The following is a 58,767-nucleotide window of genomic DNA, read 5'->3' on the forward strand; positions in this document are numbered from 1 at the left end:
CATAGTCTCTGTTGAGAAATTGGATGTGATTCTGATTGGTCTGCTTTATATGCTCCATGACCTTTTTCCCTTACTGCTTTTAGTATTCTGTCTATGATTTGGGCACTTAGTGCTTTTACTTTTATGTCTCCAGAGGAATTTCTTTTCTGGTCCACTCTATTTGGAATTCTGCAGGCTTCTTTTAAGCTTTGGTTATCTCATTCTTAAGGGTAGAAAAGTTTTCTTCTACGATTTTGTTGAAGATATTTACTGTGCCTCTTAGTTGATATTCTTGGTCCCCTTCTATTCCTAATATCTTTAGGTTTGGTCTTTATATTGTGTCCTGGATCTCGTGGATATTTGGGGTTTGGAGCTTTCTGGCTTTTACATCTTCTCTGACTGTTTTGTCTATGTTTCCATGTTGTCTTTAGACCCTGAGATTCTCTCTTCCATCTCTTGAAATCTGTGACTACTGATTTCTTTCTTTTTTCTTTTTTTTTTTTTTTTTTTTTTTTAGGTTTTCTACCTCCAGGTTTGTCCCTTTTAGTGTTTTTTTTTTTTTTTTATTGTTTCCATTTCCATTTAAAATTCCTTCTTCAATTCTTTTATCTCTTCGGCTTTGTTTTCCTCTAGTTCTTTGATTTCTTTGAGTGTTTTTCTTGTTTCCTCTTTAAAAGTTTCTATTTCTTTATGAATTTCCTCCAGTTCTTGATTAAGGATCTCTATCAACAGCTTAAGGTATGATTTCAGATCTGAGCTTCATTTTCTGGAGTGTTTGGCATTCAGCTGTATGCTGTGATTGGATAGCTGGGTTCTGGTGTTGCTAGGTTGTCTTTGTTTCCATTGGGTAAGTTCTTTTGCTTTCCTCCTGCCATCTTATAGTCTGTGATTATATGTGGTCTTGATACAGTAATTGGTTCCTGTCTGTCCTGTGTACCTTGCCAGTGTCCCTGGATCTCTGCTGTTCACGGTGGCAGATGCCCTGAGCATTTGGTCCTTACACATGGGCCCTCTGGGTAGAAACTGATTCCCTACAGCAGAGTTCCTGCTCCTCTGAACCAATGGGGGGGTCACTTTCTGCGCACTTGGCCTAGACCTCTCTGTGCCCTGGTTACTCTCAGCACAGTCTCCAAGGGCCTGTGTCCCCGGATCTCCACTATTCCTGGTGGCAGATGGCCTCAATTTGCCGCTATTCCTGTTCTGACACACATTATGTTAGCAGGATCATTAGCTTGGAACCGGTCTTCAAATGCCCAACAACCCAAATATTTTTTTTAAATTTTTCTTCAAAGATTTTTTCTGCTTCTCCTGCATGTGGTATACACAAATGGTTCTTATACAAAGTAGTATAGAAGTAATAGTCAGGACATTCATAGTAACATTTCCAAATGAGAGGAAACTATTTCCTTGATCTGGCTACTGCTAACATACAGAACATACATGATAAATATGGTTCTTCTTAGATATAGAATCCAGTAGAGTCATATTAAGGTTTTTTTAATTATGAAGAAGACAATATTTTTGACAGCTGTGTTCTGTTATATTTGGACTCATATTGGTCTTTCTACTTCTCATTGTTTTCTTTGACAATGTCAATTATCACAGGTCTTTATTCCCAATCTTTACACTTACACCACCCATACATGTCTTCTATATTAACAGTCAGCCAAATGGTAAATACATTGAAAGGTACTGTCCTGTCTTTTATGGTCCTGGAAAGCTTCAGAACCCCTTGTATATGAAAAGTCTTACTTCTATTAAATTTTACTAAAATAGAAGCTTGCTAAAATATTTTAAAAAATAAAAATATTTAAATTTAAAATATTTAAGAAAAGAAATGTATAATTTCATTGAAGAAAACTTAGAATTTATTTTAGGGTAAATGAGTCAAATCCACTTTAATGTTTTATTAAATGTTAAAATTCTTCACAATACCCATTTCCTGCTAAAAAATTGGTGAAAGTTATACTTGCACCCAAATATGTTTGTGCATGTAATAGTATCAATTATATATTACATTATATATATGTATATATGTGTGTGTGTGTGTGTGTGTGTGTGTGTGTTTGAAACTTTTCTTACGAAACTTTTGCTTTATGTGTGTATATGTGTGTATATGTATTTTTGAGACAGGATTTTGCTATATAGCATCAAACTATTGATCTAATACTCTTTTCTGAATGCAGAGATTCGGTCATGGGCCACCACAAGCAACATGAAAATTCACCTTTCCAGTGACAGCTTTCCTTTTCACTCATATACCATGGAATGTTCAGTCTCCATAAATCTCTTTTGACCTATATAATAGTTATTGTTTTTTAAAGAAATACTTTTAATTCATTATCTTTTTTATCTATCTGGACTATTACCCAATATGTACTTTAATGTGTCATAAATCATGACCCATAACAGGTTACCTCTGTTCCAGGTATAGTGCTAGCTGTCAATGATTCTAAGACAGAGACAACCCTTCTTATGGATATGTATGGCAGGGCTTTCTTCAACCTAACTAAAAATTCTCAAGAGTAGAAATTACACCTTAACACAAGTCATTTCAGGGTCTGCTATGGGTCTGGGTGATGACACTGGTTATCAGAAGGCACAGTCATAAAGGAAACACTTCCAGCTCAACTCATGTCTACTGCATACTCTCAGAGCACTCTGGCTATTGGTGAGAGTCATGAATTTGTTTTCCATAAGAATGTATGCTTCATGGGAGTTTGTTTTATATGAGGATAAGTGGATGAGGATGAAGGAAAAAAAACACTTGTGAAAGAGAAGAAAGAAAAAGAGAGTGGAGGGGGAAGTGAAGAGGAAGTGTTGCAGCAAAAAATAAAATGGCTCCGTTGCTATTGTTCCCACAGGGTTTCTCTTTGCTGGAGCTGTTCCATGTGAAGCTGGGCACCTGTTCTATTTCTCTATGACACAGCCCTGTATGAAGTTAGTTTCCATGCCTGGCACTCAGACATCTCATTATTTGCATGGGCAACAGAGCTGGAATTGCATTCTCTGGGTGACTCTCTGCCATTGCTTTCATACAATGTCCCCCACAGCCCAGTAAAATCATGACTCAATAATCAATAACTTATCAATCAGATTCTTATGATAAATTCTCAATCCACAATCTCTCCACACAATAAGCTTACAATTTTTTTAAAAATATAAGCAACCCACCTAAATAAGATAAATTGACCCATAGATGTCAATTCCTAGATAGTATATCTACCCACAACTCCTCAAAGCTACCCAGAGGAGATAAATTATCCTTGTCTTACATGTTGAATACACTGATTCTCTTCCTCCTCACCAAAACTTTGTCCCAACCCTACTCTTAACCATCCAATCATTTATCACCTTGACCTAAATAGTGCCAGCCCTCACCTGCATATAGACATCAACCTACAACTAAGAGATAGAGAAAAGAAGAGTGAAAATCCTTATATACCCACATATGATCAAACTTTTAATGATACATTCATTTATAGATATACTTAGTAAACTGGAAAGTCACTGAGTACATGTAGAAAGTGATTCAGGAATCCAGGTAGAATAGATGACTTGATAATCAACATGTGACACAGCTTGTAACTTGGCTTGAAATAGCTTTACAAATTATTTAAACTCAAATAATAAGTATGCATTTTGAAGCATTGATATCTGTATTAGTGGTCTTTTAAGGGTTAAATTTCTTCAAGATATCAATAAATGTTGATGTTTGTACAGAGACCACCAGAAGGAATAGTCAATACTTCACTTTAAATTCAAGTTTCAGAAATTTTGAAACAAGTAATCTTGCTGAGAATTAATAAATACATGTAAAGTTACAAAACTATATTAGTGCTTTAAAAATAATTAGTAAATAATTATGGCTTTCCATGAAACAATTCTTCAGAAAATAATGTATATGAAAAAAATGCCCACACTTCCACCATAACATCTCTTTTATTGCCAAATGCCAGATAGATTCTGTGCTCAACTATAAAGGCTGAGTATTCAATAGAACAGATCACAAAATGTATGCCTATAATTTTTGCACTTGGGAAATCAAGGCAAGAGTATCAATATGAGTTTGAGACCCACTTGAGCTACAGAATAGGATTCCATCTTGAAAATCCAAAATCAAACCAGGAAAGGTATAACACATCTTTTTATTCTGGCATTTGGGAAGAAGAGACATGCAGATTCTTGAGTTTTAACCAGACTATTTAACAGAGCAAGTTTCAGGACATACAGAGAAACACTGTGCTGAAAAACAAACAATCAAGCAATCAAAGAAACATATAATAGCCAATATCAAAACGATAATAACAATAACAAAGCAAGAAGAGCAAAATAAAATTATTAAAACCCAGTTAACTAAACTAGCATAAAATATTTCATATGCTTATGCAATTGATAAGGATAAAAAAATAAAATAAGTAGTCAATGCTTTAAGAAAAGCTTTTGATGCTTGCAGACTACACACACAGTCTCTTTTCCACCTGGACCAGCAGAGAACCTGGGGCACAGGCCGGGGAAGGTTGTGCCATGAGTACCCAGAGTACAGAGAGTACCTAGTCGTGCTCAGGGAAAAGGTTCCTCTCCGGCCCACAGTAAGGTCCGGACCTCTATCAGAGAAAAATGGTATCTGCTCTAAAAGGCTATGTTTGCAGACTAGAAAAAAGACTCTTTTCCACCTGAACCATCAGAGAAACTAGGGCACAGGCCTAGTGAGATTGTGCTGTGAGTACCCAGAGCACAGAGAGTGCCTGGTGGTGCTGGTGGAAAAGGTTGCTCTCCAGGCCATAGTAAAGGCCAGGCTTCTGTTAGAGGGAATTCAGATCAGCCCTTAAAAGACTGTGCTTGTGGAGTAGATGCACAAGCTCTTTTCTACCTGGACCAGTGGAGAACCTAGGGCACAGACATAGTTAGGCTACACCGTAAGTACCCAGACTGAAGAAAATGCTTGGCAATGCTTGTGTAAAGGTTCCTTTATAGACCACAGTAAGGCCTGGGCCTTTGTCAGAGGAAACCAGGGTCTGTCTAGGAAATACAGTGCTTGATGATCAGCTCCACAGGTGGTTTTTCACCTGGACCAGAGGAGATCCTGACAAATAGGTCCAGGGAAAGTACACCAGTAGTTCTCAGAGAGCAGAGAGTACTGAACTCTCTGTAAAAGGGTCCTTTTTGACCTAGAGATAGAGCCACATCCCTACCTATAGTATTCAGGACCTGAAGGCACAAGACTGAGCTCCCAGAACAGCCTCACAAGAGCTCCCACACCTGAGCCCACAAAGACAGAGCTGAGTCACTGCCACCATAACTCACTGCTTTCCTTCAAAATCCAAACACTCAAAAGAAATTTTCTTTTTGAGCCCACGGGCCCTCTGATTCACAGGAGAGACAGGCAACATTCACTGACAACAAGTCCACGTATAATTACAGATAACAAGAGAAGAATGAATGAACTTAAGCAATGGAAACAAAGACAACCTGGCAACATCAGCACCTGGCAAACATCAGCACCCAGTTCTCCCACCACAGCAAGTAGTGATTTGGTAAACAGTCAAGAAAAAATACACTTAGATATGAAATCATACTTCAAGATGATTATGAAGATATTGGAGAAGTGCTTGAATAACTCCCTTTAACAATCACTAGAGAAAACACATAAAAAAAATAAAAGCTCTTAAAGAGGAAACCAAAAAAGACTAAACGAACTGCAGGAAAACACAACCAAACAGGAGAAGGAATTGAAAATGGAAATAGAAACAATAAAGAAAGCACAAAAAGAGACAATCCTGGGGATAGAAAACCTAAGAAAGAAATCAGGAGTCACAGATGCAAGCATCACCAACACACTACAAGAGATGAAAGAGAAAAATCTCAGGGACTGAAGACAACATAGAAATCATAGACAAAACATTCAGAGAAAATGCAAAAGCCAAAATGTTCAGTAGATCTAGGACAGAATGAGAAGACCACACCTAAGGATAATAGGAATAGAAGTGGGCAAGGAATAGCAACTAAAAGGCACAGTAAATATCTTCAACAAAATTGAAGAAGAAAACTTCCCTACCTTTAAGAATGTGATGATCATGAGCATAAAAAAGGCTGCAGAACCTGAAATAGATTAGAACAGAAAAGAAATTCTTCCCTAAACATAATAGTCAAAATATTAAGTGTTTAAAACAAAGAAAGAATACTAAAAGCAGTAAGGGGGAAAGGACAGGTAACAGATAAAGGCAGACCAATCAGAATTGCACCTGACTTCTCAACAGAAACTATGAAAGCTAGAAGATCCTGGAAAGACATCATACAGACTCTAAAAGAACAAAAATGTCAGCCCAGGTCACTATATCCAGAAACACTCTCAATTACCATAGATTGGGAGACAAGAATATTCTAGGACAAAACTAAATTTACACAATATCTGACCACAAATCCAGCCCTAGAAAGAATATTAGATGGAAAACCCAACACAAGAAGGGAAACTACACCCTAGAAAAATCAAGAAAATAACTAATCAAGAAAACCAAAAGAAGAAAGACACACAGACATAGTTCAGTAGCCTTCTTCTAATCAAAGGACAAACATGCTAAGAAAGAAATTAAGGAAAAGATACTCTTCACAATAGAAAAAAACAACATGTTGTACCTTAGTGTGACCATACCCAAGCAAGTGAAAATGCTGTATGTAAAAATCTTTAAATCTCCGAAGAAGAAAATTGAAGAAGATCTCAGAAGATAGAAAGATCTCCAATGCTCATGAATTGGAAGGATCAACATTGTAAAAATGGCCGTCATACCAAAATTGTGGTATATTTACACAATGGAGTACTTACTACACAACTATTAGAAACAATGACTTTATGAAATTCCTAGGAAAATGGATGTATGTACAGCATATCATCCTGAGTGAGATAACCCAGTCATAAAAGAACAGACGTAATATTCAGTCACTGGTAATTGGATATTAGCCCCAGAAAGCTCTGAATAACCCAGAAACAACTCACAGGCCAAATAAAGCTCGAAAAAGGAAAGGCCAGAAAGCATAAGCCCTTCTTAGAAAAAAAATAAGTTTATAGCACCTTTTAAACTGATGTACACTTAGACCTTAAATAATTAATAATTCAAGAGCTAAGAAGATAGCCTTGTAGCAATTTTTGGTATTTAAAAATCATTATGTTTAATCTATACACATTATGAAAACTTTGACAATTTCGATGTTTCATTTTGTTTTACCTGTACTTTATTCTTATTGTAACTAGTAAGATTTTACTGCATACTATCAAACCTTTAAAAAGATCAAGTACTGAAAAAAATATAATCATATAGTTTTATGCCAAAATGCATTTCAAAATCTGTATATGTATATCTGTCTTTTAAAAGACAATTTTAAAAAAAAAAGAAAAGCTTTTGATATGCAATGATAATTAAGAAAAAACTTCATAAAGTGATGTGAGACTCTTCCTGTGTTCTGTAGAAAAGAGAAAAATTATTACAAGATTATTGGTAACAAGATGCCAAAAGACTTTCTATCAATTTTTCCCATTGCTCGTATTTTATTTTCTTTTAATTTTTTCTTTTATTAGTATGTATGTTTTTTTAATAATTTAGTTTCTTTATTCAGTTTACATCCAGATAGAAGCTCCACTTCAAGAGGAGAGAGGGGGACATTAACCCATCCACAAAACAATTAACCCAAACTTTGTTCTGGATACAAGATTCACAGGTAGAAAGATGAAGCTGAGACTGAGGGATGGCCAACCAATGACTGCTTCAATATGAGACCTATACCATGTGAAAGAGCCAGTCCCTGACACTAATAAGATGCTCTGCCATGCTTGGAGAAAAGAACCTAATATAAGTGTCTCCAAACAGGCTTCAACCAGTGGCTGATGGAAACAGATGCAGGGACCCACAGCCAAACATCAGGCAGAGCATGTTGTGGAAGAGCAGAGAATATGCCTGAGCAAGGACACCACAAGAAGACCTACAGATTCAACTAACTATCCTGGCCTCACGGGTCTCACCAAAGAGCATGCAGGGACTGCACCTAGATCTTTTAAACATTTGTAGCAGATGTGCAGTTTGGTCTTCATGTGTGTCTTCTAACAATTGGAGCAGGGACTTTCTCTGACTCTATTGCCTGCTACTGGATTCCCTTCCCCTACCGGAACTGCCTGGTTGGGCTTCAGTGAAAGAGTATGGGCTTAGTCTTTTAATTTTTAGTCTTTCAGTTTTCAGTGACTGCCTTTGTGCTGACAGGTAAATGCAAGTTGCCAAGAAAAGCAAATTGTTTTTTCTTCCAAATCCATATGTAGGTCCTGCAGAAGAGGTGGCCCAGATTAATGGTATGTTCTACCACACTTGGATCTGGGAAATGTCTTTATCCTAGGATGACCTTAAACTCAGGGATCTCCTGATCTTAGTATGCTGTGATTGAAGGTGAGTACCACCTTGCCTTCAATGTTCATAGCTACTGTCCCTCAAGATCTCCATGCCAAGATCCAGGTCAAAATTTTATATCTTTTGGCCTCAAGATCTGGATCACAGATAAGTTTTCTAATTCTGTTTTGTGGTTCATTCCAGATATAGTCGAGTTGAAAACCAGAAATATCCATTAGAGCCTTCATTTTTATCTACAAAATAATCAACCTGTAAAATACACAAATGTCTAAATGCATAGTTATCCACCCTCTTGACTACTCTCTCCTCTGGCTGTCTGTAAGCCTGAACCTCTTCTCAGATGTTCTAATACCTGGTTTCAGCAGCTCCTTATCACAGACTCTGCACACATCCCCTGAAACTGCCCCCTAGTCCCAGTGGTGGCTACCCTAGTTCCCTTTTTGAGTTGTTGCCATACCAGCACCACACATCCTGATTCTGTGGTGGGCTTAGTGTGTCCTGCCACTGCACCTTTCTCTTGAACTCAGTTGACTGAATGATAAGAAACAACAACAAAAAAATGCCACACAGTAAACTCTTATCCAATTGATATGATATGATTTTCCCATCCTGGTAAGAAAAACTGTCCTATAATAATCCATCCATTATAAGATATTCGTAACAACCTACGCAGAGACACGCAGAGATGGTTTATTTTTGTCCTACAACTTGCCCCTATTCCCTCTGACTTCTCATCCCTTTCCAAAACTGTTCCTGCTTATTCTTATCTCCTCCCATCACAGATCTTGTTTTGTCTTGTGCCTGCCTTCACCTACATAAAGACAACATTCTACAACTGGGAGTTGACTGTGAGCTTGCAAAAGCCCATGCTATTTCGAGTTAGCTTTCTCTGTCTCATGCTAGTGCATCAGATATATGTTCTCAGATACTTCTCAAACCCTATACCTGCTGCCATGTATGTCATGGACTCTAACCCTCTAAAATCACAAATCCTCAGTTTCAATGCTCTCTTTTATATATTACTTGGGTCACAGTATCATGTTCAAAGCAACAGAAAAATAAGAAAGCTATGAAGCTATTTCCCCAGTACTCCCTCTTCAAAAAAGCACTATAGTTTTAATAATCAGATGTGTTTGAGCAATACCACATTCTTTCATCAATGCCATAGTGATAATCTGTGAGAATGTACACCCAAGAATACAAATTAAGTTATTTCAAGAATTTAATGAAACATTTGAATAAATTTTGTTCACATATTATATACCACTTCTCAAATTTTAAACTTTTACTAGAGTTTGGATGAAAAGAATAAATGAGACAGTGTTTTAAGTGTCTTCTTGTCCCTTGTGTGAAAAGTTCTCTACTCTGGGTATGTAGTATACAACCACATGAGCTCCTGAGTATTTGGCTTCCTGTGTGGTTTAGTACAAATGTCTTAAGTCCTCCAGACACTTCCTTTCTACTGTTGGGCTAACCTCTCAGAAAAATATCCGCTCAGTTTTTTTTTCTTATTTTTATGTAATCAATATGTACAAGTTTTTAAAATATTTATTCTGTCCTGGCAATGGTATGGAGATTGTATAGAGTAGCCATAAACTGTCTAGAAGCTGTCAGTTATTTACCTGTATATTATATTTCTCCTATTGGTTTGAGTATACTTTGAGAAAGCAGTTGCCCAATTGATGCTGGGGTCTCATTTCAAGCTTTGCTTATCTCTATAGTCATTGTAGTCTCAAATAAGTGAGGGTGCAGTTTATAAACAAGGAGTTAGTTAGCCAGTTATACCAGCACTGTTTGTTGAAGATGTTTTCTTTTACCCATTGTGTAGTTTTGGCCCATTTGAAAAAAAAATCAAGTGTTCATAGTTTTGTTTGTTTATTTCTGGATATTAGATTCTATTCCATTGATCAAACTGTTTGTTTCTGTATCAATACCATTTAGTTTTCATCACTATTTCTCTGTAATACAGCCTGAGGTCAGGGATGGTGATTCCTTGAATCACTTTAGTTGTCCAGGACTGTTTTGGCTATCCTAGGTTTTTTTGTCTTTCTGTATGAAGTTGAGAATTGCTTTTTCTTTTTCTTTTTCAATTTTATTGGATATTTGTTGCAGTGAATATTAAAAAAATATAAAATGTTTTATCTCTTTATAGGCCCTGAGGTCTCACTCCTAGGCCCCAGCTGTGCACACCTCTGGAACCCAGTCCCAGCTGCCACCATGACCCTACTTGTCCATGCAACTCCTTTCCCTTGACGGTTTACTACTGCCTATTCTCCACTTCTGTCTTGGGGTGTTTCCGTACCCCAAATCCCACAAACACAACTCTATACCCCGATAGCTTTTCATACAGGTTTATGTATTCAATTCTCAATCCACAAACCCTCTGTACAACAAGATCATATCAAATAGACAAAGATACAAACTGCCCTTCTATATGAGATACTAGACCTATAAAATCCTTAGTGTTCATAGCTATTTAATGCCAGTCAATATCACCTGTGTTTAGCTGGTCATTGGGAACCTCCATCTTGCCAAGACCCCCACCCTCTGACCTCTCACCTCCTCAGCCCTCTCAGCCCTCTTCACCAACCTCACCCCACCCAGTCATTGGCATTCCTTTATCTTACTAATTAAAATTGGAAGGAAGGTTCAGTTGGAGTCATGTGACTAGGCAGCCTTTCTTGGTGAAGTAGAATTAACATTAAAATACAAACAGTTTCAGGACAATCTACAGATATTATCTGTATTTATATTTCAAATGTTATCCCCTTTCTCCCTACTCTCCTCCCTCACCCCTTGCTTCCATAAAACTCCTCCCTCTCTCAACCATCCACTCCCAACTCAGCACCTTCACAGAGTCCCTCTTGGTCTGTAAAATCTTGTGGTGGAATGTCTATGGGAATTGCATTGAATCTGTAGAGTGCTTTTGGTAAGGTGCTCATTATCATTATGTTAATTCTACTAATACATGTACATGGGAGATATTTTCAACTTCTAAGTTAGTCTCCAATTTCTTTGTATAATGTACTTATGCTTGCAGACTGAAGGCTAGCATAACTGTCCTCTGAAAAACTCTACCAAGCAGCTAACTAAGATAGATACAGATACCCATAGCCAAATATTGAATGGAGATTGAGAACCTTAATGGAAGAGTTAAGGGATGGATAGAAAGCCCTGAAAGGGATTGCAACTGCACAATAAGACCAATAGTGTTAACTAACCTGGAACTCTTGAAGCACCCAGAGAAGAAAAGCCCAACCAAAGAGCATGCATTGGCTGGTCTGAGTGCCCCCCCCCATGCCCATCCCAACACATATGTAGCAGATAGGGCTCCCTTGTCTGGCCTCCGTGAGAGAGGATGTGCCTAATCCTCCAGAGACATAATGTACCAGGGTGGGGGAATATCTAAAGGAAACACATTCTCAAGGGTGAAAGGAACAAGGAATAGGAGAAGGAACTCTATGAGGATTGGCAGGTATGGCAGCATTTGAGATATTAATCAATTAATTAATTAAAATAATCAATTTCCTTCTATGACAAATAGGGTCCAGGTATCAGCAATGAGTCTTCTGGGGTTTTTACTGAGCTGAGCTGAGCATGGAAACTCTTCTGCCCAGGATCATGTGAGTCATGTATGTGAAGACTGACCCCCACTTCCTTGGGCCAACGGAAAAATGAACAACTAACCACTTTCCATCATCTTGGTTTGACGCAGAAGTCAGGTGATGTCTATTCTGTGTAGCCAACCACATTTGTTCCCACAAGTACCCCTGTAGCTTTTGTTTACAGGGAGTCAAGAAGGCACACCTATTATATTTACTGCTATTAATTTAAAAGTCCGCTTCACGGTCAGTTCAGGACTCCAAACTACTGTTCTGGCTCATGTTGAACTAAGATCTTTGAGAATTGCCTGATTCTTAGCATCTGAAAGTTTTAAGCTGCCTCTTTGAGAAATGCTTGAGCTGAATCTCCCTCCTATAGCCACTATTTGCTTTTTCTCTGCTAATCACCCCCATGTACATTAATTTGGCCCTATCCTGCTGTGATTCTTTCATGTCATGATCATATATTCTATCATGCCTTTATAATTTTTGCCATTAATGTTTTATTTACCTATTCATTGGTTTCCATTTGGAAATATGACTTTAACAACTTTTACCACTATGGCATCCAATTTCATTGGCCGTTTTAAGAATGATTAGACTAGTTGGATGTAAAATCGTTAAACATAACTGTTTGTAATTGAAAAAGAGAAAGCTGATGTAGAGAAAATCTTGGTAATAGAAGCATTTTAAGAAGCAGTGAAATGTACTGATATTTGAGGTACAAGTATGTGTTATTGTGAATGTGTGTGTGCATGTGTGTGTACATTTGGGTGTGTATGTGTCTGTTGGTGTGCATGTGTGTGTGTGCCCGTATGTGTATGTGCATGTGAGTATGTATGTGTCTGTGTGTACCTCTATGTGAATGTGCATGTGAGTGTGTATGTGTCTCTGTATGTGACTGTATGTATGAGTCTCTGTATGTGAATGTGTAAGTGTGTGTGTGTGTGTGTGTGTGTGTATGTCTGTGTTCTTTTTGATGTTTCACTTTTAATGCAGTAGAAAGCTGCTGCAGGGATTTTGTTTTAAATTCTATAAAAATTTAAAAATAAATCCAGACAAAATATATAGGCACATAGCTCTCCTTTTACTTTTGGTCATTTATAGGACATAGCTGTTGATTCGTTCCCATGTTCACCAAATTTTGAGATTATATCTTCCTCAAACTCACTAATATCAAAGTTCCAGTAAACAAAATATTTCTATCATAGGTTTTGTTTTTTACTCAGGGCACCAAACAAGAAAATATAATCCTGACTTCAGTGAGACTTTTGAAATAGAAATACAGAAGATATCATAGATTGTACTCTACTATTATTACCCAGAGGCAGTGATACCTATAATAAGCCCCTCCCAATGTCACTGTGAATGGAAAAGGGTAGCAGAGCTCGTTCATCATGGTCTCAGCTACCTTCCAGACCATCCCTGCTCTTCAGCCAATGAAAAGAAAATATAGATCCAGGAAACATCAGAAACAGTGAGTGTCGGGTTTGGACTGGGTTTTCACAATATCTGGAAAAAAGGGATGAAGTGGAATGCCATAAGAAGCTGAGTATCAAGGTTGGAGGGCTTTGAACTGTTGACAGAGAAAACTGAACTGAGCCTGCACATTCATATCCAGTGTTAACTTCATCTCAGAGGTGACAATAAGATTGGACCAAAATGAGCACATATTTAAAAACTATTCACCATATAATGTTTAAATGGTTTTTAAGTTATCTGATATTTTCAAAAACAGTTATTATTTTTGTAGACATTTTAAGTCGGCATTATTTCATCCACTGTAAATCTATTTTCTTTAAATTCTGGAAGAATCACATGGCTAGCTAGCAAAGTGTTTTAATAATTTAAGAACCATGCATTCTCACAAACATTAACCTGATTCAGTCTTCAGAATTACCAGAAGCTTTGGTTTGGTAGAAAGATGCTTTATCCACTTAAATCACTAAATATTCCATATTTCACCAGTAATTTATTTTGAATTTATTCAAATGGTATTCTATATATGACTTTTATGAGATGCATTAAAATACAAATGTAACTGTGCTTCCTTTTCTAGCCTCAATAGTAGAAGATGCTCCTATTCTTACTGCAACTTAATGTGCCAAGGCTGGTTGATATCCGTTTTTCTAGAAAAAAGAGGTAGAGAGGTAAATAGGGCAGAGAGGTAAAAGGGGGAGCTTGGAGGAGAAGAGGGAAGGAGAGCCGCAACATAAAGTAAATAAATAAATAATGAAAAATATGAATATAACCAGACTTTAAGTATGTCTTATGTGATTAAGATTGTTTCATCATTTTTCTTTTCCCAGATCTGGGGATTAAACTGAGCAATCAAACACTAGGCACGTTCTCTACCATCAGGCAAAATCTCAACACCTATTTTTATGTAACCTATAATCTTCTTAAGGCAAAATCTATGTTTATATTGATTTTATTGCTTTACTAGATAAAGAAATTAAAGTCCACAAGACTGGGGCATCCCTGTTTCTCTTGATCAATTTTGTTTTCTAGAAGCATTACTGTTCTGCTTTGAGAACTCTGCAGTTTCAGGCATTTAGTGCTGGTGCTGATAACCTGGTTTTTGCATGGCCCATCACTATTTTCTTTGAACGCCTGCTTCTGTTTTGGAAGAAAGAATATATTTCATTCTTTGTCGTAGTAGTAAACTCAGGGGAAATGGTCCTGTATGGATTTGGAATCTCCCTTTGATTTCCAGGAAAGGGAGGTTATTTGATGCATTTTTAGACTTGCTTAGATGAGTTAAATGTTGAAATGTAAGTGTATCCACACAAATTTAAAAATGTCAATTATTGAATGATTGATTTGGGGAATATTATTTGTATTCCCTCCAGTTTAGTTTCTCCATTTATAAAACAAAGAAAGATATGTCATAAGGTGTTTGTTGTTACAACTACAGTAGGAGCTATTCTTTTGACTGCTTGGCCTTGACAGGCATGATTTCTTAGTTTTCTCATAGTGTAAGGTGAGAAAAATTAAGTCCACTGACTACAAAATTTACAAGTTCAAGAAATGAAAGACTGTTTGGTTTAATGGAATAATGACGTTTATATAAGAAAACACCTTTGCTAAAAAATGACTCTGTACAAAATCTACTATTTTTGCCTTTGGGGCTAATGCACACATTTATTGATCAGATATAGTTTTTCAAAAAATATATGAATCTAAATATCTATTTTTAAACTTATCAAACAGATTTATAAGTTAAATCCTATATCCACAATACATCTAAGCAATAAATTCACTGCCAATTAATAACGATATAAGCCATCCACCTAAACAAGATAAAACCAATTTGAAACACTTTGATTTGAACTATCTTTCTTTGCAGCCTCCTCCTCTTCTGTTTTACTCAACTTTTCCATGCCTGCCTCTCTACTGTCCAATCATATATCACCTTGACATCAACCTACATATCACCCTTTCTGTCTGTATAAGAAAAAAAAAATTCTCAAATGAAAGCTGTGTACAACTATTACCATTTGAAAATATTCCAAATGACTATATTTTATTAAAGTGAATCAGCTTGGAAATGCTATAAAACTAAGTTAGTTTTCAACTCCATCAGAAATCTGAGAATGGCCAAATATCTAAAATTATAAAAAGCCTAACATGGTTTCCAGAAATAAGACAAGTTGTAGAGACAAATCTCCATTAGCAGCCCTCTGTTAGCAACACGTGAGAGCAAGTCTTCACCCTTCTGACCCAGGATCACTGACAGACCTTAGAAACGTAGAAATCTTGAAGGGCTGATAATTTTGGCCTCGCAAAGATTATAGGTTGACTATTCTGCATAATGTGTCTCTTTTTGGACAGTATTAGACTGTTGATGAAAGGGGCAATGTCTGTCCAGTGCCTGCCTTGCCACAAAGTATATCTCACCTGAAGGTAGAGATGATCAATTTCTTTGTAAAATGCACTACTAGAGATAATTAATATACATTTTCTAAATTTTAGTAACCAGTAGAATTATTTAAAAATTGACTAATAGCTCTAGATAATATTTGTAATAACTGTCACAGAACACTATTTAATTGTGTTGGAGTTCTGGTCTAAGGTGTCACAGAAAAAAAATTAAAAATAATTTATTTACCTGGAAAAATTAACTTTTGAGATCATCTTCTTACTAAGCTTTCTCTATTACTTCATGGTGTTTGTTCTCATTATTGCTTAGATATATTATACCTTGGTAAAACAAATATAAACATTAATATATGAAATTCGACATAATTAGATAGTAATCTGTGGCAGTTATTATATATTAACTTAGGCTATTAGACGTTTTTTAAAATAATTCTACTGTTTGCTAAAAGTTAGAAATGAATATATATATATATATATATTTATATATTATATATATATATATATAATCTCCAGATACCTAGATTAATATCCTTGTAAAGATGTTTGTTTTCCTCTTTCTTGTAGCATCTATAGAAATGAATGAAGGAAGACTGACATATGCAGAGCTGAAATTATCCCAGAACAGTAAAAAGGAAAAAAAACAGCCAAATCAGAAAAAAGGAGGTAACAGTTTTCTACCCGACTCCCTCCCTCCCTTTCTCTCTCTCTCTCTCTCTCTCCCTTCCTTCCTCCCTCCCTCCCTCCCTCTCTCTCTCTCTCTCTCTCTCTCTCTCTCTCTCTCTCTCTCTCTCTCTCTCTCTCTCTCTCTCTCTGTGTCTGTGTGTGTGTGTGTGTGTGTGTGTGTGGAAAACATAATATCAAATATGAAAAAGATGAACTCATACTAATCATGGTCATATATATCAAATATTACATGTCTGTCTCTTTTATTGAGAAAGATAATTATGGGTGAATAGCCAATGAGAGTAGATCAAATCATAAACCTCATTCAAAAATGTCCATTATGTTATATTTACAAGGTTTTCTCATTTTCTATGTATCCTGCCTATTGATCTCATTCAGATTATTCATGGCGTAGAAGTGTTGTGATCCTGGGAACAATATGTCTTTGCCTTCTGATGTCAAATGCAGTCTTGGGATATCTGTGTGAGTATTATATATGAATATTTTTGGGAACCATGAAATAAAATCAGCATTACAACTGCTATACCTGTGCAAGTTTAAAAATTCTGTAGACATCCTATCAATTATTGGTATTGGTAATTCTGATGACAATGAAAAAGGCATAAATTACATTTATGCTTTTATGATATATAAAACTATACTGTGATCATTATGGAAAAATATCATAAGTAAAATGCAGAGTATACAGTCTCATTGTATAAAATTTCAGTGTCATTAGATTGGGTAGATTGTCCTCTCTTTTGTGTCTATAATTTGTGCATTTTTTTAGATTGACTTTCAGTCACTCAAGAGTCATACAAGAGGTTGCAGTGATAGCACAATGGTTAGAGTACTGTTTTCCAGTTCTTTTAGTGGTTAAGAACACAGTCTAGCAGGACCGGGGTTCAGTTCATAGCACCCATGTGGTAGCTCATAACTTTTTGTAACTCTGATTTCAGGGGTATTTAACTTCTGGTATTCAAGGGCACTGAACGGGATTCTGTACATATATACAATTAGGCAAAATGCTCACACAATAATATAAATTAAATAAATAATATCATACAAATGTTGAACAAAAGACTCCATTAAGCAGGATATATGCTGTAGAGAAAGTGAGCAAGCCATTTAATTAATCATGACATGCATGTGCATTTCAAGTTCTCAGCTTCCTGAAGAATTACTGAAACCACACAGTAGCACAACGCCATTTACCATCTCTGATACATCTCTAATACATTAGTTTAATTGCTTATTTAGTTCACTTTCTTCTTTAAAACAGGATCCATTCTGGTGGCCCTGGCTGGCTTGGAAGTCACTAAGATACGCTTGCCTTAAGCCTCTCCTGTTCCCCAGTGCTAGGATTAGAAGCATGGCTGTCCTACCTGGCTGAAGTTGTTTTTTAACTCCACATACTCCTTCTTGCCTTTGACTTCCAATGCTGAGATTGCAGGGCTACAGTAATATGTCTGGCTCTAACAGATTTAAAAATTGTACTCTAAAATTTTTTTCAGTTTTTTTATTCTGTTTTTTTAAAAAGATTTTACTTTAAATGATTTGTTTCATTCATTTAATAACCAACTTTGGTTAGCTCTTCTGGGTCAAAAACTGCATACAACACCAATATCACAGAAATTTAATGTAAAATGGAGCTTTGAATGAGTGTGTGTGTGTGTGTGTGTGTGTGTGTGTGTGTGTGTGTGTGTGTAGAATCCATTCTTAAAATAAAAATAAGTGCAACTATAAGGGCATGAACAGATGTTTTGTGAGTGGCTCATATCATCAAAATTTTAAAAAATCTTCCTGGTGAAGACAATAATCTATGTTAAATAAAAAATTAGCAAAAATTAAGAGACTTATAAAGAAAAGCCATCTAACTTAAGTGAGCAATATGCAAAAGGAACAGATTTAGAAACAAATGGATAATTTCAGGGTAGTATAAGAAATTAGCTAGATATAAGCTTGGATGTGCAAACTGCTTATTAAGGGTTATTAATGGCAATGAATCAGGGGCATATATTTTATCAGTAAATATACCCACAAATAGATTCAGAGCCTCAGCACACATGAGATTAAGATAAATATATAGATTAAAATATTGATTGACTTAAATTGTGTTGAATTAATATAGCAAGTTCATGAAGCCATGATAAAAGGAGATGGGAGGATGATCATTAAAACACTTTCAAAACTGGTGTCATGGTCAGGATGATGATCCTTAGGGAAAATGAACATAAAATCAACAACAAGCAATGGTAGAAAAAACAATGAAAACTTGTAACTAGTTGAAAATGCAGCTATCTAGCATGAGGCTGGGCGTGCTAAGAATTGCCAATAGCAGAAATAATCTGACAGTCTACACAGATGGGACTTTGATTGGGAGGAACACCACTAATGCTTGTTGTTGGTATAGACTTGATAGAATCTTGTTGTGAACCAAGCCTGATCACAATAGGTGAAATGTGTTAAGGTTAAAAATCAATGAGTGTAGACAATTTTATTATTTAAACTATGGTTTAACAAATGCTGAAAGTATGTTGGTTTACATGGTCTATTGAATAGACTTGGAAAATGGAATTTATGCAGTTTTAGAAAAATAAACTACAGGACTATATAATAATATTGATTAATAGTAGCATGATAATGTGAAATGAAAACAGTGACCAGATTTGTTTATATCATGATGCATGTTTGTAAAAGGATGGCCTTGAAGAAAGAGGAATTTTAAGAAATTATAGACTCTAAGGGTAACAGTAAGCTGAATCAGGAAAATAATATATAAATAGGTACAAGAAATTATTAAGATGCTCTCTGACACATCTATGTTTTTAAGAGTAAAATCTAAATAAAACTAATTGAACAAAAAAGTTCACAGAACAATCATGATTACCCTTCATACAAGGAATTCCAATCAATAAATTTTTCTGGATAACTATTAAAATAAATTATTATAACTGAAAAAAAACTGATGCATGAAAAATCCTGGATAGATTTGAAAGACATTTATTTTTTAATTATGTATATATGTACATGTGTATGTACAGATGTATACAAGTGAGTGGAGTCTCTGGAGGCCAAGAAAGATCCCCAGAGAAACCAAAACTTGAGTTTCAGTCAGTTATGAGCTACCTGTTGTGAGTATTGAGAACCAAATCGGGTCATCTACAAGAGTAGTGCACATTCTTAATCACTGAGCTATCTTCTCAAAGTCCCCAAGATTATAATTTCTTACAAAGATTTTATTTTTGTTTCCTTTGTACATTAGAAGTGTCTGCATGATTATATCATTATTCATTGAGTCCATTTTAAATTTAATATAAAGTCAGATTCATTAAATCACATATGAAAACATAAAATTTAATAATAAACTACAGGGAATAAAATTAGTTTATACATTTTTTTCTTTTCTAATGACTTTCGTTTTATTTATATATTTCATATAATTTAACAGAAGCATGTTGCAAGTTGTAAATAGTTATAGTTTAAAATCTGTTTTATATTGTAGCACTTAAAATATTTTATATTTTTTGCAGTACTTTTACAATCTACTATTTATAATCACAACTAAATAAGTTTAACAAAGTGGTTAGTTATCACCATTTATGCTTCTAATCTTATAGTGTGAATTTTAGATTTTAAGGTCTGTTCAAACTTCAAAGGGCCGTGTGAGAAAGATGTAAATGAAGGTGCTGTCTCCTCAATGAAAGTCCTAAATTCTTCAGCTTTATCTCCTACTACAGGTATGCATTAGAAGTTGAATTGAAGTGGCATACATTTGATGGCATTTACATTTGTGTTCCATTTCAAAATGTGATTTTAATTTATTTTTTTTAATTTTTGCACTTTAGATTGTATTCCCCTCCTGGTCCATCCTCTGACTGTTCCACATCCCATACCTCATCCTTGCCCCCCCATCCATGAGGATGTCCCCATCCTATCCACTCCACCCACACCACCTGAGAGATTTCAGGGGTCCAGGTTAATTGAGACTAATGGTCCTCTTACAGGATCACTCTCTTCTAAATTTTCTCCAGCTTTTCCCTATATGAACGACAGGGCTCAGCACATTTTGTTGATCAGTTGGATGCAAATATCTGCATCTGACCTTTTAGCTGCTCCTTGGTTTTTTTCCAAGGGTAGTAGTCATGATAGATCCCTTTTTGTGAGTTCTCCATAGCCTCAGAAATTGTGTCAAGCCTTGCAGCTTGCCCTTGAACTGGCCCCTTTGAGCCTCTTGCTGGAATTTCATTTCCATCCCTGCTGTTTTTTTTTCTTTTTTTTTTTTTTTCAGACAGGAATCATTATAGGTTAGAGTTTTGACTGTGGGAGAATAACCCCATCCCTCACTTGATGCCCTTGGCTTTCTTCTGGATGTGGGCTGTATAAGTTCCCTATCCCACTGTAGGGCATTGCATCTAGACCCTTCCTTCTTTGAATCCTGAGGGTCTCTTACCTCCCATGTCTCTGGTATATTCTGGAGGCTTCTCGCAACCTCCTACCTCCCAAGGTCACCTGTTTTGATTCTTTCTGCTGGCCCTCAGGCTTTTAGTCCTTTTCCCCTACCCAATACCACATTATGTGTCCTTCCCTACATCCCATTTCCCTCCCAGGTTCCTCCTCCCTTCCCCATACAGAATACCAAAGAGACAGTCAAAATGATCAGGAAGCTGAAAGACCCAATGAGGATACCTCAGTCCCACTTGGGAGGGAGAAGAAAGTGATCTTCAAACTTTATGTTAAACTTTGGCAGGATTTGGGTTTTGTTTACTTCTTCTTACTGAATCCATCTTTTTCATTATAGTTAACTAAAACTTTGCTTTCACTGAAAAAGTTGCTATCAGTTTCCACCTTGATTTCATTGATCATTCTCTATTATTCTATAGTGTGGGTGTATTTACCTAATGCAGAGCCCTTCATCTCAGTGTCACCTACATTACTCATTTTGATGGGTGTCTTTTTACAGATAGAAATGCATAAAGCTGGCATCTTTCTCATTGAGAAGTTAAGATGTATCAGTGAAACTTTCAAAAAGTCCACAGATCTGTCAGAGACAGTTTCTTCATTCACAATATTCTTTCCTTAAAATTTGGCAGAACAGGTATTCTTGGTGTAAGCAGTTACTCTGTAGAAATGAATATGAAGCAAACAATGAAACACCAAAAATTCATGTCTTGAAATGAGTCTGAAGATAATGGTTGCTTTTATTTTAAGGAAAAGGCTGCTACACATGTCAAGAAAGATGGTTTTGCTGTGGAGAAACGTGTTACTACTTTTCAGAAGAACAAAAGACCTGGGATGAGAGTGAGGCATCCTGCCGACTCATGGGTTCTCATCTCGCTAAGATTGACAGCAGAGAGGAAAAGGTGTGTGTAGGATGTTGCATGAGTGTTTCAGAAGTGTGGATGACTGGGCTATGATAATTATCTTTGTTCCTCTGCCTTCCATTGCTGCTTAACAAAATCACTTGCATATGTTGGCACAGACTTAGTTGAAGAGAGACAAATGCAGAGATTTAAAAAGAAAAACCAAGGAGAATGTTTTTTTTTTTTTTTTTAAATCACAAAGAAATAGTTCAAGGGGTAATTCTCAGCCATTTTATTTCTTTCCCCCTTTCAGAGTTTATCTAGAATAGATCATTTACCATTTACAAAAAGCAACTCAGAAAAGCTACCTTTGATAATACAAGTGGTCCGAAAAGGTCACATTATTTTACTTCTATTCATTTACCATCAGAACCTGAAAAGAATTTACTTCTAGGGTGGAACCTAGTCTCTGTCACTGAATATAGAAAAAATGGGATTTAAAATAAAGACAAAAATAAAAAGTAGGATCATTCTCTAGAAATAATTTTTTTATTTTACTCTTAACTCAGAATGGCAAGAGTATCTCTGTTCTTTGTATACTTTTGAAACACTTGGCTATTACTTCCAAAGTTAAAGAATGAAAGGGTCACTCCAGTTGATTCTCTAAATCTGTTTGGAACAATTCAAATTAGGCACTAGTTCCAATTTTATATTTACTTTTAGAACCATTTCTACTAGTGTCCTATAGTGGATACATTAAAACACCATGTCTTCTATCTGTTTTAATTTCTTTCTTTTTTTTATTGCCTTTTGAATTACTGGAATAATCTTTCTCTCAATCCATTTAGAAACTAACTCCATATATTTCTTTTTCATATTGGTTTAATTTTTAGTATATATTTAAGTTAGGTTTTAATCTTAATTATAAAATTTAACAACCATGCAATATAGAAACGTTACCATTATAACAACTTTTTCCACATTTTTATTCATAAACTTTACATTTATGTCTATTATAAGTAAATGAAACACTATTTATTCATGTAGAATATTTTACCTTTAAAAACAAAAAAAGACAGTAAAAATTATTCTATGTAGTTTGATAGCTTTCTTTTTTTATTCTTTTCACCCGTTTCGGTGAACTTAAGTAATAATCCAATAGTAACATTTTCTTATATAATTTTCTTCTTATTATTTCATTAAGTGTTACATTATACTCTGATACATTCCATTCCTGTGTGCATTGTCCTGATTGTAAAATTAAGCTTACAATAATATTGTTTTTGAAGATTTTATAAATAAATAATATGTGTTTCATTTTGATTACCTAAATAGTTAGTTTTACTGATATCTGTGCATATGTGTACCTAATATATTATCTAATATTTACCACTAAATGCTATACCACTACACTGAACAGAATGTACATTAGATATTCTTATATATAAGATAATGTAATAAACCTTATCAAATATTAAAAAAGACCCAATTAGGAAAACAATACTTCCACATACATTTATCAAGATATTAATTTTCTTTTACATCAATATTCTCACACTTATATTCTGTGTAATAATGTTCTGTGGGTCTTCTCTTTATCTACCATAACTGCAGAAATAGACTTATTGCATAATATGGTAAACAGAAATTTTAAATAATTTTTCAGTACTCTTCAGAGTGATATCAGTAACATTAGTAAATATGTTCCTCTGATCACACTAACCACAGAACTTCTCTTGTCATTATTTCTATCTGACTGAGGTGATTAATTGGAAAACAAAGCATTACAATTTTAACTTGATTGTCTTGATTGCCATGGGCATGTCTGTGTTTACTGCTTGCAACATGTCAAATATGTTTTCTTGCTTTTTCCCCATTTTTCTTATTGAACAGATTTCTTCATGCTGTCTTACAAGATGTTTTTATTGTCTTTTAAATAGCTACAAGGATCTCCAAGTCTGAGGCTTCTCTTAACAGTTTGTAAAGTGGCTTTTGGTATTTAGAAATTCTAAACTTGGTGTAGCTGGACTTTGAACCTAATTTATAGTATCTCAAATGATATTAGAAATATTATTAAGTATACTAAGATACTAATTTTCTCACAGAACTTCATTCAGTCACGATTGAACTACAGCTATTGGGTTGGATTACGTCAAAAAGGAGATCACTTCCTGTGGGTACACCAGAAGGATGCAGAACTTTCTTCAGATTTGTAAGTTATTATTTCACATACTTAATTAATAGCTGATTTGCATCTAATAGCTTCAGGGAAGAGCCTTGTCACTTAGACCATGCCTTCTGCAATAGGAAGGCCAAATTGAAAGGAACTGTACATGCCACTTTTGCTTTCTCAGATGAACAGGTGAGATGAGAGCCATACCCAATATGTGGCTCTACATAGATTAGGCTAAACTCAGAGCATTTTATTCTGTTCAAACTATCCCTAGACGCATGCCTGGAATATTTTCACCTCAAATATAATCCATGCTGACTAATTCAATCCAGCATCTCTTGGCTTCTGAATGAATTGCTCTGTCTGGCCTCATACTAACTTTGGCTTCTGAGATGTGCTCCAATCTTTTGGTTTCTTCTTATTCTCTAGCTTGATCTGTCTTCACCTGTGTTCAGCTTGTTCTCTCTTCAGCCTGTCTATATAAAACTGCTATACATTCCTCTCTCTCTTTCTCTCTCTCCCCATCCTGCTCCTACGTTTCCTCGCTTTGCTGTACTCTTCTCATGTGAGTTGGCCATATTTTATCTCTGATTCATTCTATTGTATGTTTGGTATGATAGATTCTTGATTTGTCACTTTGTCTGGCCCTCTAGTAGATATAACTTTAAAGCAAGGCTACTTTATTCTATACACTAACTTTATCTTCATTGTTTTGTATAAATATCTGTAATAAAAGCATGTCTGTATTCATCTAGAGGTATTAAAGTTGTACCATTGCAGCTGAATAGCAGAGATCTAGAAGGTCTTTGGATGTGGTACTTTGCCAGAACAGCTGTGTTGCTGGATTAGAATTCCTTTACAATGAACAAAGAAGAATTTTTTTCTATACAATTTGACTTTATTCTATGTGTTATATTATATTCATTTTAAATGTAAATGCATGTTTCACATATGTGTGCATCATGTGAATGTCTGATGTAATAAGAGTCCAGAGGACAACATTAAATTATCTAAACCTTAAGGTACAGAGCACTGTGAGAAACCATGTGAGTATTGGGAATTGAAATAGATTCTCTGGAAGACTAGTAAGTTCTCTTACCTTCTGAACCATCTGTTACCTTTCTGTTTAAAAAAAAAAGGACACTAAATCCCCATACCAGGCTTTATTATATAGCAACTATTGTCAGGAGGTTGTAGTGTCAACTGAAGTAAACAAATACTTAGGTTTTTATATTGTGATAATAGAGCTTATACCTAATGAGTGCTATTTCTAAAATAACCGTTCTTTTCTGTTTCTTTTCTTTCTTTCTTCATTTTCTTTTTGTTTATTTCATTTTTTGACACAGAGAATTTCACTGGAAAACACATCTAACAGATGCAGTATGTGGTTACATCAGACCAAAAGATCTCCACAATGCTCAATGTAGTAGATATTTCTACTACATTTGTAAAAAGAAATTTACTTGCCGGGAAACTTTGGAGGATTAGTAAAAGCACAGCTTTACTACTTTTATTCCTTAGTGGCTATTAGTAAAATAAAATCCATTCAAGTTGGTAAACTCTACATTAATTGTAAAGCCTTATTCTCCTGAAGCAAGTGAAAACACAGACTTTTTAGATAGTAAATAAAACAAGAATGCATATATATTTTGAAATGTCTAGAGTCATTAAATGGAATAACACAAACTTATTTTGGTGAAAAACCTTGTATTTGTTTCTCTTAATCATCTAGTAAAATTAAATTTGATATTTTTACATTATATTTACATTGTTTAAAATACTACAGAAAGCAGAATTGAACTGTAAAAGCACTTATTTTGTCTGTCTTGTCTCCTTTCCTCTGATCAAACTCAAACAATTAAATTTTAGATATAATTCCTGGGCTTTTATATGAATATCCATCTACTTGCTAAGCAAATGTTATTATGCATAAAGTATAGTCTAGATGTGTTTTTTTTTCACTACATAGATGTAGATAGCCTAGAACTCATATAAAACAGTCTAACTTGAAATTGGTAGCAGTCTCCTCACCCCCAGACTCCTCAATGCTGGAATTGCAGATGTATGACCCCAGTCTATGTTTTGCTATTCAGTATTTAGGCATTGCATACTGTTTCTAGTGAGGATACAAGGAAGATATTGACCTTTTGGAATCATCTGTAAATATCTCTTAGTAGCAAAATGTTTTTTTTAACTGGATTACTTGGTTTGTTGATGTCTAATTTCTTTAATTCATTATATAATTTGAATATTAGTTCTCTGTCAAATTTAGGGTTAATGATGATCTTTTGCCATTCTGTAGACTGCTATTTTGTTCAATTGATGACTGATGTTGTCCTTAGCATTTTACGAGATTATATTTCTTAACTAAAGATCTTAGTATCTGAGCTATTGGTGTTAGGTTTAGCAATTTATCTCTTGTACCAATTATTTTAAGGTATTCTCAGTGTGTCCAATTTTATGTCAGTATCTTTATTTCCACTTGAGTTGTGTACAGGGTAGTAGATATGATTCTATTTGATTTCTTTTACATGCAGAAATCCGAATAGACCAGTACCACTGGTTGAATATGCTTTTATTTTCCCATTGTATGGTTTTGGGTTCTTTGTAACCTCTGACATTATTAATATTAGAAAAAAATATTTCAAGAGGGATGGAGTCAAAGAAATGATGTAGAAGAAAAAGATAGGAGGCAAACTCATTATATGACTCTGGGACTTGCCTTTTCTGTGACTATCACAGCAAACATTAGAGCTCCATCTTGTGACCATCAAGTCAGTCTAATGGCATTAATCCATCTTGGGGTCAATAATTCTTTCCAAATGATATGGTAATCCAAGACATTACAACCAAGAATACTTCCAGATATGAACTACAAACCTCCTCAAGGCAATGTCCTAGCTACAAAGTGGTGGTCGCTGGAAATAAGGCTGTCTCCTTCATGATCCCTCAGGAGAGAAAATTAGCTTCTATTCTGGAGAATCATACACTCATTTTAAACCTAAAGATGGACAAATACCCTTAATATTATTTTCTGAAACCTAAGCACAATCATACAAGAGGCCCGTAATTTAAGGACAAAAGGGAGCCTGAGGCTATACAAGGGTTCAACATGGTTGGCTCTCTTTTAGCTTCTCATGCAACAGGAATGAAACTTCAACTTTTACAATGTTGACCAAGTTTTTATATTCTGACTAAATTCTCCAGTTCAATTATTCATATTAGTACAGATGCAAATCTCAAGACCCTGCTTTACAATTCTTGTAAATTGTATGATAAATTATCATCTGATCTTTTGTCTTTTCTTGTACCCCTTCCTTACCTCACCAAGATGCCACATTCCCCTGCTGGACAAGGAGATTATATCTAAACTTCAGACCTCTGCCCCTGCCACCAAAAAGTATATTTTAACCAACATGACTCTGATGGTTCAGCTCTTGTCCCCACTGTCTTGTAATACATTACACAATACCTACACAATACATTTAACACCTAAATCTTTGGGGTCTATGGCACTTGACCCCATATGGCCATTCTGAAGATAGGAAACCAATGCTGTAATGTTTCTTATCAAGATAAACAGATATCCTCTAATCTATCGACACATAGGTCCACAGAAACAGCTAATTATTGGATGTGTTTTCTCTGTAATACATTTCTGTAATGAATCATTTGAACATCTCTTCTAATCTGGTAACTGCTTTTACCTTCAGTTGGTCAGGGTCTACACTGGAATCTATGTTTTTGTTTCTGGTTATATATATATATATATATACCCAGTGATTGACAAGAAAAGTCAAATTATAGTCAAGGAACAAAGAACCTTTTCTGGAACTTCATCAGATAGCTCATGATTAGAATACTATCATTCCAAGTGGTGTAAATTCTGCTTTCTACCAAACCAGAGAGATTCTTCCTATATTTCACTGAATGGTATTGAATACTACATTTTGGGGAAACAAGAAGATTCAAGGCAATACATAGCTCTGTTTGAACTCACTATGTGTAAGTCAACATGCCACTGTCTACAAAGCTTTGAGATAAAAGGAGTGTATCACAATGCCCAGCACTGAACACTACATTTTTAATGACAGAAGGAAGAACACTTATGGTGAGATGATATTTTTGCCATTTAATTCTCTGATATAAACATGTAGGAAGAGCCAGTAGGAACAATGGGTGAATCAGTTTTATACAAATGTAAAGAACATTCTCTTAGCTTTTCAGGAATCTTTCCCAGTAATACTACTTCAACACAGCCCTCCAGCCCCCCCCCCTTATTAAACATACCAACTATCTCTTTCTCTGCTGGCCCCCTGTACTCACTTATCACTCTTCATTCAGTACTAGCTCAAATAAAACCATTTTAAGTATTTTTCCTGCAAGTACTTATTTAATAATTATTACTCATAGGACTACTCTAACAGTTCTAACCAACTTTAGACTATCATCATCCCCTAGATACTCTTTTCTAAATTCTATGGTCCAGACTCTATAGCTTTATGATTCCTTTACTTCTTATTAGATATAAATTTGATATTTGTCATCAATAATGCATTCTATTATTAAGAGCCAAGTTTTATGCATTTTGTCTCCAAACAGAATAGCAATAAATTACTATTAGTAAATCACTCTTGGCTTGGCCTGTGATATTCGAAAGGGATAAGTACAAATTTGAATCGATTGTTTTCCTCCTAGACAGTGAGTTTTTTGCCATAAGATACAACTACTCTTTTCTTTCCTTACTCTTAGTGAGTGGCTTATGAAATTCCCCTTAAGATCAAGAGTTTATAAAATGCAGCCTTTGGGCTGATTGAGCTTCAATATAAAAAGTCTATGTTCATAGACTAGAAAAATATCTCAGAAGTAAAGAGCACTAGTTAATTAATATATAAAATGCTGCCCCCTTCTTAACTCTCCTTAAACAATTCCTCCCTCATCTATCCCTCTATTTACCTCTAAAACTGTGTCCCCTGGGTATCCCTCTACACTGATGTATTAAGTCTCTTTGGGATTAACCACTGAACCCAGGCAAGGATTCCTTTGCTGCATATGTGCCAGGGGACTTGGAGTAGCCACTGTGTGAGAAATCAACAAGATAAACCAACTTTTAGTCAAACTAACTAAAAGGATAAATCATGGTATCACGACTTGCAGAGGATATACATAACAGAACCCCCAAATTATTCCACAGAACTTCTGCAACAAATAAATAAGTTCAGCAAAATTACTGGATATAAATTTAAATATATAAAATTAAATCAAAGAAATCAGTTGTCATCCTTTATACAACTGACACATGAAATGAAAAAGAAATTGGGAAACAATACTCTTCACAATAACTACAAAGATAGAAAATATCTTGGTGTGAGTCTAACCAAGTAAGTGAAAGATTAGTATAACAAGAATTTCAAATCCCTGAAGAAAAAGTTTAAGGAAAACTTCAGAAGATGGAAAATTTCTCATGCTCATGGATGAGTCAAATTAACATAGTGAAAACTGCCATCTTATAAAAAAACAATCTATAGATTCAATGCAATTCCCATCTAAATTCTACCACAAAATTTTTTTAAAACAACTTTATTTTACAAAACAAAGATAAATGTACAGATTTTAAACATTTTTTGCTTAAAATTATACATTTTGTCAGTACTTTTTTCAGATTTTAACATAATTTTTACATAAAACTATATTTATATATTTTTTTAGTCAGTACTTGATTTTTTTCAAGGTTTGATAAAATTTTAAAGACTATAAGAGAACAATTCTCACCTTCACATGGAAAAAGAAAAAACCTCAGGATATCCAAAACAATTCTGAGCAACTAAAAAGTTCGAGAGGAATCATCCCTATCCTCAAACTATACTATAGAACAATAGCAATTAAAAATAAATAAGATACATGGTATTGGTACACAAACAGAAACTTTGATCATTGGAATAGAATCAAAGACCCAGAAATAATCCTACACTCCTATGGACACCTGATTTTTGACAAAGAAACCAAGACCATAGGATGAAAAAAGGAAAGCATCTTCAACACATGGTGGTAGTCTTACTGTCTGTCTGCCTATAGAAGGATGCCTGTGAAGCAATATCTCCTGGACGTGACAGGACATCTGTCTGAGAACTTTCTTATCCCTGAGGGAAATCAGGGGCAGCCAGTATTTAGCATTCAATACTTAGCAACAGACCAAACCTCAACATCTTACAGCGAATTTGATTAAGGTTTCTTTGATTGCATTGACCAGTTTATTTTTTCATGTAAATATTAGTCATATAAAAGTCTTCTCTTCAGACATTTTTTATAATGCCCTCAACCACATAAAATAATTTATTTTTGCTATTAGGTTTAGGAAATCCCAATGCATTTTGGTTCTTTAATCCCGTAACCAAAATTATGTCCAAGTATTTCTCACTACAGCTGCTTATTCTATATAATTTGTTGTTTCTTTTACTTCTACTAGGTAATACTTATCTGATTTCTCTTTTGCTCATGAGTGGACTTAATATTAACAAGTCCATAATTCTCAGTCCAATCTGTAAATGTAAAGCAATTCCTACGACTTTTCTACAAGTAAAAATACTAAATCCTGAAATTTATGTGGAAAATCAAATGTTCCTAAATACAAAAAAGAATAATGGTAAATGTGTCATATTTATAATTTAAAAATAAATTATAAAAGCAACATTAATAAAATCAATGTGGTGGGATTTAAAACCAGACACATGGCAGCAGAATGTAGAATCTATAAACAGATGTTTTCAGTTAATTAAAATAATTTGATTAATTCTTTGAGAAATTCTGGCAACAAATTTTGATCATACTCACTTCCTCGGCTCTTCTCATATTTCCAAAACTTCTCTTTGCCTTACGTTGGGTATCTTTTCCTTTTTGAAACAAGGAACTGGATCCAGATTGAGAGCTGTCAACTTTCCAAAGGCCACCTACTTAAGAAAAATTGGCTTTGACCTCAGCGGCCATCATCTGTCCACAGATGCTCCCCAGTAAAGAACAGGAGCTTGGGAGCTCATTCCCCACGTAGAATGTTCACTGGCTAGAACTTTTGAAGGCATCCACAGCAGTTTTGAGTATATAAAAAGATAAACACTCTGTTTGGGAATTGAATGATTAACACTAAAGTTGTATCAGCTGTGGGAACTCTGGTAGAATTTTTGGGGTCACTTAAGTATACTATCATATCATCTGCAAACAGTGATATTTTGACTTCCTCCTTTCCAAATTGTATCCCTTTGACTTCCTTTTGCTGTCTAGTTGCTTCAGCTAGAACTTCCAGTACTATATTGAATAGGTAGGGAGAGAGTGGAAAGCCTTGTCTAGATCCTGATTTTAGTGGGATTGCTTCAAGTTTCTCACTGTATAGTTTGATACTGGTTTGCTGTATATTACTTTTACTATGTTTAAGCATGGGCCTTGAATTCTTAATCTTTCCAAAGCTTTTAACAAGAATGAGTGTTGAATTTTGTAAAATGCTTTCTCAGCATCTAATGATATGATTATGTGTTTTTCTTTTCTTTGAAATTGTTTATATAGTAGATTACATGTATAGATTTCTGTATATTGAGCCATCCCTGCATCCTGGGATACAGCCTACTTGATCATGGTGAATGGTTATTTTATCATGTTCTTACATTCGGTTTGCAAGAATGCTCTGAATATTTTTCAATTGATGTTTATGAGAGAAATTAGTCAGAAATTGTTTCTTTGTAAGGTCTTTATGTGGTTTAGGTAGGCACAAAGTTGTGGCTTTGAAAAATAAGTTTGTTAATACAGAGTTAAAAAAAAATTCCCATTTTATAATTTCAAATGACTAAGAAGCACCTAAAGAAATGTTCAACATCCCTAGTCACCAGGGAAATGCAAATCAAAACAACCCTGAGATTCCACTTCACATGAGTCAGAATGGCTAAGATCAAAAAGTCAAGTGACAGCAGATGCTGGAGAGGATGTGGAGAAAAAGGAACAATCCTCCACTGTTGGTGGGGTTGCAAGCTGGTAGAACCACTCTGGAAATTAGTCTGGCAGTTCCTCAGAAAATTGAACAGAGGACTTAGCTATACCACTCCTGGACATATACCCAAAAGACATTCCAACATACAACAAGGACACATGCCCCACCATGTTCATAGTAGCCTTATTTATAATAGCCAGAAGCTGGAAAGAACCCAGATATCCTTCAACAAAGGAATGGATACAGAAAATGTGATACACTTACCCAATGAAATACTAGTCTAGTAGAAACAATGACTTTACGAAATTCCTAGACAAATGGATGAAACTAGAAGCTAACATCCTGAATGAGGTAACCCAGTCACAAAAGAACATGATAGTATGCACTCAATCATAAGTGGATACTATCTCAAAAAGCTCTGAATATCCAAGAAACAATTCACACACCTTATGAAGTTCAAAAAGAAGAAAGGCAAGAATGTGGATGCTTCCTTCCATCTTAGAAGGGAGAACAAAACACTCACAGGAGGAAATACAGGGACAAATAGTGGAGCATGGATTGAAGAAAAAGATGATTCAGATACTGCTTCACAAGGGATCCATCACATATGCAGCCACCAAACCAAAGCACTATTCCTGATGCCAAGAAGTGCTTAATAGCAGGAGCTAGATATATATGTCTCCTCAAAGGCTCTGCCAGAGTCATACAGTTGAGGATGCTTACAGCTTACTATTGGATTGAACATGAAGGCCACAATAATGGAGCTAGAGAAAGGACTGAAGGAGCTGAAAGGATTTGCAATCCCATGGGGAGAAAAATATTATCAACCAACCAACTCCTCCAGAGCTCCTAGGGATTAAAACACCAACCAATGACTACACATGGAGAGATTATGTTGTGTGCTCAGTTGCATATGTAGTAAAGGATAGCATTTTCTGGCATCAATGAGAGGAGAAGCCTTTGGTCCAGTGAAGGCATGTTTTCCCATTGTAGGGGAATGCCAAGGCGCTGAGTTCTAGAGGGAAATTTGGAAAGAGAGCACCTTCATGGAAGCAAGGGGAGTGGGAAGTGGTCTTGGAGTGGGGGGGGAGGAGATAACATTTGAAATGTAAATATGAAGAATATCCAATTTTAAAATAACACTAGATAAAAAGCACATTTGAAGTCTGTTCAGAAGTCTGTTAGGAAAGAACCAGACCAAATTACACACAAACTCTCACCTTCATGTGAGCACACACAGGCACACAAATACATACAGACACAAACACCACACACAAACACACATACACACACACACACACACACACACACACATACATGCACTCACACCTGTGCACACACCACACACATACTTTTTCCTACGTCCTCTTAAAGAGCTGCATTGCACCATTTTGACAGAAGAGGATGCTCTTGTCAAAGGTATTTAGCAAGGTTTCCAGACATCCCTGTGCATTAAAATAATATTTTGATCAGTTTGAGCTTACTATCAGCACATAAAAACAGAAATAAAAACTATTGTATTCATTATTATACAAGGTTATATAGAAAAATTTTACACAAGTATATAATGTACTTTAACACATTTCTCATCTATGAAAATTCTCACACACATATGCACGTGTGTGCATATGCACATAATTACTCCCACCCACCCCCAAAAAATTCTATAAAACACAAAAATGTACCATGATATTAAAACCACTTTAAGTATCTCAAAAGAGGTAAAAAACAGACATGGACCAAAAATTCACAAGGACCAAAATAGAAACAAACATGATTTGTTCTTTCCCTTTGCCAACCTACTATATATTATTTGTCATGTTAATATTACACTTTGTAGCTACAAGTTTCTTCCTAGAAATGCCCAATGTTTCACCTATTTTCAGAATCATTTTCTCACATAAATATTGATTAAATATATGTTTATCATCAAATACAGCATTTTCTGAATAATAAACATTCAATAATTTCTTTATTAATAAGCTCTTACTTCATTGTTCTATATATGTTAGTCATATCACATGGCATGCCTGAGACCTTCTTATTTACTTTTTTTTTAAAAAGTAAAAGATTTTTACTTTTATTTTTAATGTTTTTATTTACAATCCAGATGTTGTCTTCTCTCCCAGTCCCCCCTACCACAGTTCCTCATCTCATTCCTCCCCAACCCTATCCCTGAAAGTATTTTGCCCCATCATCAGGCCTTCCCCCACCCTGCAGCCTCAAGTTGCTCAAAGATTCAGTGCATCATCTCCTACTGAAGCCAGACCAGGGAGTCCTCTGCAATATATGTTCCTGAGGCCACATACCAACCTGTGTTCACTGCCTGGTTGGTGATTTAGTGTCTAGAACCTCTCAGGAATCCTGGTAAGTTGAAACTGCTGGTCTTCCAATAATGTCAGTTTTCTTTCCTTCTGTCCATCATCCACCAATTCAACCACAGGGATCCCTAACTTCAGTTCAATGGTTGGGTGTAAGTACCTGCTTCTGTCTCAGTCAGCTACTGGTTGGACCTGCCTGAGATCTTCGAAACAGCATCCTTTCATGGTTTGTGCTTTTTATTTCTGTGATCACAGTATCTCTGCTGTTTGAATTCCCATCCTGAAATCTACAAAAGATAACCTTTACTAAGTTGTTCTCAGTTCAACTTGTCTGGCAAAAACAGATGAACAAAAATGCAGAAAAGTCTAGGCAAGCAAGAAGAAAGATGTTCATATCAAATGTTCAAGATTACATGCAGTTGCTCTGGACATAGTGGCACATACATATGATCCCAGAACTCAGAAATTTGAGGCAGGAGGACTGTGTATCATAATGCACATTGTTATGATATGTCTTAAGCAATGTTATATTTTTTATATACACCTAGATAAGCAAAAGAATAAACAGAGAATGTGGAAATGAGAAGGAAAGAAAACATTTTTATTCCAGGGTTTTGGATAGAAGGTCAATACTGTTTAAGAAAGTTCTTCTTCCTTGTGTGCTCTCACAAGAGCAGTCCAACATTGCAACTTTGTTAGTTTTCCCATTAGACAATCACAACTCTCTCTCATCAATAATTACCTCCTTCAAAACATGGTATTTGTACAGTGGCCTTTCCATGAGAAAATTGGTTTGCAGGCTGAATGTGTAGCTGCTGTTTAAGTCCTTGGTTTATGATTCAACCTGACAATTTAAGCATTTAGCACTCTGCTAAATGCTTGGTTTTATTCCAACTCATATTCTCATGGCTGCCTTTGTTAATCACTATTCTCAGCTTAGAGATAGGTTCATGTCCTTGAAGCCATCACTACATTCAAGCAATAATATTGTCATTGCCTCTGAAAATTTCTTCTTGTACATTAAAATAAAAAAAATAAAAAAAACAGTAGAAAATCACCCTGCCCTTGGCCTGGCCTCAAACCTGGAAGTACAAAATCCATACCCCAGAGACTCATGGTTAACAGTCAATTAGTACCTCTCGCCATGTCGTATAGCTCATGGTATATGTTCTACTGGCTCACTGCAGATACTCCACAGCTTCTGTACACACTGCCTTCTCCACCTGGCATGCTGCTGCCTCCGTTCCTGCTCAGAGGTCATCCCATTATGTGTTTCTCTCCAGTAAGTCTCTTGCGTATTGTTTGTTATGTGATATGAGTTTGTAGTATTCCTTGCCCTCGATTTCTAAAATATCCTTGTGGTGGTAAACCCTTTCAGTTCATACTCTGCATTTTAATAATATGAAATCTTAAATTTGAGAGGAATTGGTGCTCTGAATTGTTTAACTATCATATGTCTTATGCACTTCTTGCAAGAAATAGAGCAATTTTTCTTCATATATATATATATATATATATATATATATATATATATATATAGAAAGAGAGAGAGAGAGAGAGAGAGAGAGATGATAGATTGATAGATGATAGATAGATAGATAGATAGATAGATAGATAGATAGATAATGTGTGTATGTGTGTTTGTATGTGATAGCTTCCTAAAATTTTCATTGGTATTCTATTAATTCTATAGTTCAAAGTGAGAATTGGACCATTAGTTAACAGTATCACATTTTCTATTGCAGTGACAGTAGAGAAGTTTTAACCCAGCTATGTGGCTGCTCTGAAAAGGGATCACTTCTGACAGTTTCAAAACTGCAGTATATCTCATGACATAGGGCAACAAAAAGATATACTAGAGGAGTCCCCATGAAGATTCAGTACTGATGGTTTGGCAGAAGCCAGGGGCCTCAATCCAGACCAATGACACATTGATGTGATCATTTACAAGTAAAGATTTATGAAGAAAAGGGTACACTGTGGAACACACGACGATACACTACCTATTCATCACAGAAATTTTTTTTGTGCTTTGTTATATTCTTATCTTCCTTTGGGAGGATGTTGAAAGGGAAAAGGATATGAAGATGCAAGTTGATGAGTGTAATTGGGGGTACATGATGTGAAACTCAAATAAGCAATAAAAGTTGAAAATATTATGTATATATCGTTATTTATAATATTCCACTATTATGTTTTTGTTTATATGAAATGATGTTCTTCTTTATTTCTAATATTTGTAATTAGAACCTTATCTTTTTTATTTTTTCCTTATCACAGATAGAGAACTTTCAGAATTTTATTGATTTTTTAATTTGCATTGGCACTTCTAGTCATTTCTGTAGAATTTAATTTCTTTTCCTGTGTATTACTCTTAAAAAATATTTTCCCTAGTTTTCGAAATCAGAAACATAGAGTATTAGTGAATTTAAGGGATTTTGTTATAGCTATTCAATGCTAGGTATTTTTTAAATATTTTTAACGTTATTTTAAACATTTGCTCTATGGGTGTTTTGCTTTCATAGGTCAGGGCACCACATACATGCAGCTTCTTCTGCACAATGAGAAGGGTATTAGATACTCTGGAATTTCAGTTACATTTCTTTCTTAAGCACTATTTTGTTGTCTATAACTCATGAAATTAAGTAAAGTTTTATTTTGATGTTTTGAAAATATACTTTAATTTCCATCGGTTTCCTCCTATTACTCTACAGTCCTTGGGTTACAAAGACAAGAAAGTGCATCCCACCAGGGAACTTGTGATGCACAAGGCAGAGGACATTGGGTGAGAGCATGGTGAGAATGTGGCTGCTTATGTGAACGGGGTGGAAGTGTTTAAAGCGGTCTCACCTAGAATGGGGGCAAGTTGTGGCATTTCAACATAGCTTTCGGAACTATTTAATAATGGCCCAAGAAGACTGAGAAGTGAGTACATCAAACAAAACACTGAGTTCAAAGAGTGTTTACCACTTCAGTGTTTTCCATAGGCCCCAGAAAAGCAACAAATAATTGACTAGGTATTTTTTGACTCTTAGAAACTATGAAGAATAGAAAAGGAAGTATAAGCCTACACATGATTGGGAAACAAGTCAAAAACGAATCCATTTCAATGTGTAAAAACCAAACACATTATGTGTAGAACCAAAATGTCAACAGAAATGTAACATATGTTCTTGACATTCGTGCTCACATCTGGCAAAACAGCAAGTGTTCACTGTTGCTAGGGATGTGGGCAGAATCTGTGGCTTTCAGAGGACATGAAACTCTGCCTATGATGTCAGTATGGTCAGAGGTGCTATTTGCTATTTGGCTGAAATATGGCCTGAGTTATGTATAAACCCTTTCACCTGTGATTTTGAGTCAATGATCCAAAGTGACTTTATAAATTTATTGCAAATATTTTACATTGTTAACTAAATTATGTGTGTTCTTATGTGCATATAAGTACACATGAGTAAAGCTGTCCTCAGAGGCCAATAGAAGACGTTGGATCTTCTGGCACATGTGTTTTAGGTGAAGGAAAAGCTCGGCATGCTGGGAGCTAACGCCAGGTTCTCTGGAAGATCAGCAACCACTCTTAACCACTGAGCCATCTCTAGTCCCTTATTCCTAATATTTAAAATTATATTTCTCTAAGGACTGATCTTTCCTTATTTGTATAAATATATGAGGTCTACTGTATTTACATTAACTCCATAGCATAATGTTCATGTAAATAGCATTAACAGAAATGAGTAGGTTAGAAAAAGTAAAAATAATTAAAGAAGATACAAAGTTTGTAAGGTGAGGCAAGAGGGTGGTTCCTGGAGGAATTAATGGGAGGAGTTGTGAGATAAATATGACCAAAATGCATGTATGCATGTATACTATTTACATAGTATACTATTATACAAAATGTAGGATAAATGAAAAAGTTCTGGTAAGCAAAACCTAAAAAACTTGTTAATATACTTGCTTAGAAAGAAATATTCAGGTGGAAATTAAATTATTCTCTACAACACAAAGACATATGAGAGATTAAATGTCAAGACAAAAGTTAATAGAAAAATTACAGCATAGTTTGTTAGTGTAAATGTAATGTGTATTTTGCATTTGTGAAACTAAGAAGAAAGAAAATTAATTAAGAACAATTATAATGCATAAAAACAGTTAATTAACACATATAAAGAATTCTGGTCATAATAACATTAGGTGGAGAGTAGAAATAAAAAGAGATTTGCAAGGCTGGAGAGATGTCTCAGTGGTTAAGAGTACTTGTTACACTTTCAGAGGACTTGGGTCAAATTTCCTGCACCCACAGTTCAGGTCACTGTCATCTATAATTCCATTTTCAGGAAATACACAACCCTCTCTGACCTTCAAGTGCACCAGGCATGTTCATGGTTTAAAGGCACACATGTATGCAAAAATTCAACCACACAAATAAAATTAAAAATATCTAAACAACTCAGATTTGTATGTAGCTAATATTACTAGGTCAAAAAGACACCAGTAACAAATTTTTCTCTAAATCTTATGAAATAAGTAATTTGGGTACTTATATAGATAAATGCAAAGGATCATCCTGTTTTTCATATTGTGTTTTCATTGGTGTTTACAGAGGAGGAGGTGGCCTGCAATGGTTGAGTTGCAAAATCCAGATGGCTTTCTGTTTATGACAAAAAGAGAAAGAGTACAGTGAAAGTGGGGGGCTCTTACATCAGAAGAATGGAAATCACGTGGCATCTTAAGATGATAAACAATACAACTATGTTGGCTTGAGTAAGAACAGTGTCCAAAGGCTCTTATTATCTGAGTGGCTTAGGCACTAGGGAGTGACCAGGTTTGGGAATGATTGAAAGGATTAGGAGATATACCCTTAATGGAGTAGGTGCAGCCTTGTTTTGAGAAAGTGTGTCACTGGGTCGAAGTGAGTTTGAGGGTTGAGGTTTCTAAAACCCACCCCAGACTCAGAGCACCCCCCCCCGCCTCTGTCTCTGTCTCTGTCTCTGTTTCTGTCTTTCTTCCTTACTCCCTTCTTCCCTCCCTCTCTTTTTACTGCCTGGGATGTTCTCAGCAGTTTCTCCAGCTGCCATGTTCTCTTCAATAATGATAATAGACTGAACCTCTGAAACTGTAAGCAAAATCTCAGTTAAATGCTTTTCTTTATAGGAGTTGCTTGAACACGGTGTCTCGTCGCAGCACTTGAACACTGCCTAAGACAACAACTAAAGATGGGATTTTAAAGGAAGGTTAATGGAGAAATAATTTGCAAATTCTGCCAGGCAGGTGTGATGAGTTCAGATGAAGTGAGACTGATATTTTCAGAGAGAAAGTGCACAGATTACTGAGAGGAAAAAAGCCTTGGCATAGAAACATGCACAGAGAGGCAGATTACCCTCAGCATTCCTTTCTCATCATTTTCCCCAACAGTCTCAATTATCAAACAATATACAGGTAGCAGACATTTTCTAGGTGTTTATAGTGGTTCCATTTGTAGAGAACACATATTATTTAGCTTTCTGAACTCTGACAAATTCCTTCTTAGAAAGATGGGTAATTCAGTTAGTACCTTATCCAGTTGCAGGTATCAAGAATTCCCATTTTGTTTTCCTAAATTCTCTCCATCATGTGCAATTACAGGTGATTTTCCAGGTTAGAATGTCATAGCATGTATTATTATGTCCAATTTTCTGAGGAATCGCCAAACTGATTTACAGAGTGGTTGTAACAGTTTACGACCCCACCAACAGTGGAGAAGTGTTCCTCTTTCTCCAAATCCTCCCCAGCATCTGCTGTGTGAGGTGGAATCTCAGGGTTGTTTTGATTTGCATTTCCCTGATAGCTAATGATGTTCGGCACGTCCTTAGATGCTTCTCAGCCATTCAATATTCCTCAATTGAGAACTTCTTGTTTAGCTCTGTACCCCATTTTTAATAGGGTGGTTAAATTCTCTGGTGTCTAGCTTTTTGAGTTCTTTGTATAGCTTGGATAGTTGGCCTCTATTTGATGTGGGGTTGGTAAAGATCTTTTCGAACTCTGTTGGCTGCCATTTTATTTTCTTGACAGTGTACTTAGCCTCACAGAAACTTTGCGATCTTATTAAGTCCCATTTGTCAATCTTTGATCTTAGAGCACAAGCCATTTATTCCACTCCACCCCAGAGAAACTTCAACATACAACAAAGACATATGCACCACAATGTTCATAGCAGCTCTATTTATAATAGCCAGAAGCTGGAAAGAACTCAGACATCCTTCAGTAGATGAATGGATACAAAAATTGTGGTACATTTACACAGTGGAGTACTATTCAGCTACCGGAAACAATGACTTTACAAATTCTTAAGAAAATGGATGCATCTAGAGAATATCATCCTCAGTGAGATAAACCAGTCACAAAAGAACAGACATAATATGCAGTCACTGATAATTGGATACTAACCCCAGAAATCCCTGAACACCCCAGAAACAACTCACAGACTATATGAAGTTCAAGGAAAGAAACAAAAAGAAGAGGAAAAATGTTATGCTTAATCCTTACACACCAAGAAAACTTTGACTAATTAAAGGTTACATCCTGTTTTACATGTACTTTATGCTCATTGTAACGAGTAAGATCTTAATGCACACTATCAAACCATTAAAAAAAAACAAGCACTGACAAAAATGTATTTGTATACTTTTATGCAAAATGCTTCAAATTTGTACATTCATATTTGTTTTTGAAAATAAAGTGGTGAAAATTGAAAAAAGAATGTCATAGCATAGCTCTTTTCACTTGCATTTCTTCTATTAGATTAATGATAGAATGTCTTCATTTTTTCTTTTGTATGAAGTTTTATTATAACAACATGTATTTAAATGCTTTTCCTCATTTGTATATAGTTAAAACTTAAACAATTTACCTATTCTTTTCAGTCTTTTAGCATGTCTTTGTTTATATTCACCACTTGGATTTACTTAAAGTTATTGGGTGACTATCATATGAAATTAGTAAAATTTCACATAATCAGATAATATGAATTATGTAAGACTGAATTTTAATGAGCATTCCTTCTGATTTTATCACTATGATTATTTTGTTATTTATTCTTAAAGTAGTAGATATTTTCACTCCTCCCCCTATATAATTATATAAAACTATAATTTATAAATATTTGACAGCAATATTTTTATAATTCCACCACTCCTTGAAGTAAATGAATATAAAAATGTGTGTGTGAATGTGTGTATAAGAGAGAAAAAGAGAGAGAGAGATAAATGTGTGTGTGTTTGTACAAGTGTGTATGAGAGAGAGAGAGATAAATGTGTGTGTTTGTGCATGTGTGTATAAGAGAGAATGAGAAAGAGAGATAGAGAGGCAAAGAATAACATATCATGCCTGTGGCGAGCTTTTCATTGTTAGTGTGTATTTATTTCTATTGTCACAGCTGTACTGTCATTTTTCCCTCTGAAAAGATTACATCATAACTAAGGAGTCTTATACTGGTGCAGTAGGAAGGGAGAACTGTACTCTTTTATACATTTATAAATAGTTTGTAGATCAGTAGAGACAAGTCACCAAGACTGAAAGGAAGCCATTCCTGTATTTTCAGAACAGAAAAAAAGCAAAACAAATGTGGGAGCAAAGAAACAGTAGATTATTAACATAGAAAGAGCATTTTCCGCATTTCAATAGAAGCAGTGGGCCTCCAGGACAGACCAGAGATCTATTGTATGGAGAAAAGAACAGAAAAAACAAAAACTGAAAGTTCACAGAGCATTGCACCTACAGCACAGGATAAAGTTTGATGAAGGCAAAGGCACAGGTATTGTAATATACTTTGTATTTTGTCAGGGCTCAAATTCAATTCCTGCATGTTAGTGTTTATCTCTCAAAACCATTAAATTATACCATTATCCTAAGTATTTCAAGATAATTTCATGAAGCATATTAGTGTTTAAATGATCTCTGTTTATTATCCTTATGTTATTATTGACTTCGGTCTCAATAGACTTGTATTATTTTTTTAGAACTGTACCCATAATTGAACAGAAGATGCATACTTTCTATTCTTCCAATGATATTTTAAAAGTACAACTTAGCTATCAGAAACAATGAATTTATGAAATTCTTAAGAAAATGGATGCATCTAGAGAATATCATCCTCAGTAAGATAACCCAGTCACAAAAGAACAGACATAATATGCAGTCACTGATAGTTGGATACTAACCCCAGAAAGCTCTGAACACCCCAGAAACAACTCACAGACTATATAAAGTTCAAAAAAAGAAAAAAAAAACATTATGCTTAATCCTTACACAGCAAGAAAACTTTGACTAATTCCATGGTACATACTGTTTTACATGTACTTTATGCTCATTTTAACGAGTAAGATCTTAATGCACACTATCAAACCTTTAAAAAAAACAAGCACTGACAAAAATGTATTCATATAGTTTTATGCAAAAATGCTTCAAATTTGTACATTTATCTTTGTTTTTAAAATAAAGTTTTTAAAAAATAATAATAATAAACTATTTTATTCACAAAAAAGTATTGATTTTATTTTATTAAAAAATAACTATTCGGACTAATTCAGTCCTATAAATACATGGCATAAAATAGAAAAATGTAAAAACATCTTGGAAGTAAGAGTTATTGGGTTTCATACCTCATGAGATAATGGCATTAAAATTTAGAGGTCAAATGGTGTTAGAATATAAGGTAACAAGATTCTTAGTTTAAATGATTTTGTACATTAGTAACTTTACTATCCGTGAGGAAAAGGTTTCTCACTATTTGTTTATGCAGTGAAAGTTAGAAAATGTACAGATGTCTCTCAGTAACTATGAAGAAAACATTCATAAAGGCATTGTGTTTAAGCTGATGATCTCCAATGTGGAGCCAGGGGTGGGCGGGAAGGACCGATGTGAGAACAGGCTGCAGGTAGAAGTGACTGGAAGAAAAATTTTCATTGGCATTAAGCAACTTGCAAGATTTCATCAGAAAATGAAAAAGAGGAGACATAAATTTACAATGAGGGAGAAGTAGAAAGGAAGTATATTAAAATAGCAAGGGGGGGTCACACAAATATGGTAACCAACCCAGCACTTCAAATGGAAAAACAAAAACAACTAGGGATTGACATGAAGGACATTGGAGGGCAAAAAACTGGGATATTAAAGTCACCAAGAAACTGAACTTCAGGATTTACCTATGAAAAATTAGACAATGTTATGTAGACTTGGGATAAGCAATGGTCTTCAAGCATTAAAAGTGAGAACCTCTTGCCTGTCTATGTTCTGTGGTGTCTAGATTCCTGGCTGACAACATGGCAGTTGATAACCATCATCCTAGGAGCCTCATGCATTATTTTGGTTATAAAAGTGGGCTTCTAGATCTCAAACTGTAAGTCACTATAAAAGGAATGTATTCGTCTTATAATCAGCATACCATGATTATAATAACTCACTATGAATACTGAAAATGATGCAGCCCTAACAAATGTATACTAAACAGAACTTATTACTGATGCGATCTTTATTGCAGTATTTTCTAGAGAAGAAAATCAAAGCAGAGAGAGCTTCCTTTTTGATTTTCTATGTCACAAGAATAATAGTAAGTATTAATTTTGTACAATTCATTTCCAGCACTTTTGATTATTAGGTTGAAGACTCTTTCTTAGATACACAGAATTTACTGTGAAAAATGAACAAATGCAGAGTTCTATTCTCAATTTTTCCCTTCCAAAAGGAAAGAAAATAACAGGAGAATGTGAAGAAAACATAATGTACTATAAATATAAGTGAATATGGTATTTTTTCAAGAAAATTATAGATGTAAGTATAGTGAATTAAAAAAAAAATCAACCATTCATGCTGTTTTCCCCTTGCTTACATGGCTTAAAAATAATATCAAATGAATTTGAATTAACTAGAGGTAACTGTAAATCAAAACAACAAAGGCTAGGACTTAATACTATGAGTGTGGCTTAATGTGAAAATATTCGCAAGTCAGAAAATGGCCAGAAGGCTATGCAAGAAGAGCTATACCAAAATGCCTTTAAAATCTGTTAATGTATCCCATTTAAAAAAAAATAAAGCAATAAGAAAAAAAGAAGAGCTTACCCACAGCCATGCAAATTCTACTCTTAGACATTAAATAAGAAAAATGAAAATCAAATGTCCTTTGAGAAAACGGGGTCAGTATATAAACAAAGAAACCGAAAACCTACAACAAAAATTTATAAACAAAGAGTATACATGAAAACAAGGTAGGGGCACCTATTAAATGACACTTAAGGCTGTCTTCTGATTTCCATAAGTATACACATAAACATATGTACATGCACACACAAACATATACAAAGAGATGAAAAATGTTTTCAAATATTCGTACTTCCTGTAATTTTGTTAGATGTTTATCTGATTGGTTGGGTTATTGCTTGGTACCCAAACGTCTAATTATATTTTTTATTGAGGGGTGGTGTATATAAATCATGATGGGGTCTTTTGTGGGAGATTTAACACACATGCACAGCTCATTAAATATATTCTTCTCTGCCTCTTTCTGTTAACTCTGTTTTATTTACATATCCATGATCATTATCGTGTATTTTTTACAATGCCAGATTTATCATCACATATTCCTTTAGCTTGTATATTGTCCCTGAGATATGTAAAAGATATTTAAAATTTTCCCAGATGATTGTGACAGATGCCTTTGGTGAATACTACAATCTTGGTCAGGTAACAGTTATTTATTATCAGCTATCTCATCTCACACGTTCTGCACTTGGAGGAGCTGTGTTGCAATCGGACATATTTTAACATTTCCTTTTGTGGTTTTCCTCACTAATTTTAACAATTTTTTTACATTGCATCATTTATATCTTTATTATATTACGCCACACAGGGGATCCCTACTGGAGAATACTTGGGACTCAGAAGTTTTTTTGTCCTTAGACATTCGTTTCATATTCTTCCTTTGTGTCTATTTATACTACAATTTAATCAAGCACATTTTATGCCCTATTTTTTCTATTTCGTATTTAATTTTTGTCTGATTTTTTTTCTATCTATGGATACTCAGTTTTACATCTCTTTTTTACACAGTGTATGAAAGTTGTAGTTATATCCCCATTGATTGCTACATATATTGATTACCACTACATATATTGTAGCAGTGAATGTAATATGTTCTGACCAGGCCCCATTATCTTTGTTCAGTTTGGTTTTTTTTTCCTATTTGTCCTCATTTACTGTTAACAGTGTCATTGTGGCTTCTTGTTTTGTTTTGTTTTCTTGGTTGATTTATTTGTTTTGTTCTGTTTTTGTTTGCTTATGCATTTGTTCATTTTGTTTAGTTTTTTCTTTCACTGAGTTCTTTACTTACAGAATTCTTATTTATTTACTCATTTTCAGACTATATGTGCATCATTGGTTTGGATGCCTTCACATCTCATTTGGAGGTCTTTTTACTGACCAGCCCATTATTGAAGACATAAAACCCAGAACAACTAATAGAGGAGAGGAAAAAACTACTGCTTTATCAAAATATACTCAAGTTCACTAATATGTCATCAGTTACCAGAGATAGGGAAATGTCCAAGCTAATGTAGAGTGTGCTATAAAATTAAAAAGTATCTGGGACAAATGCAGAAATAGCAAATAGACAGGACATTTAAAAATTCACAAATAGGGGAAATTAAAGGAGAAACAATGTTGAATACAAGAACAAAAACAACAAAAGAAAATTAACATTATAAGGGACGCTAGAAAGTAGTAATAAATTATAAAAGATTTCACAATAAGAAAAAAAATCCATAAACAAAGTAAAATAAAGACCTGAAGGGAGATGATAATAAAGTTCAAAAGCTTGTGTTTTATTTTATTTGTATTTTTAAAATAAAAGATAAAAACAACGTCCTATTGAAAGTGCAATAAAAAGTAAACCATCATTTTTGTATCCATTCATCTACTTAAGGACATCTGGGTTCTTTCCAACTTCTGGCTATTATAAATAGAGCTGCTATGAATATTGTGGTGCATTTACACAATGGAGTACTACTCAGCTATCAGAAACAATGACTTTATGAAATTCTTAAGAAAATGGATGCATCTAGAGAATATCATTCTGAGTGAGATAACCCAGTCACAAAAGAATAGACATAATATGCAGTCACTGATAATTGGATACTAATCCCAGAAAGCTCTGAACACCCCAGAAACAACTCACAGACTATATGAAGTTCAAGAAATGAAAAAAAAAAAGAAAAAGCCATTATGCTTAATCCTTACACACCAAGAAAACTTTGACTAATTCCAGGTTACATCATGTTTTACATGTACTTTATGCTCATTGTAACTAGCAAGATCTTAATGCACACTATCAAAGCTTTAACAAAAAAATCCAAGCCCTGACAGAAATGTATTTGTATACTTTTATCCAAAAATGCTTGAAGTCTGTACATTTATCTTTGTTTTTTTAAAATAAAGTTGTTTTTTAAAAAAAGTAAACCATAAAAAATAAGATGATATATTGAAGTAGTGTTCTAATATCTAAATTGGATTCTGCCATCTGGATGCTGAGAAAAGATTATTAAGACTCTTGTTTATGGTATTTAACATGATTCCTAACCTGAACTGGACAGGTGGTGACCAGAGTTATCTTCAGGGCAATATGCTTCCTGCTTGGCACAACAGAAGCCTCTGATAGCCAAACATAACTTTGCAGTTTGTGGGGTGGGTAGGCTTTCCCAACCTCCTCATGTACTTATTGAGAAATATTAGGAAAAATGCAGCAAAGACATTTGGTGTGTACTTGTTAAACTGATGGAAAGCCTTGAAGCAACATAAAATAAACACTGTAAGCTATTTCAGATATATGTGCTATATCTCTTAAAGTACTAGATTTTTGCTATCTTTCTGCTTTACATAATGTGATTATTATCTGCAAAACAATAAGGAAATTATACTACAAAACTTATTTTTATTTGTGTGATGTAATTGTCATTTCTGAGGCTTAATGGTGAATACACTCAACCTTTCTAGTTTTTTCTGAACTCTGGCTGGCTGGTTAAACTCGGCAGTTTTAGCTCAAACTTCAAGTAACTTTCCTCTAAGGTCTCTGTTGTAGCTCCTGCCTCCAGGTTCCTCTCTTGAGTCCCTGCCCTGGCTTCCTTGACAACAACCTGAACCCCAATTAAAACTCCTACCCAAGTTGTTTTTTTTCATGGTGTTTATCACAGCAACAAAAGCAAAATAAGGCTAGTTGGACACAGAAGTAAAAATGTTCTGATGGTTATTCACAAAAGTCTGCAAATATTGAAAATAGTTAAAGACTGCATAGGAAAAGAATGTGTGTGAATAGTTCAGAGATAAAAGAAAGAAAATTGGGGAAACTGTGTAAAACAAAAATACAGATAAAGGATACCAGTAAATCAACTATAAAAAGAGAAAGTCAAACTACAAATTCACATGGAAGTATCTGGTAAAAAAAAAATATGTAGACAAAACATTCTAAGTTGAATAAGTATTTGAAATATTATGATTCAGCAGAGTTAGAATGTTACAAATCCAAAACCAAATTATGTAGGGCTCTCTTTAGTTGATTTTATCGTCTTCACTGTCTATCTCTCTGACTTAAAATCCATCCTACTAGCTTGTGAACCTTTAGAGGGTACTAATATTTTCAAAAGCTGATTCTGCACTGACACCACCGGAATCCTGAAACAACATCACTCAAACCTGGAAAAGACTAACTGATTTCTTTTTCCCTTTGCAATAAGAACTGAATTTTAACTACAGTGTTCAAGTTTACTTGCTGTTACATATGTAATTGTTTTAATGATGTATCATTTCAAACCGGAAAAACTGACGCTGTGTCTAAAGTATGAAAATTTTAAATTAAAAAAAAAAATAAAGAAATAAAAGAGACATGTACTCTTCGTCAAATTAGAATGCACACACTTATTTCGTGATCTATTAAACTATTTATTTTCATACTTCAGAATGGAAAAAACCCAGATGTCCTTCAGAAGATGAATGGATACAAAAATTGTGGTACATATACACAATGGAATACTACTCAGCCACCAGAAACAATGACTTGACCAAATTCTTAAGAAAATGGCTGCATCTAGAGAATATCATCCTGAGTGAGATAACCCAGTCACAAAAGAACAGATATAATATGCAGTCACTGATATTGGAATGCTAACCCCAGAGGCTTGCACTCCCCCAGAAACAACTCTCAGACTGTATGAAGTCCAGGAAATAAAGAAAACAAAAAATATATATATTTACAAAACAAGAAGACTTTGACTATTTCCACGTTGCGTTTTTTTTTTTTTTTGCATGTACTTTATGCTTATTGTAACTATTAGGTTTTCAATGCATACTGTCAAGCCCTTGAAAAAATCAAGTACTGACTAAAAAAAATATGTTCACATAGTTTTATGTAAAAATTATTTTAATATCTGAAAAAACAGTACTGACAAAAATGTATAATTTTAAGCAAAAAATGTTTAAAATCTGTACATTTATCTTTGTTTTGTAAAATAAAGTCGTTTTTTAAAAAAAAGAATATAAGTGCAGTAATTCTCACAGTTAAAGTATCTGAACCTAGTAGGATATTTGCATAGTACTCATTAAAATGGTCAATATGTGTCTTTATAGTAGGCATAGATTTAAAATGAGATATTTCAGTTTTATCTATACTATCTTAGAAAGCATTAGCTTTATTAATTTTATATACTTTTTTAGACATATATTACCTGCAAAATTATTTTGAATTATAAGAATATTTCAATAAAGTAACAAAATCAAGAATTGTAATTTATACTTTCTAAATACATACATGCAGCTTTCATCACTGTGAAATAAGAAACAGACAAGTAAATACCTTCATGTTTATAAGAATAAATGTTAGTAACTTAACCTTGGGTGATTATAAATGTTACATAAATAAAAAATTCAAATTATATTTATTAAATAGTTAAAATACTACTTAAATCTACTTATGTATTTTAATTCTGTGTACTCAGACCCACTATTATAGAAAGTAACTGAAGATTTAAAATTGTTTTAGTTCCTATTTATCTGATTACATGTCATTTACCAACTTACATATGGGAACATCATTAGGACAAGTATAATATTTAATTTTGCTTTTCTCAAAGGAGGCAATTTGTATTGCTTTTTATAAAGAAAATTTAAATCAATAATTTGAAATCACTAATTATTGTCAAATAAAATTTCCAAACAATTACTCATCAGTTTTATACCTTCTTGGGACTGAAGAATAGGACATGGGCAGGAAACTGGCTGAGCATCCTTGAACCTTGCATCAACCTGGACCCCAGCAAAGGCACTTGTGAAACTTTGCTCTCTATGTAGTAAGAGTGAATTGCACAAAAGCCTAGTTGTCATATTAATAAAGGGTCATTCTAGTGCTGAGCACCCATTTCACACATGTGCATTTCCTAGACTCCTGTGATGTTTGCTCACATGACTGGATTGCCTTTGGAAACAATTTCTACCATTTTTTTCGTGGAGCCAAAACTTGGGCAGAGAGTAAGTCTGCCTGTGAGGAACTGAATGCTCACCTTCTGGACATAGACTCCAAGGAAGAGCTGGTAGGTCACACATTCCTGATTTTCTGTCTTTTTGTAACTGGTGACACTGGGAATACTGGCATGAAGATCAAACTGAATGTTCTGGAGGTCACGTGATACTTGCTCATGGTGATTTAGTATTATCCTTGGTGAAAATATAGGGAGGACTTTCAAGCATTCTAAGCTTAATGCTACAAGAAAACCCCAGCAGGGAATGAGATTCAGCTGGCATGTTCTGTGCAGTAAGACCCAAACATTGCATTCAGTAATGAAGGGACATTTCACTCAGCGTGGTAAATCTTTCCTTTAACTCTAGCACTTGAGAAGCTGACACAGGAGGCCCACCATGAGCTTGAGGCCAGTTTGGGTTATATAGTGAGACTCTAGGCTAATTTGGGCTATGTGGTCAAATTCTGTCTCAAATTTCAATGATATATACAAATTCAAAAAAAATTTAGGAAGCAAAAAAAAAAAGAATTTGAATTTGAATTTTATACTCACTTTGGGTTAAGATTTTCTGTACTCAACAGGAAAATCTGTTACTGTTTAAAATTAATGGATGGATTCTTCTCAAAATGGATGGAACCAACAGTTCCAGGTTCTGGGACAATGACATTAAAACACAACACACCCTGTAAGTAAAATATTTTGATAAAATGGGCTTTGCTGAGGGTAATAAGATTGCTGTACATATGTGCCCTGTCTCTGTGTTGCACAGAAGAAGCTCTTGAAATAAGAAGAGAACTCAGATATGGTAGAAGCAGTCTGTGGGCCATAACAGTAAATGTTAGCCTTAAAATATCTTAAACTTCTGTCATTTTACTCTACTGGAATCTCTGGAAAAATTTACATATCATTTTAGGAAGTTTGTAACTCTAAAATAATGTCTCCCCATCTGTGAATTGTTACCGTATTAACAACTTAAGGGCACTTTCACAGGGGACCATAGAAGATATACTGCATATCAGATATTTACATTATAATTCTCACCAGTAGCAAATTTACATTAATGAAGTAGATACAAAATAATTTTAGGGGTCACCACATCATGAAGACCTGTGTTAAAGTTTCACAATATTAGGTAGAAAGAGAACCACTGCTAAAGCCTTGTTCCATTTGCTATTTAATTGAATCTCAATCCTACTTCCCAGAGAGTGTTGGATTAGCTTGTGTCTGATGTTGTCCGTTGACTTACTCTTTCACAATTATAGGTCATCACCTACTCATGACCTTTTGTTTTCCTCCTGTAACAATGCATATTGATCTCTTTGGCCTGTGCTCATTTTAGCTAATTCTAACTCTAAATGTTTTTTAAATGTGATTTCTAATGACTACCTTATGATTTCTGATTTTTTAAAATTATTTTTACATAGAAATGATTATTCAGAAAAGAAGTATCATAGCTGCCATTATCTGTATGGAAAGCAATTCATTCCTCGTAACTGTTCATCTAAGAAACCATACACATGTGAATTTAATATATGGTAACACATAGTCACTTGTATAATTTTCTTTAATTATAAAACCCAAAATATCTGTTATATGTTTAGTTTATATTTTTCACTCAATCTTAGTCAAAAGGCCAATGGTGATTGCTTGTAAATTTTGAAGGTTTTTTTTTTTTTAACCTAACTGTAAGGATTTTGTTTTATTTTTTTACCTTATATATTACATGGAGAGTGATTGATATTTTAATAGTAACCATCAAACTATCATGATTTTTGTAATTATTGATGATTTAGATATCCAATACCATTTCTATTCAGTAACTTTATAAAACTTTTTAAGTGATAAGAGGATGGCAGATCAATTGAACGGAACTTAAAAAAGTTATTTTGTATATTTTGTATATTCATGAATAAAGAAAAGGAACTTCAGAAAACATGTGAAGGTAATAGGGTAACTTGTTTCAATTGGTTTTCTCCCTTCATTTTTATGTGGATTTCAGGGACCAGCCTCAGGTCCCTAATTTTATATGAAGTTTGCTATCCACTAAGCCATGTTTCTTGTTTGGAGTATGCTTACACTATGTTGTCCAAAGTCCTGTATTTCCAGAACTCAAACTAGTTATGAGACTCAGCAGACCTAGTTGGTAGACCAGAGATGCTAGATGTCATGCATCATGTCTACCATGCAGACAAGGTAGACCTCATCATGTGTAATATTTCTAATGGGCAGATACGTTTGGGGATTGTTCAAAAAATACCAATGATTCTGCTTTAAAAGAAAGAAAAGAATTAATGAAAAATAATGAATAACAAATGCAACTTTGGTTGAAATTAAAAAACATAGTCTAGGTGGGTGGGAGACCTGGGCTGCCGGGGAGCAGAGAGATCTCTGCGGAGTGCACACGTAAAGTGCACACCCTAACTTGCCCTGCCCTGCCTTGCCCGATCCAGTGATTGGGAACAGAAAATTAGAACTTCTGTTTCCTCCTGGAGGTGATTTCAGGACGCAGAGCAGAGCCTGGCCCATCTGCCACCCGGAACAGCGGCTCATAGAGGCTAAGCAACTGGTGAGTGGGAGACCTAGGCTGCAGGGGATCAGAGAGATCTCTGCAGAGTGCACATAGAAAGTGCACCCCCTACCTTGCCCTGCCCTGCCGTGCCTGATCCAGCAACCAGAAAGAGAACGTTGGAAATTCTGCTCACACCCGATGACTCTGAGGCATAAAACAGGGCTTGGCCCATCTGACACCTGGACCAGTGGAGAACCATGGACACAGACCAGAGACAAGGGAAAGGAAAGAACATATCACTGACAACAAAAGGGCAGGAGGAAAGAGAAAGAGTATATCCCAAGGAAACCAAGACAATATAGCAACACCAGAACCCAGCTCTCCCATTACAGCAAACATCGGAATTCCAAACACTCCAGAAAAAGAAGACACAGACCTGAAATCATACCTCAAGACGCTGATAGAGATACTTAAACAAGAAAGGGAGGAAAAGCAAAAAGATTCAGAAGTTTTTAAAGAAGAAACAAGAAAAACACTCAAAGAACTCAAAAACTAAAGAAAAACAAAACCAAAGAGATGAAGGAATGGAAGAAGGAATTTAAAACGGAAATTGACAAAATAAAGAAAACATTAAAAGAGATAACCCTAGAGGTAGAACACCTAAAAAAGAAATCAGGAGTCACAGAAGCAAGCATTTCCAATAGATTACAAGAGATTGAAGAGAGAATCTCGGGGGCAAAAGACAACATTGCAAACATAGACAAAAAAGCCAGAGAAGATGCAAAAAACAAAAAGCTCCTAACCCAAAATGTCCAGGAAATCCAAGACACAATGAGAAGACCGAACCTAAGGATAATAGGATTAAAAGAGGGAGAAGAATATCAACTAAGGGAAGTTTTCTTCTACGATTTTGTTGAAGATATTTACTGTGCCTCCATCGATATAAAAAGATTGAAATACTCCCATGCATCCTCTCAGATCACCATGGTCTACGGCTGGTCTTTAACAACTACAAAGACAACAAAAAGCCAACATACACATGGAAACTAAACAACGCTCTGTTAAAGGATAGCAGGGACAAAGAAGAAATATAGAAAGAAATTAAGAATTTTCTAGAATTCAACGAAAACGAAAACACAACATACCCAAACATATGAAATGCAATGAAAGCAGTATTGAGAGGAAAACTCATAGCCCTAAGTGCTTCCAAAAAGAAACTGGAGAGAGCTCACATCAGCAACCTGACAGCAGAGCTAAAAGCCCTAGAACAAAAGGAAGCAGATATACCCAAAAAGAGTAGACGGCAAGAAATAATCAAAATTAGGGCAGAAATAGAGCAAATAGAAACAAAAAGAACCATTGACAAAATCAACAAAACAAAGAGTTGGTTCTTTGAGAAAATCAACAAGATTGATAAACCCCTAGCCAGACTAACTAGAGGGCAAAGAGAGAATATGCAAATTAACAAAATCAGAAAGGAAAGTTGTGACATAACAACTGAAACTGAGGAAATTCAAGAAATCATCAGATCTTACTACAAAAACTTATACTCTACAAACTTGGAAAATCTGGAGGAAATGGATGAATTCCTAGACAGATACAAGGTCCCAAAGTTGAACCAGGACCAAGTAAACCATCTAAATAACCCTATAACACCTAAAGAAATAGAAGAAGTCATCAAAAGCCTCCCAACCAAAAAAAGCCCAGGTCCAGACGGGTTCAGTGCAGAATTTTATCAGACATTTATTGGGGATATAACACCAATACTCGCCAAACTATTCCAAAAGATACAATCAGATGGAATATTACCCAACTCATTTTTTGAGGCTACAATAACCCTCGTACCTAAATCACACAAAGACCCTACAAGGAAAGAGAACTTCAGACCAATCTCACTTATGAACATTGATGCAAAAATACTCAACAAAATCCTAGCAAACCGAATGCAAGAACACATCTAAAAGATCATTCATCATGACCAAGTAGGCTTCATCCCTGGGATGCAGGGATGGTTTAACATAAGGAAATCCATCAATGTAATCCACCATATAAACAAACTCAAAGACCAAAATCACATGGTCATCTCACTAAACGCTGAGAAAGCATTCGACAAAATCCAACATCCCTTCATGTTAAAAGTCCTGGAAAGAACAGGAATCCAAGGCCCATACTTAAACATAATAAAAGCAATATACAGCAAACCAACAGCAAACATCAAACTTAATGGCGAGAAACTTGAAACAATCCCACTAAAATCAGGGACTCTACAAAGCTGCCCACTCTCCCCCTACCTATTCAACATAGTACTGGAAGTCCTGGCTGGAGCAATTAGACACCAAAAGGAGATCAAGGGGATACAAATCAAAAAGGAAGAGATAAAAATATCACTCTTTGCCGATGACATGATAGTGTACTTGAGTGACCCCAAAAATTCCACCAGAGAACTCCTACAGCTGATAAACAAGTTCAGCAAAGTGGCTGGATACAAAATTAACTCAAACAAATCAGTAGCCTTCCTATACTCAAAGGACAAACATGTGGAGAAAGAAAATAGGGAAAAGGTACCCTTCACAATCGTCACAAAAACTATGAAATACCTTGGTGTGAATCTAACTAAGAAAGTGAAGGACCTGTATGACAAGAATTTCAAACCTCTAAAGAAAGAAATTGAGGAGGATCTCAGAAAACGGAAAGATCTCCCATGCTCATGGATTGGAAAAATCAACATCTTAAAAATGGCCATGCTACCAAAAGCAATCTACAGATTCAATGCAATCCCCATCAAAATTCCAACCCAGTTCTTAATAGAATTGGAAAGATCAATGTGCAATTTCATATAAAATAACAAAAGACCTAGAATAGCTAAATCCATCCTCAAAAACAAAAAAACATCTGCGGGAATCACTATCCCTGACCTCGAGCTATATTACAAGGCAATTGTGCTGAAAACTGCATGGTACTGGTACAGAAATAGGCATGTGGATCAATGGAATAGAATAGAAGATCCAGAAATGAGCCCTCATGTATATGGTCACCTGATTTTTGACAAAAGAGCAGGAAACATTCAATGGAAAAAGAACAGCCTATTAAACAAATGGTGCTGGTCCAACTGTCACTCAGCATGCAAAAGAATGAAAATAGACCCTTTCTTATCTCCTTGTACAAAGCTCAAGTGTAAGTGGATCAAAGATCTCCACATTAAACCAGATACACTGAAACTATTAGATGAGAAAGTAGGGAAAACCTTAGAACACATAGGCACAGGAGAAAATTTCCTGAACAAAATACCAATGGCTCAAGCTCTAAGGTCAAAGATTAACAAATGGGACTTAATGAGATTGCAAAGTTTCTGTAAGGCTAAGGACATAGTCAAGAAAACAAAACGGCAACCAACAGAATGGGAAAGATCTTTACCAACACCACATCAGATAGAGGCCTAATATCTAAGGTGTACAAGGAACTCAAAAAGCTAGACACCAGAGAATCAAATAACCCTATTAAAAAATGGGGTACAGAGCTAAACAAAACGTTTTCAGTTGACGAACACTGAATGGCCGAGAAACATCTGAGGAAGTGCTGGACATCCTTAGCCATCAGGGAAATGCAAATCAAAACAACCCTGAGATTCCACCTCACACCAGTCAGATTGGCCAAGATCCAAAACTCAGATTACAGCAGATGCTGGCGAGGCTGCGGAGAAAGAGGAACACTTCTCCACTCTTGGTGGGGTTGCAAGCTAATACAAGCACTCTGGAAATCAGTCTGGCGATACCTCAGAAAATTGGATATAGTACTACCTGAAGACCCAGATATTCCACTTCTGGGCATATAACCCAGAGACACTTTAATACACAACAAAGATATATGCACCACAATGTTTATAGCGGCTCTATTTATAATAGCCAGAAGCTGGAAGGAACCCAGATGTCCTTCAGAAGATGAATGGATACAAAAATTGTGGTACATATACACAATGGAATACTACTCAGCCACCAGAAACAATGACTTAACCAAATTCTTAAGAAAATGGCTGCATCTAGAGAATATCATCCTGAGTGAGATAACCCAGTCACAAAAGAACAGACATAATATGCAGTCACTGATAGTGGGATGCTAACCCCAGAGGCTTGCACTCCCCCAGAAACAACTCACAGACTGTATGAAGTCCAAGAAATAAAGAAAACAAAACAAAACAAAAAAAATATTTACAAAACAAGAAAACTTTAACTATTTCCATGTTACATTTTGTTTTACTTTAGCTTGTTGTAACTATTAAGTTTTCAAGGCATACAATCAAACCTTGAAAAAAATCAAGTACTGACTAAAAAATGTATTCATATAGTTTTATGTAAAAATTATGTTAAAATCTGAAAAAAAGTACTGACAAAAATGTATAATTTTAAGCAAAAAATGTTTAAAATCTGTACATTTATCTTTGTTTTGTAAAATAAATTTGTTTTAAAAAAAATGTTAACCACAATATATTTTAATATTATACAAAATTGTCAAAAATAAACTTAATTAGTAAAATAAGAAAATTGGATTCAGGAATCTTGAACAAATAAATTGCATTTTTAATGTAAAAAAAAAAAAAACATAGTCTAAATCTCTTCCCCAATGATGTTGTTGAGGTTAAGATTGCTTACTGCTGATGCAGAGGCTACAGGTTCACTTCCCTACACCCACTCAGCCTCTCACCGAAGCCTGTATCTCTACTTTCAGTGAATCAGGATGCAAATAAAATCTCACATATGTTCTCACAGAATTATTGAAGTTATTATCATCATGTCGTTTTATCCTAACTGTTTTCTGCTTACCTAGACAATTCTTAGTTTTACCCACTCACACCATCTACCCTAGAAATGCAATTGAATTCACATAGTCCAGATCATTAACTTAAATAATTAATGTTTATACAAACTTAACATAAAGTAATTAACTAAAAAAAGTATAACTCAAAAGTACTATCTAAAATTATTAGTATGTTCTGACAGAAATTAGTGTTTCAAAGTTACTCTGATCCTCAAGTAACATTGATATAAATTGTGGTGTTTGTGTTTTTAGACTTTGAAATTACTGTGCCCCTGAGTTTCATCATCAAGAGATATTGAAACATGAAACTGCTCTTGACCACCAGCTAATAAAGCCTCACTTGTCTCTTTCAGTGTCATTCTCTGTATTTTTCTTGTATGGATGCTACAATATAAAATACTAAGTAATTCAATTTTTAAGAATGAACTCAGACTGAACACAGTTGTACAGCACCCCCTTTTCTAGAGAGCAGCTAATACTATGCTTCCAGACATTTGAAAAGTGATCATATAATGATTAGAGAAGAGATGAGAAAGCCAAAGAACAAAAACCAGAAGAGAAAAAGTAAATTCTTGTGCTAAAAAGACTATAACTGGTCATTTACATTTCTCTTATCAAATCTCTAAAGAAACAACAGCAGGTTTTCAAGTGCAGTCCTAAAAATTATTGTCTTGACTAAAATACAATAAAGTAGCAAACCCTGAAGAGGAATTTTAGAGAGGAATACCACAACTATAAGCATCATTTTCCTATTTCTGACATTTAGAGACAATGACTGTGGAGCTGAAGAAATGGCTTTAGTAGTCAAAAGAACTGGCTGCTCTTCCGGGGCACTGGTATTTAACTCACAGCACTCACAAAGTGGTTCAAAACCATTTGCAACTTCAGTTACAGTGGATCCAATACTCTCCATAGTTTTAGAGGCTACCAGGAACACAAGTAGTACAGAGGAAGCCAAAAGGCCTATTTACATAAAATTATAATGATGGAAATGATGATGATTATATGGATTAATAAAAATAATAATAATAATAAACAATAAACAATAATATAGTTATTTCTATCAGACTCTACTTACTTTCAAAACCTATAGAGACTTTTGATTTGTGTAGTACAAGCTAATGGGTGCTTTTAATCAAAATGCCACGACAAAAGACCACAAGAACACATGGCTAGGAGAACTGTTATGTAACAGCATCTTCTGGACTTTGCATAGATATTGAAGTCATGATCTCACTGAGGCAGAAGTTAACAAGCCTCTACTGTCAGGCATTTTTATGTATGCATGACATAATGAGTTTGAATTTAACTCCCTGCATAAACATGAGTGGTGTTACTTACTAGAATATAAGCAACTTCTCCATGGTTGCACCAGTGAAGATGATGATGAGTAATCTAGGTCATATTAACAACCATAATTATTCACAGTGATGGCAGGAGTGCCTTGCCCATACATGATGAGAGGTCTAAAGAAGTATTTCACCAGAGACAACTGGAGCTGCCACCTGCTCTTAGGGTTGTATAACACTTTAAGCCATAACAAATTAAATAATTTTATATTGATCTATACAAATTTTTCAGATTATAGTGCTCCATTACATCAAGCAGACTAAAATAATGCAGTGATAAAA

General features: G+C 34.9%; 2 protein-coding genes across 2 annotated transcripts; both read left to right on the plus strand.

Annotated features, from left to right (window-relative positions):
• Positions 1–16,428: 16,428 nt before the first annotated feature.
• Positions 16,429–25,480, plus strand: LOC308418404 (C-type lectin domain family 9 member A-like; the record flags this gene model as incomplete). Its single annotated transcript, XM_080913756.1, has 5 exons — positions 16,429–16,516; positions 20,149–20,256; positions 21,728–21,879; positions 23,925–24,031; positions 25,339–25,480. The coding sequence occupies 5 exons, from the start codon at positions 16,429–16,431 to the stop codon at positions 25,478–25,480; spliced, it is 597 nt and encodes a 198-aa protein (XP_080769882.1).
• A 9,949-nt stretch (positions 25,481–35,429) lies between these two features.
• Positions 35,430–50,504, plus strand: LOC308418405 (killer cell lectin-like receptor subfamily I member 2; the record flags this gene model as incomplete). The annotated part of the gene is made up of 5 exons (XM_080913757.1): positions 35,430–35,567; positions 41,945–42,074; positions 43,566–43,640; positions 49,739–49,887; positions 50,397–50,504. 5 exons carry the CDS (start codon positions 35,430–35,432, stop codon positions 50,502–50,504), a joined length of 600 nt encoding a protein of 199 aa, XP_080769883.1.
• Positions 50,505–58,767: the final 8,263 nt, after the last annotated feature.

Source organism: Micromys minutus, assembly GCF_963924665.1.
Source record: "Micromys minutus genome assembly, chromosome: 3".
Taxonomy (NCBI): domain Eukaryota; kingdom Metazoa; phylum Chordata; class Mammalia; order Rodentia; family Muridae; genus Micromys; species Micromys minutus.